This window comes from Phoenix dactylifera, chromosome 3 (genome assembly GCF_051530095.1).
Source record: "Phoenix dactylifera cultivar Ajwa chromosome 3, Ajwa_hap1_PhDact_Kaust_v1.1, whole genome shotgun sequence".
NCBI classification, from domain to species: Eukaryota; Viridiplantae; Streptophyta; class Magnoliopsida; order Arecales; family Arecaceae; genus Phoenix; species Phoenix dactylifera.
In genome coordinates, this window is record NC_143192.1 from 6,294,849 (window position 1) to 6,360,864 (window position 66,016).

A 66,016-nucleotide genomic window follows, 5' to 3' on the forward strand; every position below is an offset into this window, starting at 1 on the left:
TAATTAGCTTGCATCTGTCACATGATAGGAAGAAGACCAAGAACAGGATCTATGTTTCCTACCATTTTCATTCTCATTGGTATGGCAATAGAGATGAAACTACCACTTAGTTGCCACCATGTCAACTTGGGAGAAGATCTATAAAACAAATTAACGACTCCAAAAATATAAAATCATTAATATCATACTCGAACATTTTGTACTCATCAAAATTAATCATTGGGTCAATAAGAGCTGAAAAGGTAAGTTCATAGATGGTTACAGAAAGTATTTATTAGAGAAAGTATGTCCTTATGGCATTCCTAATTTGATGGTGCTAAAGATAGTTGGTTGAGAGTTTGCATTAACACCTACTCCATCAACAAGATTACCATCAAGTACTGGTTTTTCATTCCAAGACTTGATGATATTTTAGATACGCTTATTGGTTCTACAATTTTCTCCAATTGACCCTAGAAGTGGCTATCATCAAATTTGCATTTGGCTAGGAGATAAATGGAAGATTGCTTTTAAAACCAAGGATGAGTTATATGAATGGATCATGCCTTTTGGCTAGACCAATTCTCCTGGTACTTTCATGCGTATGATGAAACCATTCATTAGAAAATTTGTGATGGTTTTGTTTTGATGATATCTAGCATATAGCAAGAGTACCAAGGAGCATGTGGATCGGTTGAAGCTGGTGACGCATGTGCTTCTAGAGCAGAAACTCTATATCAATTTGAAAAAATGCACATTCATGCAACCAAAGATTGTCTTCTTAGGATTCAATACCTCCACAGCAAGAGTTGGAAGCAGCTAAAAGCTTTAGTGAAATGGCCTACAGCATTAAACATTCATAAGATCAGGAGTTTTCATGGGCTTGCTACTTATTATAAATGATTTCTTCAAAATTTTGGTAGTATTATGGCACCTATTACTAAATGCATGAAGCAAGGTCTTTTCCAATGGACAAAAGGAGATGATTTAGCCTTTGACCTAATCAAGCAAAAGACAATAGAAGCTCTGATCTTCATCTACTTCAACAAAATATTGAAGTGGCTTATTATAAAATCTCCTGTTGGAATAGGTGGTGTGTTAAGCTAAGGAGGACATTCTATCGCCTACTTCAATGAGAAACTCGGAGATGCAAAGAAGAGATACTCTGCCTATGATACAGAATTCTATGCATTCGTGCAAGCTCCTCTCAAGCACCGGCGACTTCTTGTTCCATAGGAAGTTTATTTTATATTCTGACCTAAACTCTCAAAAGAAACCTAGTTGCAAACATACAAAATGGAGTAATTATCTCCAAGAATTCACATCCCATGTCAAACATAAAGCTGGAATTGAGAATAAAGTTGCAAATGCCCTTAGTCACAGAGCTTGTTTATTGGTAGGTTATAGGATTCAAAGAAATCAAGAATGGTGATGCAGAAGATAAAGGATTTCGATTGAATCTATATAGCCCTGCAAGATGGTGAAGCTTTGGATGAACCTAGACATCTTATCTAGGACGGTTATCACTTCCAAGGTAACAAATTATGCATTCCTAACTCCTCTCCTTGGGATTCCTTGTTCCTGAGTTACATGCTTTGGTATTAGCAGGATACTTGGTAGATATAAAACATTAGCTTTGCTTAAGGGTAAATTTTATTGTCCTTCTATAATAAAAATAAGTTGAAAGATTCATCAAGATGTGCAGATTATGTGAAATTTTCAGAGGCTACAGGCAGAGTGCTGGATTATATCTTCCTCTTCCTATTCCTGATGAGAGACTATGAAAAGATCTTGGCATAGATTTTGTGCTTGGCTTCCGAAGACAAGAATAGGGTTGATTCTTTATTTAGTGGTGGCAAATTTTATTCCTTGCCACAATTCTAGTGCTTCACATGTCACCAAGCCATTCTTGAAGTAGTAGTACGACTACATGGTGTACCTAAGCCCACTATATCAGATAGAGAAGTCAAATTTGGGAGCTACTTTTGGAAGACTCTTTGGGCTACGATGGGGATGAACCTTATGTTTTCTAGTTCATATATTCCTCGGACCAATCCAAACCGAAGTCTCGGCAATCTCTTTATATATTTTATTATTGACCACAAGAGACATGCTCAACCTCAGCTTCTAAACCAAACTTCAATTAATTGAAATGGCTTCACCGATAAAAATTCTAATCTAGCATGCTCGAAGAGCACATATCAAGGATTAACTTTGAAAACCTAAAATTGAATACCTTTCCATAGATTTAGATCAGCCCCCTCACATATGCTTTATGCATCAAAATTGGTAGGAAACAAGCAAGCCATTTCATACGTCTATTCCTACCTAACTTCACATTCACTTTTGACCTTGGTCATGCGTTTGCCCTATTAAAAATTTCGAACTATATTCCACAAGGCCAACCCTAGCCTGCTGCCGTCCTCAAGACTCAAAGTTTACTGGGGCCCACACACACCAATCATTCGTGTACTATACGTAGTTGGTGCTCAATTTTGTTAACATAATTTTTTTTAAAAAAAAATGCATGCAATATTATAGCATTCTTCTTTCCTAAAAGAAGCAAAAAAGGCTGTCTGCGGATCAGGGAACAGTCTAACCCTAGAAGCAATCGCAGGACGACGACCAATTTGTGAGCCCCACCCTAATGTGATTGTACGGTGCACCGGTCCCACCATTTTGGGGTGCAGTGATTGGTTTGGTAGCATTAAAAACTTTGGCACAAAAAAATATAAAGCAAAAAAAAGAAAAAAAAAACTCATGAGGAAACCAGTGAGTAATTATATATATATATATATACATAGTATATGTAACGCATTTGACCGGTCCACTATGGTTGTCAGTGGTGTTATTCATGGTCCGTATGGTTTCTGACAGTGATACGAAGCTCACAACTGGTCATACGGGCGAAGTCTCAACCGTCTGATCGTTGCGGGGGCAGATCTCGGGCGGGAAGTTGATGTGGACAGATCCGGACCGTCTGCTGGGTGGTTCTCTCGTGGGTTGGGGCCATTTGATGGCAGAACCGGCCGTCTCGGATGGTGATGGGACCACGCAAAGTCCTCGCCCTCTTGGATGGTCGCACTCAGCGTTGGAGTGAGGAAGCATTGGGGGGGAATTTTGATATCAATTAAACTGGATGGATGGACGGAGGTGGTCATGAGGTGCGGGTTTTGTTATACCAATCCGCAATCTAAAATTATGGCAGCAGACGGTTGTTAGTTATTTGATATAATAATTTTTGAGATGGAGCTGTGAGTTGTTTGGATGGATCTTCGATATACTCGACAGGTGTTGCAGGCCAGTTCGATCATATTGAAGAACGACTCGAACATGATGATCAGACGGATCTAAAGGAGTCCGAGGAGGGAAAGCATGGACCACCTACTGATCCGGAATATTAGGATGATGACGAGGGATAGGGTGGCGTTACAGGCCAAGCATGTATTTAAAGAGGCCAACAAAACGGCCGACTGGATAGCTGCCTACGCAGCTCACCACTTAGGATACATTTTGTGATCAGAGGGAAAAGCTGTCTCAGACACTCCATGAGCTTGTGTTTTTTAATTTTATTGAGTATATTCGTACACGCACGGTATGAACCTATAAAAATAATAATAATAATAATAATAAGAGGACGTAAACAATGTGATGCCCACGTCTCATAATTTTTATTTTTTTCAAAAATTATTAGTAAGTAGAAAGTGACAAATCAAAACTAATATGTAAAAAAAAAATATTTACTAGAATAAAATTGTAGCATCTTGTCGGGAATAAAAAATTCGATCGAAAACTAAGCCAGAGAGGCTGCATTTAGATTTGAAAACTAACCTGATTGAAAAATTCGATCGAGTTTGATCATAACTTTGGCTTACTCTATATAGACCAATATAGAGCATTAGATGAACTAATATGATTTGACCCCAAAAGTAATTATTTGTATGTTGAAGGTTTTATTGAAATTTGAGTCAGAATGTTGATGACTTTAGTGGCAGCAACTTATGCTAACATCATTTTTAAGCTTTGCCTACTTTTTATTCATGTCAGTATTACTTCTAGATAAAAATGACGAAAATATTTTCTTTCATCTTGAATAAGACCTTAACCTAGGCTTGGCCTAACCTGATACAAAATACTTTGGCTTGGGCAGAGGTTATGCTTGACTTGGCCTTGCCACGATGACTTGATAAGCACAAAATTCATAGATCCAACCTAATCTAACCCAACGAGCAATTTAGTTTAGTGTAGGTCTAAAATATGACTATGAAAAATGGCGTCTGTTAGGACAGAAAAAGGAGATGCGTCCCCATATGAAGTATTGTCCGTTTTAGGGCAGGTAGAAGCTTCCCTCATGATTTTGCCCTTCAAAATGTGCCTCCTGAGGGAAGAAATTTTTACCCCTCCATTTAAAGCATAATTCTTTTCGCTACTCAACCGATGTAGGACTAAATTCCCGGCCCCCTCTACCCCCAACACTAGCCCTCCGAGCAGGAAGATTCGTGCGAGGTCTATGGGGGTCCATGCTCACCGCACCATCTATTAGAGCAGAAAAAGGGGATGCATCCCCACAGGAGGTATTGTCTGCTTTGGGGCAGGTAGAAGCCTCTCTCGCTGTTTTGCCCTTTAAAAGGCGCCTCCTGAGGTAAGAAGTTTTTGTCCTTCCATTTAAAGCATAATTCTTTCCGCTATTCAGCCGATGTGGGACTAAGCCCCTAGCCCCCTCCAACCCCAACAGCGTCGGTTCCATATCATATGCCTGATCTCTACCTATAACTCATCTCTAGCTAAACCCAACCTTCTTTGTAACCCATTATTAGCCAATATCTATCCCTCTAACTTCGACCCTCTTTAAACCATAATCCCTAATCTGGTTGAACACAGCATGGGCCCTTTTCACAGCTTTTTGCCGGTCTGGCCTTGTCATTTTCCCTGATCAGCCAAACCTCCCAATAGCCTTTCCCACTCTGATCAACCATCCATGGCTGTCCTCCCAAGTGAGCAGTTTTAACCCTCCAAGGTTATACGGCATATAGTTAAATCGTTAAGATTCATATAGATCATGTCAATGTCAAAGTTTTGATTCCATCATTGATTAGTAACCATAACTATACAGCCAGCAAAAACCATACATCAAATTATTAACCATGTACATCAATTATATCCCATGTTTGAGGAAAAGCATTTGTTTTATGTTTGCATTTGGTTATATATTTGGTGTTTATGTTGCATTAGATGGCTTCCCATATTTACGGAGTTTATTTTTATGTTGCTTATTTTAGAATTTATTTTATTGTAAACCCTTATAATATCTGAAATTATATATATGTATTCTTTCAAATTTATTATTTGCATATATACTCTTGTAAATTAATCTTTTTGCATATCTACGTTGCCATCTTACACAATGAAGGAAAGAGTTGTCTAATATTGAAACAACTGAAATACCCTTAACTCAGTAATGATAAATATGCAAAATAAAATTATGAAGGTAAAGGTTAATATGAAAAAGCTTTTTGTTGCTTGATCAGAACAAAAACATAGAAGCCTACTTGAAAGTTATCATTGATAGCTATCAATATGAAGACTAGTTTTTACTTTTGCCCACAATATTTATTTGAGTAAAGTTCGAGAGAAAAAAAAATCATGGAATCAGCCAATCCATTCTCACATGATTCCCAAGACTATTTTTTTCTCAAGAACTTTGATGAAACATTTGATACCCATGATTAAATCAGCAGAAGCCCTACCTTATTATTAGTACAAAATCTATGCCTGCAAAAAAAAAAAAAAATCCATACCAATGTGACACGTTGCTGCAAGAATTATTGAAAAATTGATATCGTTCTTGGCACAATCGATTGGAGCTGAATCGAAGGATGCTAAATATAAAAGGAAATCAGCAGTCGCATCCTGTTTATTGTTTATTAGCCCTCATCAATCTGAGTAAAAAGCTTACCCTTTTCATGCAGTTAATTAATTAAAGGAACTTTTCCCATTTCCAAACTTGCTCATCGACCGTTACTTGCGAGCCCATGAGGGATTTGAATTATACTGCAAGTGTCGTACGTGGAATAATGATTGTTATTAAAGTATAATAAAGAAGGGGAGGAGGGAAAGATTAATGGCAGCGTTTGAGCTTTTTTTTTTTTTAACGAGGCGACAAGAGGAAGGACTAAAGCTGGGGAGATTAATTAACTAATTGTGGTGGCTTCTTTAAGTAATAGTTTTGATAAGATAAGGTGCAAGTGATATGAGTGGAAGAGTATGGGTGCCATGATTTAGTTCGTTGTTTGTGAAAGCTGACTAATAATGACAAGTAACCGTACTGGTTGTGTGTCCATTTGCATCAGAGATGGAATCATACGTGAGGTTTCAGAAATGAAGCAGGTATTAGTAGAGGCTGAGGTTTCAAAATGTTTTTGTCTTGTATATTTTTATAAATATTTAAAATTATTTTATATAATTACAGATAAAAAGATTATTTGCTTCGTCTTGTAAATTTATTATATATATGTATATATTTTTTTCGCCGCTATATATCTAATAGTGGGAATAAACGAGATGGTTGGAATTGAAGTAACTGAAATATTCTTAACTTAATAAAATAAATATAAAAGATAATTTACAAAAACAGTATAAAAATAGTAAATTCGTGATTATATATATATATATATATATATATACCAAAAACCTTTTATTAAATACTTGTCAGACTAATATGGTCAAGCAGATAGTGACAACGAGGGTAGGTATATGGTAAGAAATAATTTATAAGGGTAAAAATATTAAAAAAATAGGAAAAAAAAGACACTATGACTCTATGATCAGGAAACATTTAGTTCCTAGAAAGTCATATCAAACAAGGGGCCTACTGGTTTCATGCATCCAGGATTTGGAATGATGCAGAAAGGAATCTACTAATCTATGGATTGTCTCATATGCACAAGGTCTAAATAATTTTTTCATAAGGACCGCTAAGAGAACTTATCAATTAGCTGAAGTAGAGATCAACTAAAGATGCCATTTTGAACAAATCCCACAACTTCAATAGATGGATGATTAAGATGAAGATATTAAAAAGGACAATGAAATTTAGGAACAATTAATAAATAGTAAACTTTATGAACAATCAATTTATTTTCAATTAATTTGACACATAAGGCAATTGAATGTATTATTTTGAAAAGAAAAATTAAGAATAATCCAAATATTTTTTGAAGTCATGGGGTATAGACTAGGGGAATATTGTTATGACATGGACTTTTTTGTATTGTCTTTATTTTATCTCATGCTTAAGATTTAGAGATTAATATTGTAATAATGGTTATTATAATTATTATATTTTAAATATTAGATAATATCAAATCATATATTGCAGAATAAATAGTAGTTGTTTTAAAGGTCAATACTATTCTTAATGAAAATCCATTCCTACATCAACTCTGTTATTGAAACCTTATAAGAAATTTTATAGGACAAAGGGTTCTTTTAGATATCTCGACAACCAATGCACCGAATATATGATGGATATTGAAAAAGTTGGTCAGAATTAACATTGGAGTGGAAGAGTTTCCAAGAGAAACTTTAGTTTTTAGAATTTCAAAAAAAATAAAGATATTGAAGACCACCTTTTAGAAAGAATCGATCATCGAGCGACAAAATGAAAGAAACCATTATATCATCAATCAACAAAATGAAAGAATCCATTATCCTTATATTTTTTGATTTTCTAATCAGCAAGTTTTAATTGCTTCAGTCTCGCTCCACCATCATGGTCTCTATCTCTTAAATGGCAATGCATTACTCATATTAGGATAGATTGTTGGGGCATCCAACCAAGCCCTAAATGGCAATGTATTACTCATATGGAAAAGACTTATTATGTGCACACGAAAAATGTATCAAACCTTTAGATGTTGATTTTTAACTCTAATCAATCTTTTCATGATTGGCAACTAATCCTCTAAGTTGCATCAATCCCCTCATGCCACATGGCAAAAAAATTGTTTATGTGCATGTAATAGAAATCCTTTAATATCACTCACACTTATTTTTCTTTCTTTCATTCATCATATATTTATAAATGAGGGCCACAATTTCAGGTATTTGAAGTGACAATCTAGCTTATGGGACTAGAATCAAATGAATTTGGAGACCTCTTAAGTTTTTTTTCAATTGTGATATCATATTTTTCCTTTAGCATATTTAAGAGATTCTTATTTTTTTACTGCCTAGATTTTAATCTTGGCCAGATTCCTTGATTAAGATCTTGGTTTGTATCAATATCAGGCACTCCAATACGGTATACGCGAACATCTCAATCCTATTATTGTATATTCATCAGGCCAAATCTTTCGATCGATAGTTTTTATTTTCTTAAATAAATTATTAACTAACAAATTATGAAATTGATGTTTAAGTATAGTTTTTAACCTTGAACTTTTATCCTATGAGTCTAGATTTCGAAATCACGGTTCAAAAATATAGGTGGATATCTTGGAAAGTCTCAATTCCCTCCAAATTTTTTCATTAACCATATGAGCCGAGATAAACTGAGATAATTAATAATATGGAGATTTGAAAACCTTGAGCAGTAGATTATCTTAATTTACCAACTCCAAGAGTAATTAATCCAGAGCATATTCCTTTTCTTTCCTCCTGAGTTCAATTCAATCCATGAAATGTCCTTCTCGGCAGGACGAATGCATTCAACTCAGCCATGATGCATCCTCCTTGGAATCCCCCATTTTAGAGGCACAAAAGAAACAGTGTTTTCCACTTTGAGTCACCTGGGCTTGTCCTTTGCAATGATGCGCTACGGAGCGTCAGTCTTTTGCTTTATTCTCTGGCTCTCCAGCACTAAATGTTTTTGAACTGTGGAGCATATTTTTACGTCCAACTTTGTCTGCTTATGGCTGGACAGTGAAAGCTGGACAATGGAATTCCACGGCAAGCTTACGGCCTCATGCTTGCAAGGAAGCCAATTTACTATGGCTTCAGTTGGATCATTCTTCCTCAATTTGTTGGTTATCATTGGATTTTCTTCCTTACTTTGTTGGATATCTTTGGACTGAAAGGTTCAAAGATGCTGCAGTTCATAGTATTTACTGTGAGGGATGGGTTAAAACAACATCACGCATGACCCTCCAGATTTCCAGGATAACCCCAAAAGTTCTAGCAACTTTTACCAATCTACAAACTCTCTCTTGTACACCAAGGTAGAAAAATAATGCTCATCGATATGTGATCTTAATGAGTCCACTTTATGGTTATTCTCTGATGTTCCCGGATCGCCACTAAGATTTCTACTTCGCACCAATTTCATCCTAAAATCCATTGTTTGGTTGCACTGCGGCTAGAGTAACCCTTCTCCACTGGTCATTAGAGTGCAATCTCAAGCCAAGTTCAGACAAATTCTTCCCAATGTTGGAGTGATTTATCGCCCATTACAGAGATGTTGATGGTTGGACTTTTGAGGAAGCCAGATCCAGGAGAAAATCCTACCATTTGTCATAGAGTTACATACCATGAAGCCTTGAAGTCCTGTCCATTACCACTTAGCATGGTACAGCTGCTGCTTTCCAGCAGAAAGCACTCCTATTGTTGTCCTTGTTGATAATTACAGGTCAGTCGCATTTTCTCAACCACCAATAATTGCTTCATCTGTTGGAGCCCTTCTGATAGGAGAACCAGACACCAGACAAATATGGATGAAATAATAGTCCCTGTTGGGCAAAACTGTTGGCAGTAGAGCTTTCAATAGTAAAATTTTTTGAAATAAAATTTTTATAAAAAATTATTTACTATTTGATAACTACATTTCTAAAAATGCTGTGAAACTTTAATATATATTTGATAAACAAATTTAAAAAAAAACTTTTGGCATTTGACATTACATAATATCATACAACATAGTATAATAAAATATAATATATATTAATATATAAATATATAGTATAGTAGAATATTACTGTAATGTAATATAATATTGTATACTATAGCATAATAATATAACATAATTTGGTATTATATAACATAATATATCAATGTATTATGATATAATGTAATATAATATTATATTTATAATATAATACAATAATAGAAATATAAAAAATTATAATAATTATTATTATATATTAATATTATATTTTTTGTAATTGTTGTTGGCAGTAAAGCTTTTAAAAATAAAATTTTTATAAAAAAATATTTACTATTCGATAACTATATTTCTAAAATACTATAAAACTTTAATGTATATTTGTAACCAAAATAAAAAATACTTTTGGTATGATGAAATGACAATAAAGAATATTGCATAGTAAAGTATAATACAATATAATATTACATATTATTTCATATTAAAATATTATTATTTTGTATAAAATTATTATAATATAGTACAATATAATATTGGGTACTATAGCATAATAATACAGCATAATATGATATGATATAATATAATAATATATTATTAACAATATTACTATAATGTAATATAATATAATATAATATAATATAATAATATTGTAATGTAATATAACAATATAATATAATATAACAAATTAGAATCCAATCTAATAATAGATTATATTATATTATAGGATAATAATAATATATCATGATTATAATATAATCATGTAATAGAATATAATATAATGTAATATAATCTATTATATTATCTTATTAATTATTAATAGTATAATATAGTATTATTATATAAGAATATATTATATTATAATTACATATTACTACAATAATGTAATATATTATGCTATCATAATGTAATGTAATATAATATACTATTTTATTAATTTATTATTATATTATATTACATTATATTTATAGTATGATAATATATTATATATAATATGATATAATATAAGTATAATCGTAGGATTTATTGGTGGGCATTTTGGTCATCAGAAAAAAAAAATATTAAAATCAAAATAGCTTCCTGACATTGGGATATCCGGTCCATAAATGGACCTGTCACCTGGGAATTGGTCGTTACCCCCCTTCGGCCTGTGGCCTCGTCTCCCTCGGAGGGATTTACTTATTCGCACAAAAAATACTTTTGAAAAAAAGCCCCAAAATAGAGTTTTTTTTCCAAATAGACGTTTTTAGTTTTCTGACAAATCCAAAACAACTTTACAATTTTTATCAAATATCACTGTACCCTCTAAAAATATTTTTAGAGGGCCAGAAAGTGCTTTCTAACCCACCAAAAAATTTGCCAAATGGAGCCTAAGAAACATAGAAAAGTAATACCCAGATAAGCAATGAGAATCCACCAAATCCTTGCTAATCTCCTCAAGTTGTGCTCAATCTCATAATAAGAGAGAGAGAGAGAGAGAGAGAGAGAGAGAGAGAGAGAGAGAGATCGATCTCAGAACTCGTTGAGAAAATTAAATCTCACATACTAGCTATAGTTCCTCTATGAAGCCACATCCTCCTTATTTGAGAGCAAACTTGAATCGAACTAGTTCAACATACAAACTACCAGATATTCTATCGCACTAAATATCAGACAAATACATTGTTCCCAATCTCTGAACACAAACTTGAGAACGCATGTCAAGCTACTACCCAAATTGAATTGATTTGCAGGTGAACAAATTTTTGGCATTTGGGCACTTTATGTCTCTATTGTAACTTAGCTGTGATACTGCTTTTCAGAACATGAAAACTATAAAAGCAGAGGGATCCAGGTTAGATTTGTGACGCACTTTGATATACTCCATAGCAAAACTGACCAAAAATCTCTGCAGAAGCTGATTATGGTGCATCACTCATGAAGGGTGGTGTTGTGGAGCCAACCACAGTTTCACTTTTTTGTCAGCACCAGCTGTGGCTAAAACCATAGTGGGTCCACCACCTGCAAAAGTTGGCAGGAAACAGTGATATAAGCAATCCAGTGTACCAATAAGTAAACGTGGTTAGACCTATTAAATGCTACTGTATATAACAGCGGTCTGGTGGTAAATACTACAACACTCTCGTAACTAGGCAAAGTTTATTCATGATGTATCTTTGGTTGTATCTGGGGTGCTCATCAAGAGGAACCAAGTTGGACAAACTAATCTGACCTTGGGTTCTGTCACATTTTGGAGCTACTGATTCAAGAAATACTTGAGCAATTAAATCAAGTGGCCAGGTTTATGGGTTGTCAACATCAATTTGATCTAACAATGACAAGCCAATAGCCTGAGTTATGAGCTGTCAAGATTCACTCAAACCAACAACTGCATGCTACAGCCTGTTTAAGTGCACAAAGAAAACCATAAGATTTTACAGAATATGGGCTTTCGGATGTTTTCCTAAACCATAGGGTAAATAATTCCTAAGTGGCTTTTCGGATATCTAGTCATAGCCCAGAAAAAAAATAGTAATTCTGCAGTTCCATAAGAATTAAAGAAAAAACCGGTGGGTCCCAATTTTCCCCCACAACTTGTATGCACAAGTCCACAATGCCCATGGCCTCTTCTTCAAGATCTCTTCCAAGTTCTACCACACTTTCCACCTTTTCTGTTCCTTCTGAAGCCCTGCCACGCTTTGCTGATACAGAAGTTTACAATTCCAAATGCAAGCAATTGGAATTGCAAGCAGCTAATGAAGCTACTTGGTTGCTTGCAATTCAATTGCAAAAAAAAAGGGCCCAAAAAGTTGCATTTAGTACTGTAGGTTAAAAACAACCACAATAACAGTTGACTCAGGTTGCAAATCCTATCCCACCTATCTTGTATCCTCACAGCCTCTCACTAGCTTAATTTAAACTATAATTTAATATATGTAACTATATAAAATGATTTTATAACAATCTATTACATCAACAACTATTTTTATAATATCATAACAATCATTTAACAATAAGATTACAATTTTTATTATAATTATCACAATAATAGGACTTATGATATTATAACATTTCTATTTTAATCATAAAAATAATATTATTATTTTTTACTTTAAAAGGATCACAATATAATGATTTTTAGAATAACATGATTATTGCTACAGTTATTTATATTAATAATAATAATATTTTTATAATATTGTAACCTTTTAGTAATGTTTTATATTTTATCTCTACTATCAAATATGATTATAATCATTTAATAATATATAATATACTAATATAATATGTATTAGAATTCATTATTATATACATTATAATAATGCAATTATTGTTATCGTACTTTACTATTATATAATTACTACAACTACAATCATATAATTTAATTAAATATTTCATAAATATCATAACAATAGTTTAACAATAAGATTACAAATTTTATTATAATTATCACAATAATAGGACTTATGATATTATAAGATTTTTATTTTGAATTATAAAAATAATAATAATATTTTTACATTAAAATGATCGCTATATAATGATTTTTAGAATAACATGATTATTGTTACAGTTATTTATATTAGTAATAATAAAATTTCTATAATATTGTAATTTTGTCGTAATATTTAATATTTTAATATCTATTATCAAATATGATTATAATCATTTAATAATATATAATATACTAATATAATATGTATTGTATTTAATTATTATATAATAATATAATTGTCGTCATTATAATAATGCAATTATTGTTATTATACTTTTACTATTATATGATTACTATAACTACAAAACAATTATACAAACAAACAATATCATATAATTTAATTAAATATTTCATAAGATATTTTGTATAATTTATTGTCATATTTTATATAATAGTTGAAATATTATTATATACTGCTACATAACAATATCTTAAGAACTTACTCATTAATTTCAATATATTATTATATTTATTATACACCATTGCCATGTAATAAATAATGATATTATAATTATTAATTTATATTTAATATTATTATACTATATATTTTTTGAGAAAAATTATATATTATATAACATTAGAAGAAGCTAATAGATGGCCATCTATTATTCAAACATAACAATGAAAAAAGAAAGTAGTTCACCACTTTTGAAGGGGTAAACTTATCTGATTATTTGCAAGGTTACTACACCTCTTTTTGCACCATACTACCAAATAGCTGTAAGAAGCATTTGAAATTGCTAATCATGACAACCGAACATATTTTTTGCATTTGCATTTCTAATTGTAGCAATTCCAATTGCAATTGCATTTTCTATTGCAACAATTGGAATTGTAGGCAACCAAATGGCCTCTAAACACACCGCCCTAGCTGCCCCTCCATCAATACGGTATAAATGTATACATGCATACATATCTATGGATACATGCGTACGTATGGATGCATACATGCGTACGTATGGATGTATACATACATATATATACATATATATATATATATATATATATATATATATATAATTTTATATACATAAATATGTGTATATGTACCTGTAGAGAGATATATATATATATAAGTATATATATATATATGTGTATGTATATATATATATATATATATATATATATATATATATATATATATATATGTATGTATGTATACATATATATGTACGTATGTATGTATATAAGGGGCAGTAAGGATAGGATAGCTTGGATCAAGTGCAAAGACCACCAATGGGAACAAGTGGATTTATGTAGAAAATGGTGACTTGAATAAAATATGGGAGGGGATGCAGGGTGGAAGGCCAAGTGGATCTTGCCCTGAAGGCCTTCCAGTAAAGATGCTTGGATGAGGTCGGAGAAGATAAAGGTAGCAATCTTATAAAAACCAGAGGCTTGTTAACTAAAAGATGGTGACTGTCTGCCCCTCCATCAGGAATTCTCTGTCAGTTCTGTATCTCTGTGCTGAATTAAGGTTTGAGGTGGGGTTAGGAGTGGACATAAGGAGCAGCAAGGACTTGATAGCATGGATCAAGTGCAAAGGCCATCAATGGGAACAAGTAGAATTCTGTAGAAAATGGTAGTTTGAATAAAACAGGCGAGAGAATGCAGGGCTGAAGGACAAAGTGGATCTTGCACTGAAGGCCTTCCAATAAAGATTCCTAGATGAGGTGGAAGAAGACAAAGGTAGCAATCCTAAGAAAGACAGAGGCTTCTTAACTGATAGATGGTGGCTGTGCTGAAGGGGGACCTCATTGGAGATCCAATGTTTATGAAGCATGAGCTAAGTTTCAGATTGCTCCTAAGGCATAGAAGAAGTGATCCATGCACCATTTCAAGGAACAAAGAGATGATGGCAGGATTGCTAATGTCTAAACTTTCTTTTCGTGCTTGTTTGAAATCAAGCTTGTCCTAATGTTTTAATCATCCAGCGAGGCATTACCCACATATCCATCAGTAAAATAGAGTTCCTTTACTCAGCTTAAATGATTTTTTTACTCTTTAAATGTATGCTTTCTTAACTCTATGATCCATATGATGAAAATTAGGTTAACTTTGAAGAATATTTACACATGCACATCAACAGGCTTCTAATTGCTACTCTTGATCATAGTAAATTTTCTGCGAACAATTCACAAGAATTAGCCAAACAGAAAACTAAGCAACGCCAAGTAAATTTTAGGATTCTTTAGTAGCATCACTTCAATCCCTTGGTTAATCCTCTAGTAATTTCCACCATGCACCCAGGCAAGCCATAAAGCAATCATATATCTAAAGGCAGATAGAAAGCACCAGAGTCTTGAGAAGTTGCAGAAGTTGTAAAGAAATCTGAAGATTCTTACCCATAGGAATCAATTGAGGAGCCCAAGCAATGCCTGTGATGTCACCTGCATGATGCGGTAATCAACATGATAAGAAAGCAGGACAACAAAATAACTCTTTAACATGTCCTTCGAGCTAATCATCATGCTCCAAGAGGTGGGATACACACTAAATTTGCAACAAATGAGCCCATCTACATATAATTATGAATTAGAACTTAATATGGCCATACCTTACAAAGGAAGGAGATTAGCTAGCTCATATCATATGCATTATTAAGGAACATTTGGATTTTGGACCATTCTGAAACTACGTGATTCTCTTACATGCTAATGCAAGATGCCTTACCTAATAAATAGATATAATAAAAAGGGGTAAAGCGCATAAAGAAGAGATTATAAAAAGAATAATCAACCCTTTTCGATGTACTTCTATGTTAGTTGTCAAAGGATTCTGTGATTGAATGCCACGTTTCTTGAAGACCTTGCTCCTTTATCTGCTCTTTTGTATTCTCCATGCGGTCTTATTCTTCTACTTGGGCATCCAAATACCATTTCTTTCATTCATCGTCCACTCTCTCTATGACAATTCGGACAATGAGGATGAAAATGGGGATTGGCTTGTCCATCTCCTATAGGTCGAACGAGCGCCCCATCCTCTTCAAGAGAGAGTAAAGAGAGAGGTTTTAAAGCAAGGTTTGTTGTATCGACCATACTGTACTGTACCGGTACCGAACCGTTGTACGATATAGGGAATGTACTGATATTTGGTATGCCAAACCAAATACCATATCGGGCGTACTGACTCTGCATTAGGATAGTACCAGTACGAGATCTAGTACCGAGGTGGTGAACCTTGTTTCAAAGTGTTGATGCTCGTGAGCTTGCCAAAGTCCACTAGTCAACAAGGCACATGCCATGCTGGCAAACATGCCACATCATGGTGAAATATAAAAAAAGAAAAAAAAATAGATTTTTAATTAACAGTGTTTAATAATAAATTAGTAGGTGTTGTGCTAACCAGCGTTGGGTGCTGGTATTGGCCCTTGCATTGTCCATGCTGGCCAGCATGGACCAGCACTTGAACTTGAAACCATGATATGAAGCAACTAAATATTAGCAATATCATGTCTAAACCATTCAGTTAAAGCATCTTCATAATACAATAAAAGAAAGGTCCAACAGATGGCATCCTTGCACGTGTGTATGTGTATGTATTTCCTGTTTCTTCTGTTTATATTATTTCTACATGCCTTCATTAGAGACAACCAACTTCTAGCATTACACCTGACACAATACAGCATCATTTGATTATTTTTGGTTGAATTACATAGGCAAATACATGATAATTAAACCTCATAAATCAAAACCAACAACATGAACAAGATTAGATGAACAGAACAATTAGGTATATGTCACAATTTCATAGTGGCACATGGAACAAATGCAAGAGAGGTCACCACCAAATTTGTCGATCACCACACTTAGGCTTCAAAAGTCCCATGCATGAACAAAACTAACCCTGTGTACCAATAGATAACCATAAACCATATGATTTTGCATGCTGTCTAGGTATGAAAGCCAAGGTTGATGTTTTCCAATGCCAGATACATTCTAATTCATCCAAAAGTATAATTTAATACAGATCTTCTATTTTGTGTTCTTTTGAGCTATACTTAGGAGTAGTTGTCACTAGATCATAAAGGTTCAAAGACCTCTAAAGCGCAACTAGTAAGGCTTGGTCAAACTCATGATATGTGGCAGAAGGCTGTTGGCTGAGCAAAAAGCTAACTACTAACACATAACATTATCTAAATCATGGATATCCAACATAGTTGTTCTAAAGAACCCTACAAGTACCCACTACATTCCATCTTGCTATGCTCTTTCATTCCCCTCTCAAACCTCTTTGCCATGACTTCCTAACCTCGACCATCATGGAAAGCATCCATTGCCTTAGACATGACTATCATTTCCCCCCATCACCACTAACCATATGATCTAGTCAAATTTATCACATTTAGCAAAAAAAGGAAAAAGGAAAAAGAAAGAAAAGAAAATATATCAAGGGACAGCAAGAGTGTAAAAATATAGCCAAATCAAGAAATATCCTGACCAGGCCTAGCATGGTAACAAAACCTAACAAGGAATCAGCTTTCCAATTACAGGCTATTCTTTTTGCTATTGTTCTTTCTATTTAACAAGGACCTCAACAATTAGCAAAGCACAATCAGTGAACCTCACACTAAGGCCAATATTACAGGTACCATATCAGTCAATTTAAAATAGATATCAACAATTAAAATTCAAAAAAAAAAGTCAGAGAATGACTAAGCCACAAGAGAGTAAGGGCATATAAACTTCACGAACCTTCATGTGCTTTATCAGCTGTATCCAAAACCCTCCCTGTTTCAGCACATAACCATTGCAATGTTGAGCCACTAGTGACTGCCAGAATTTTTCCACTGGGAGAGATGCTAATGCGGTCATAGTGTGAAACAGAGCCTTTGGCATCATGAAGTGGAATTGCAAACACTTTTAGGGTCTTCGGGTCCTCATCAAGATGATATCGAACTAAAGAGATAGAACAATCAGAAGCAAGGAGCAACAAAGTTAGAAAAACAGAAGTGTCTGCGTGATCATCATTAATGGTCAAGATAAATCATATGCATAGTATATGAAATGGGCTGCTGTTCTCAATAGGAAATGATGCTTACATAATATGAACAGGTTATTGGAAAAGTCGAGAATTCCATTACCATAAACATCCAGCCTTTTCCAACTATTTGGGTTGGCCTTAAATATCCGCATTTACCAATTATTAGGAATGAAAATATAATCAATATAAGAAAGCATACAAGTTAAGGTTGCAGGGAAATTATATTAAGGCTTTATCATGATACAGAGGACTCCAATTACTCAACAATCAAAGACAAAAATTCAGTCTAAGTAGCTTCCTTGGTCTATCATACAGTAATTTGTCGATGTTGAACTAAAGATAAATAGACATATTAAAATTTGAAATTGTTGTTAAGAAAGTTCACAATATAATCCATAAAACAAAATATTGTTAAAATAGCAACCATTATAACAAGTACAAAGGCCCCTCATTACATTTAATGTATGAAACAGCTATTCAAATTATGGCTGTTATTGAGCTGTTATCCTATTTTAATTGTTGTCATATAGCAGGAAAAATAGTCATTATTTGACATTTTCACTGTCTGTCTGATTAGAAAATATTTTATTTTAATTCATATTTCCATGTTGGCATGTCACCGCAAAAGTAATATTTTATTCTATGATCAGTGACATGAACAAATAATGCTGTTATTTTGCAGCAGTTGCCCGTTATCTCCCACTACAATGGCTAATAACAGCCATATTATTTTATTTTCAAAAATTCCAGTCAAGGATTGACTGAGCTAACAGTTGCTATTTACATTATGACATAGAATTCATGTTGAGGGATAGCAGCATGGTTCGCCATACCAGCAAATATCGGACAGTTTGGCACGTACTGTATCGGACAATTCGGCACATACCGCACCGTACTGGTTCGGTACCGGTATCCAGTATAGATGGCGTATCGACACTCGATATGCCGAAAAAATTTCATATCATACCGTACCGTACCGACATGGTGCTAGTGTGGCACCGGTACAGGGTTCGGTATTGAGACGGCAAACCTTGGATAGCAGCAATATTGAAACCTTGGAATGAAAAGCATTCAAATATAGCAACTGCAAATATTCAATGTTATAGTAATATGAACAAATTGGTATTTGATCTAGATCAGCTAACTGAAGTGCAAAAGCTATTTCAACTTTTGAGATAGCAAAGGCAGTGAAAAGATAAAGCTAATAGAGCAGCATTGCAATCGCAATCTATTTCCTACAGTACTGATCTTTGGGTGCTCAAGTAAAGCATTCAGTTATCTTATTTGAACATACCATTGATATTCCATATTCGTAAGGAACCATCTTTTGATGCCGTAATTATCTGCTCTGAATTTGGAGTGAAACACAACCAAGTTACCGCGCTCTGAGAACAAATCAATGTCATTTTAACATGTATCTTTTTAGTACTTTCTAGTAGCAATCTGACTAAAAGGACCAAATAATGAAAATTACATAAAACAGTTGACAAAGATAAACCAACAAAATAACAGCCGCAAAAACACCAACAGTCACAAATTGAACATTGAAGAAAATAATGAAACTAACACGAGGTACCAATGTGAAATTAAACCTTTTAAGCCAAAATAAAGTACAAAGCCAAGTTCCTAAGCAAGCTATACCAGGAAAAAAAAGATATAAGATCTTACGAATCTTCATTTTAGCTTTTGTAGTTAACCCTACTCAAATTCAGATATGTTATCAACTTACAGCAACTCAAATTCTTGTTCCTCTACATAAACCATCACTACCAGACTATATTAGAGATCTCAGTTCCATGCATTTAATTCTACATATTCAACACAAAATCTACGAGGGAATCCATCTTCCTTTTCAAAACTTCAATGGAGTAAGGGCAAGACCATAATCAGCTCTCTTGTATCAGCAATGACTACCGACTTCACTTTAAAAAAAATCAGAAAAAAAGGTTAAATCCCCAATTTTGTTTTAAAACAAGGGCTCTGCCCCCTATTACAGCATTGCAAAGGAGAGGAGGCTTCGAAAGCTCTCTCTCCCTCCCTCCATCTCTCTCTCTTTCTCTTTGCTGCCCTCTCCCTCTCTCTCTCTTTTCCTCTCTCCTTTCCCTCTCCACCTCCCTTACCAGTTTCTCAAACTTAGGGGCAGAACCATGTCGATCCACCCCTAGTATAGCTTGGTACGCCAAAATCGGGCAATTTGAGGCAGTAAAACCTTCCTTTATAGTCTTCCTGCTCTAGAGATTAGTTAATTGGAAACGAGTTTCCTAATCAATTTAGATTATTCTAGAAAATTTGTTCGGGAAATAGATTCACATTCATCTAAGAAATGAATCTGGAGACTCCAGCATTCACACAGAGGAAGAGGAAACCGCTCCTTCCTACTGTAACCATCGACCATCCATTGTTGTCATTAAGGTCTGGAATCTCAGTAATGGACCATTTACCGATGCCCAATCATTACACCCGTAACCAAGTGTTGGTACAATACATACCGCGGTACCAACACTCTATACAAGGGTCATACCACTTTTACTACCCTACCAGTATAGTACAATATGCTCTACACCAGGTGGTTGCATCGTGTTTATAAATACCAATACCAATTAATCATTGTCCCAAAATGGTATGGCACTGGTATGGTATTTATATGGTCGGTGCCTACCAAGACCCTCAGAATCAACAAAAATGCAAATCAACCGGTACAAAATTGATACAGCTTGTCAATATCGATCCATACAAACTAATATAGTTGGTACATACCTATCTAGTCGATTTCAATGTCCCAAGGGTGGTACTAGTGCCAAGTTCCATCCATCATTGTTCATGCAGAGAGAGAGATGGGGAGTGACAATAGATGGGATAAAAGAGGGTAAGGATGGGGGAGTAGTTGTTGCGCCACCCTCCACTACCCAAAGTTGCAGCCAATCACTACCAACACCCCTATATGTCTGTCTGCCAATCGCCATTATTTAAACCCTAAAGGGAAAGGGAAAAGCATGAGGCCTTCACTATTATGTGACTTATAATATTATACATATTCTAATTTAAGAATTATAAGATTTCCATGCACCTCTTTAGTTTCATCATATAAAGAAAAGGCATTTCTATTAGAAAAGAGGAGTCTATTTATCAACACTCACATTGGGCATATATCCATTTTTTTTTCAAATTAAGCTCCTTGATTGAGCAAGTGAGAACCTATTGCTTAGAAACTTCTTTCTATACTTTTTCCATAGTTTTGTTGCTTATCTTACTATATAGTTTCCAATTTCTAGCATTAAGAACCTTTTTCATATATGATTTCCCATATCCCGCACTCATGGTGATTCCTAAACTCATATCCCTTGCTGGCAACGACACTCTTGAGAGAGAGTGGGGAAGAAATAGAATAAGCATGCAAAATAAGACTAGCAATCCAGGTGAAATCGAATGTTTACAAAAGCATTAGTACCATCCACGTCTGAAACTTTCCTTTCTAGTGGAACAATTACAAGCCTCATGGTGGACATTCATCACCAACAATATCTTTTAACATGTGACAGTTACACAATCTTTGATTAGCACTAAAAATATCTTCTTTCGCCAATTGCAAATGACCATAATGATAATAAAGATAGTAGCATTGTCCATCCATAGATTGTATTCGATTGGCATAAATTCATGCAATCTTTTTGCATAACAAAAGAAGGCTAAATGCATTCGCATGTAACACAATTTTGAGCAAGTTTTACCTTATGACCCTTAGGCTAAATGCATTCGCATGTAACACAATTTTGAGCAAGTTTTACCTTATGACCCTTAAGTTGCATAACTTTCACAATCTCCTTCACTGAACCATCCTTGGAATAGATGATCTCCCAAACCTGAAAGACAAATGGAGCAAAAAGTTTTAAAAAAAATTATTAATCAGCACTTAGAAGGTTGCTTTGACAAAGTCACATTTCAAAGCATCCAAAGAGGATGTCATGCAAGACTCCCCTAGAGAAAAATGACATTCCAGAAGACTTCCTTAACAAAGGGGAAAAAAAAGTTAGACTATTGCATTCTGGAAGGTGAAAACTCAAAAATGTATCAACACAATTAAGAAACAGTACGATGTCAAAAGGCACATGAGAACAAAATTAAGTAACAAGCATAATCAGATCAATCCTTAATACTGTGTGTTTCAGCAACATTATGTAGTAGTCAACATGACTAGAAAATGGAAAAGATATTTGGTTTCATGATGTCTATGAGAAAACTGGACATGCCAAGGTAATATAGGGTTGCAATAATGAATCATTTCAGGTAGAACATACTTAATGTTCGCAACAGACATTAAGAACATAAATTTCTATAGAATAAAACCATATTAGGTGCACTATAAATAGAATATCCCATTGAATCGTGAAGAGTTTAGATTTTAGAAGCTCCCATCCAGACGGAGGCAATATCTGCATATAAATTCATAGGCCTGAAAGGCTGAAACAGTATATAGCAAAAAAAAATTGTGGAATTTGACATCCCACAATCTAAGAACCCTCAAGAATGTTTTGAGCCAATGAAGAGACAACGAAGCCCAAAATTACCTATCATGGGCCACCACCACAAGCTCCTAGATAGGTTCCGGGCCACATGAGCCATTGCCCAAAGGATGAGGGAGTTAGGCCCTATTTGGAATTGCTCTTGGTAGTAGAATTTTTCTCAATAAAGCTTTTGGAAGTAGATTTTTTTTTTTTTTGGCTAGTAGAGTTTTTAATAAAAAGTTGTTTGCTATTTGCTAAGAAAATGCTTTTAGTATGAGAAAATGATAATAAAGGATATCACATAGTACTTTTAATTTTTTAACTCTTTGTACTAGAACTATTATTATAAAATATTTTTAATTTACAAATTATATTACTTTGACTCATGGTATGCTGAACCAGCTTGTACCAGCCGGTTCAGCCCGGATCGGTCCGATCCCTGACTGGTCCAATACAGCAGTGAAAAATAGTTTCAGCCTCTATGGGGCCGAAACCGAATAGTACAGAGGGCATACTGATGCGAACAGGATCAGTTCGCACCGGTACAAGCCCGGTACCGCCTTGTATCGATGCGAACCGAACCAATTCACACCAATACGCCTTCGGGCGCTCTGTGGCATTTTTCATGCCATAGAGTGGCATTAAATGCCATTCTGGCAGCGGCTGTAGCATTTACTGCCACAGTGCATTGCGTGCGCTGTTGCCAGTTCGGTACTGGTACCGAACCGGTACCGGTTCGGCGCACGTAGACTTTTTTCAGCCTTTGATGGGACAATCATCTGACTCTTTCTTCGGCGGGAGAACGCACTTTCTTTCTGTATCTCTCGCAGATCTCACGGATAGAATCAAACAATTACTTTGGACAGTATAATATTGAAATAGTAATAATATTATAGTATTATAGTATAATATTATAGGAATACAATAATGTTATACTATTAAAATATGATTATTATGATATAATAACGATAGTAACATAGTATTTTCATAATATTAGTATAATATAATATAATATTCTATACTATAGTATAATAATATAATAATATACTATAATAATACTATTATATTATTAGAGTAGTATAATAATATGATACAATGTGATATAATATAATATAATAATCTATTTAAAAAATAATATACTATTATATTATTAATATAATATGATATGATATAACATAACATAACATAATACAATGTATCAAATATTAGTCAGTAATTATAATAAAACATTTTAATATAAAGTATTACAATTATTATTAACATATTTAATATATTATTAAACAATATAATATTATTATAATATATGACATGATATTATTTTTTAGTATAATAATATAATAGTATTATATTATAATATTATTTTTACGTTAATATAATATAGTGTAAATCTAAAATTTATATATTTTAATTTAATCTAAATATTATAATAAATAATGTAATTATTTTTGGTTAGAGGTATTTTAGTCATACAAACAACTTCTTAATGGGTTTTAGAAATAGCTTTTGTAGAGAAGCTCCAAATTGAAACTTTTGCCAAGTAAAGATTTTTCAGCTTCTGGGAGGAACAGAAAGTTGTTTTAGGTGTTTTTTACCAAACAACTATATATCGCCTAGAAGCGCTTTTGGCCCCTCCAAAAGCAAACCCAAAATAGGGCCTTAGACCATCCTACATGCCACCTTAAGCTAGAAATCTAGGGTTGAATGGTTCTTAGCTATGATGCTTCAAGGATGCGAAGACACAATAAGAACAGGACATGACCCTTGAGGAACAACAAGTGATGCACAAAATATTGGGCTCTCCAAAGAATAAGAAGTGATACTCATTTAGTAAGGCTGCACAAGGCCATAGGGCCTCAAAATCCAGAGAGCTTGATGGAAAAGAGGAAAATCTGAAAGGTTCCTTGCCTAGGAGGTTGGGGACCATGCAAATCTCTAATTTTTTTCCTTGAGCTTCTCTCTCTATGAATATGCCACCAAGGTAAAACCTTTAAGCAACACTTTCTATAACTTACAAGTATTACATTTTTAGACAACTTCCTTACCATTAACTGTCTATATACAAAAACAATAATAATATAAAATAAATCCAAATTTGAGAAGTCTTAAGGTTCCATATGATATCAATCTTTAGCAACACAATGAAACATTTTGTTAAAAAATAAAACAATGTGCACCAGCATCCTACAATAATTCAGTGCAACTCTTTTGAGTAAAAATCAATGCAGCAGCAGCACCATCATGTACAACTCCACTATCATAACTATTAAAAAATAAAGAGGTATAAGGAAATTCAAATATATGAAGATGCATTTTCATAGCAGCAAAGGTCCATTAATCTTATAGAAGCAGAAGCACCATATTGTAAAACTTCCAAATCATAACTACTAAAAAGTATAGAGGTAAATGGCAATGAAAATATATGCATATACATTTCTATAGCAGCAAAGGTATGCTAATTCTATATACTTTATATATGACACCGCTAGTTCAATATATTCTTTTTCTGAATTTAAACAATTTTGGTGATTCATGACTGAAAGAGGTCTCAAGTATTGCTAATAGGCCCTTTGGTTCAGTAGTCAAGGCACCAAAATTTCATGGGGAAGTTGCTTTTGTCTATTGGTTAAAGTCTGCCTGAACTACTTCCTCTGGCGATAAAAAAAGTACTTAGAATTCATGAAGATCAGACCCACTTCCTATAGTAATGTAATGTGGCACCACCAAGTCGTTAGGGCCGTACAAAGAAAACCAACCTTCACATCTGCAGTAAAGGCTGCAGCAGCCAGAAAACGTCCATTTGGCGAAACAGTAGCCATGTTGTTTTTCAGCTGATTCGTGTCAACAGTTCCCAAGTCTTTCCCGCTTTTACCATGCCAAACTTTAATATCAGTCCCTGAAATAGAAGGTGATTGGTGATTGCTAGAAACAATTGTACAGCAGAAGCCTCTTAAGAGAATGCTACAGGAAACTTCTCTTATGACACAATAAACACCAAAATATGCATATGTCCTGAAAGAATTTTAACTCTTGCAGGCAAAGGAAAACATGGTAAACTGAACTGCTCATTGCAGAAGATTCTTCGCAGCAAATAATTCAGTGGTTCCCACCAAACAGGTGATTTTCTGATGACTAGAGTAAGAATGAAACTTATTTGAGCTATTAGACAATAATAAAGATGCCAAGCATCAAAAAACTATATCTTGCAAGACAGCAGCAAGTCACATGAAGGACTGAAGATAGTCGAACCAAGTTCATTCACCAAAGGAGGCTATTTGCATAACTACTGTTTGATCAAGGGAAGTAATTTGCTGCACTCAAATTTAGTGGAGAGAATGATGTTAGCCAATTTTTTTCTTTTTCTCATGGTCCTGATTTTCAAAACTATTATTAGGACTGGTTGGTCTAGTAACTTGTAAACTCATCATTTGACTTTTCATCATGTAAATATTAAGTTGTCATCTAATTCTAAAACTATCGTGCAACTACTTTATAAGCAATTTTTGTGTGAGTTTTAAGCATGTCAACAGATAGTTCTTTAGTTTATGTGAGACTAGGGGTCCTATTTTGTGTAAAATGTATCTAGGAGGTCCTTAGTTTATTCATAAATTTGTTTCAAGAAGTTTCTATTCACTATAAGAAAATTTGTGGTTAATCTTGGAATGCTTTCATAATCTTATACTCTATATGACACGCTCTGATGATATATTTGGCTGGCAACATTTTCTTTTTTAATGATCGACTTGGTGGAGGGACTTTGTTTCAATATGGCTATGTAATTTTTAAGTAACCTGCAAAATTTATTTTATATCTTAGTTGCACTATTACAATTCAAATGTACCTATTGGCCAGCTCTGTGCAATTAGCCATAATTGCTTTTAACATCAAATTTTCATTTTGTATCTTGAATTCTTTTTTGCTTCATGGAGAGCCAAGAATTCTTTTACCCATGGTACGTCGTCTCGGTACCAGGCCCCACATCGGTACCACCCTGTCAATGTATCAGTACGTCCGGTACGAGAGCCGGTTCAGCGTACCGAGTGTTGGTTTGTCCCTTATACCATATATCAACACCGAACCAGTATTGTACAGTATGCTCTGTAGCGCCCGTACGGTATACTCTATACTGCCCAGTTCGATACGGTATGATGTACCGCTTTTACCACATATTTATTGTTTAAGTGATCTTATCTATTTCTCTTCAGGGCATTTAGGAACTTTTCATTGTTGTTGCATTCAAAATGCCTACCATCCCCGACTGGATATTGCTTGATATTGATATACCAACAAAGCCTTGGCTATCCATCAACCAAGCTACAAAGACTTGACCCAAAAGCTTTTAGCTAGGAAGAAATGGGTCAATATTATACATCAAACTTAGCTTCGATACCTTCTTACCTTACTTCTTAGCAAAAGTTTAAGCCATTAGGAAATGTGTCGACAACGTATATCAGGCTTAACACTATAAATGTCTCCATATGACTAAAATTGCATTAATACTATCAAATTAGACTCTTGAGCACTACCACAATCTTCTAAGCTCAAGACACTTAACGCAAGTTTCAACTATTTGGCTATCTCCAAACTTTCAATATTTTGACCTCAAAAAATCATGACAGGCAAACAATTTTGCATATAAAATTTATAACAATAGAAAGATACGTAGACTAGCCAATAGCCTACCAGTTAAAGTAAACTACCTTCATGCTACAATAACATCAAAGTAAACTACATTCATGCTACAATAACATCAAAGAAAAAAGTCGTTGTAACAATTTAGTAGAAGATTATAGACACTTTAAACAAATATTTTTATTTGGAAATATAGTTGAAAATTTAAGCATTACCAATTGTCATAAGATGTTATTCACTAGGACACTCTAATTAGAGTGCCAAGTATCCAAACTCCTAGCTAATATAAGCAAGGCACTCTATTCTTGGAGCATCATGCCATGTCATCCAAGTGTTCAAGAGTGTTGAAACTCTAAAATTGGTAAAATTTAAAGTGTTTAGGGTAACACACAGCAAATTCAATGTTCTTTGATTTCCTCTGTTATCTTACAATTCCTCCCAACTTCATTTATATGCATGTTGTTTACCTTTATATTCTACAAGAACTTCTCTAAATAAGATATGTAAGTATATATTCATAAGCACTTTTTTTCTTTTTTGAGGAGGGGGTTAAGCGATGTGTTTCTCACTTGCATACTCTCTTCCATGTTTTCTCTTTCAAGTCATCTTAACTACTTTCTTTACTTCTATATCAATGTATTAAAAAGCAGAAAGCAGTGACATAGTAGTTGGGGATTTCATAGTGGATAGTGAATAATGGGTACTATAGTAGGCAAGATTTTAAGTCCCGCTGGGACGGGGGGCATCTCGACCGTTCCATCCCATTCCCGCGAGAAAATAGGACCCAGACAAGGTCAGGACTCCAAAACCTATCCATGTGGGGAGAGAAGAAGAAAGAGAGAAGGAAGGAAAGATGAAAAATAGAAAAAAGTGAAAGGAAAGAAGAAGAAGAAAAAGGATAGAAAGAAAGGGAGAAGAAAAAGAAAGAAAGGAAAGAGAAAGAAAAAGGAAACAAAAAAAGAAATAAAGGGATACAAAAAGAAAGAAAATGGAAAGGAAAGAAAAGAATGTAGAAGAAAAAGAAAAAAAGGAAGGAAATAAAGAACAAAAGAAAGAAAGAGAACAAAGAAAGAATGGAAAGAAGAGGAGAGGCACAGAAGATATCTACCCGGATGCATGATCGGGACCACCGCCAGGATGGGACGAGACAGCAGGACGTCCTATTCCATAGAGAAACTAGGACACTCCTGTCCCACGGGATTTAAAACCTTAATAGTAGGTGCTACATAGCTAAAACAGGCTACTAAGATTTATTAATATTTTCTTACTAAGTACCAAAAAGTATTCATGTTATTCTGATGCAAAAAGAAACAATGAAAAGAATCAAGTGAAAAGCTATAAAACATCATCCACATAGCATTATCATATCAAGTCAACACACATATAATGCAAAGAATCATAATCTAATGACAAATAGCATTATCCGCCCAACATAGTAGTATCACTCATAAGATTAAAGTATCGAGAATCACATAACTTCAACAATCAAATAAATATGTTAACAGTTAGATAAAATCAATCATAGAAGAAAGATATCCACAACCATATAACATAATTCATCGAACAAATTATCATTATCAATAGACAATAAGACTCCATTAGACTCTAGACAAGAACTCCAAATGACAAATTGATGACCAACAATTTCAATAGAAAATCATCATCTGACAGTTCTCGGAGGTCTGCTCCATGAGCATCAGAACTAAAGGTGTCCAAGTTTTTTAAATAGAAACCGGTCTAGCAAACTATGGAACAAATCAGCCACTTTGAACCTGTAGCATAGCAGATGCTATAGCCAGTTATCACCCAATATATTGGGCACTTCATATCCAAGCGTCATATAGCACTGCTATGTTGTTTAGCCTGGCCCGAAACTGCTATAGCAGCCACTGTAGTGCCTATAGCAGCCAATTACTAAAACAACAGTTTGTATGCTCACTTAATACCTTTTTGACAGTGTTTAGGACATGGAAGGGTGGCAGCTGCAGAAATTAGTTAGCACAAGTTACATACCTCTGTAATTTGGAGGGGCCTGCAATAAGGATTTTAACTCATAATGTCACTACATTTCTAGAAATACAAATGTCTATCCTCAAACTAGCAAAAAGTCCATTTTGTATGACAAATGCTATGTTATTTACATAAATGAAGTAGAAAGCAAAACTAGTGTCATGGACCTCATGGTGGAAAGCTTTGGAGGTGAAAGGTCTAACATATAACAGAAATAACACAGGGTACATAGACTAGGTGCAAGGATTGGCACCTATTAACTTTGACAACAAGAAATTTCCTCAGAGTACATCTTTTTGCTATCACCAATCTATGACAGGTGCAAGAAAAATAGATGCAAAATTTGGCAGATGAAGTAAAATAGGCATTAGGGAGTTTGTGTACATAAACATGTGCACACATAGACACTTTAAAACCTAATTAGCTCAATCCTGGTTTTTAAATGAAAGCTCCAATGGTTTCCCCCTCATTGATGCAAATTTACAGAAGATACTTTAGATGCTGATGTAGGATAATCTAATAGATACAGTAATCACATTCGAGTCCATTGTTCCCCACCTACACACATTTCATTCTCCATTTCTATCAATTTGTCATTATCACCAACATCAAACATCCACAAAGATATACACACCTTCTGAGCATGAAGCGATGATTGTACTCCCATCCCCGTTTCCATATGTTGCACAAACCCCAACCAGGGTCAACACAGAGCTCTTATCGTGGATCTTCTGATGCTCCCATTTGATCTCAGGGAGCGGAAGCTTGGCCTGCTGCTTGCTCTCACCATTAGGCTTGGCAAATACATCTCCATACATGTAAAGAGAGGCACCAGAGAGGAGCTGAGCTGCCACTACCACAGATGAAGCCTCCTCAGAGAAGGCAATCGCCGTCGGGTGTGCCCCTGCCGGCAAGTTTATCCTCAGTAGCCTGCATTCAGAACTTCCAAATGATTAAATGCAAATAAATTATAGACGGCTGTAGACAAAGCGGTCATTACAAAATCCATACTTGAAGCTTTTACTGGAAGCATCATCGATCCTGAACACTCTGACAACTCCATCAGCACAAGCTGCAATAAAGATTCATAATTTTAAGCATTATGAGTCCAAACAACAGAGCACGGCATTGAATTATGGATAGATGAGAGAACGATGAGCTCACCAGTTGCCAAATTGCGGCCATTGGAGGAGAAGCAGAGGGCAGTAACCGCATCCCCATGGCCCTTTAGCGTGTTAACATCGAGAGCATGGTGCTTCTTGTTCTGGTCCTGGAATTTTTAATAGAAAGAAAAAAGTTTTAGGTGGTGGAAACGATCCAGGTGATCAGGGAAAAGATGGAATCTGAGAAACCTTGTTGGTGTGGTGGGAGAGGGATCTCGGCTGAGACTTTTTGGCGGCGGAGAGGGCGGGCTTCGGGGCCTTATGGTCGGCGGTGCTCCGATCGGTGGCGGCGGCCGCGGCGGCTATCGTGGCGACTTCGGCCCGCTTTCGGCGGAAGTAGTCGGCGAAAAGGAGGAGGGCGAGGACGCCGCCCACGATGGCGGAGAGGAGGGGCACGGAGGCGGCCGAGAAACCTAGGGACGCCGGAGACGGTGTCGGCATCTTGCTTCTTCTATGGAAAAGGGGAGAGAGGAAGAGGAAACGGGAGATAAGGCTGCAAATGGGTCGGGTGGACCCATGACCCGACCCAGCCCCACCCATTTAGACCTGATCCAATCCGATTTAAAGAGCCCATTCCGGATTTGGGTTTACTAAATTCTAACCTGATCCAGCCCGTTTGACCCAACCCAACCCGAATTCGGAAAACCCATTAGGCCCGTAAGAGCGATGCATGGGCCGTGACCCATCCACGTGACCCGTTCGTGCACTGCGACCTGTTCCTTCGTAAACCGTGACCTGCTCGCTCTCAATAACTTTAAAATCGCAAATACGAAAGAAAAGTCTAAAATCCTCCATTTGTTCTCCATTGCTATTGGGCATCTCTCTCTATCTCTCTCCCATTAGAGTGCTCTCTCTCATCGACAATCGGCCATTGCGACTGTGACTACTCCTTCTCCCTCTTGTGCAAACCCGCTCATGAGTGGCGACGCCACCCCGGTAGTATGATGTGGGCCTCGCTGGCAATGACGAAGATGAAGACGACGATGAGGATGGAGTCTGGCCGGCACACGTCAGGCTCCACGGAGTCTCCTCTGGGGGCTTCTCTAATCGATGATGAGGTGCTCCCCGCCTTCCGATCCAGTGTTCCTACTCAAGGGTCTCCTCTGGGCCGCCGATGCCACCGACGAGCGCCTCCGATGGCTCAGCATCTTCAAGTTCATTTCTATTGCTCTTGATGTTCGGTGGAGAGGGGAGGAGAGCTTGGGGAGGGGGAGGAGGGAGTTGGTGTCGAGGTCATCGGAGAGGAAGCATAGGAGGCCAATGAGGGAGAAACCATAGGGGAGGAGGGAGAGGGGTAGTCGGAAGCAGGCATAGGTGGCGAGATTGAGAAGAACAAGGGCGGCGAGGGAGGAGGGGGCCCAGCATCCGAGGTGGAGTAGAGGAGTAGGGACAAGACATGAAAGAAAAGTTCAATAGGTTCGGACTCGATCGGGACCTGAATTTTTTGGGTTGGGATCGGGTTATACATGAACCCCATCTAACCCAAATGACCCGTTGGTTTAAACTCTCCCTTTCTTTTCTTTTTTTCTTTTTTTCCCACTTCTTCTTCTTTGCCGAAACAGGGGACCTTCTCCCCACAACTTGCATCGAACCAAATCTATGCTGGAGTCCGTGGTGGCACCCCGGGTCAAAGGACTCACGATTGCTACCACAGACAACAACCGATGGCAGCCAACGACCAGCGGCGAGGAAGAATGAACCAAAATAGGGACCCTGTTTCGGATGGTTTCTTAGCGATTCGCCAACCCAAAACTTGTCTAAACATAGCTAGAGAGAGAGAGGAAGGAGAAAAAGACTTACCTCGGTCCGGCGGTGCTCCTTCCGGCGACAACTCGAGGAAGATAATCGGTGGAGAAGCTCGGAATAGGGGCTCGATCTCGGTGAACTCGAAGGAGGGAGGAGGAGCTATGTAAATCGATATTTCCAAACCTTATCCGGCGGACTCCGGATCGGGATAGACTTCCGATCCCATCGCGATCAGGGAGGATTCCTCACTGCGATCAAAAGGGAGAAGAAAAAAAAGACTACAGTGGGAGTCTTCCTCCCATTTTTCCCTAACATGCGCCGCACGTGAGGTTGGCCCAAACATGGTTGGGCCGGTCAACTAGACCAGCCCAGTCCACCAGGTCTCATAGAATCCCACCTCCATCGCTAACCCCACTGCTACCCTAGCCTCCTTTAATGTTCCAGTGGCGACATCACATTATTCTTGCTGCCATCGGATTCTAAGCCTGCGATTGCTCCGCGTTTATCCCAGTGTCGCTCATATACTTGAACCGAAGTTCGGCCAACTGGTTCTCAAAGGTGGGGTCGGCAGTGGGGGATGCCGAAGTTTCAGCTAGAGCGGAGGAGGACTCGAGGAGTGCGCGAGCTTGAGATCAAGCTTAAGCATATAAAGTTACAGCTCTGGTTAGGGCCAAATGGGTAAATATTCAGGCTAGCCCAATTAGGTTCTATGCAGGCTTGGGCCCGACTTTTCTAAAAATTTTCTGTTTGTATTTGGATTGGCCTACTGCTGACATAGCGGGTCCAGTCCAATCAATAACTTCTCCTATCCCACGTTCTTTATTTGAATCAGACGGTTAAACACGCCCGGAAGTTGGCCCACCCCGTCAAAGGGCCAACTAAATGTTCGGTCTGGATCCGGGTACCCAGTGCAATACACCGCAAAGACTCCACCTGAGCGGTGATAATGATGGTGACTCCTGTACCAGCATCTCACCACGTGATCTGCGGCAACCATCCTCGCATCGCCACCACAGCATTCACACCCCCAAATATCTCCCGAGCGCCTTAAAGCCCGCACTTCCTCCCTACGACCATTCACCGCTACCCCGCTCTCTCTCTCTCTCTCTCTCTCTCTCTCTCTCTCTGAAACCCTAGCTCCCTCGATTTCCCCCTCTCCCTCGCGTTTCCCCCTGAGATGCCGCCCCGTGCTGTGAAAAAGGTCGCCGCCAGGAGGCGGGCGAAGACTGCGGCGGTCTCGAATTCCTCGCCGAGCGTCGTCGAGGACGAGGTGGTTCCGATGGCGGAGGACCCACCTCCCTCCGCCGAGAATAATCTGGAGGCGGATTCTGCTCCTGCTCTCACTGTAAAGGAGGAGGCGGTGGTGGAGGAATATATCGCTCCACCGGCCGCCGTAGAAGAGGGGAAAGCCCCAAAATTGGGGGCTCAGGATGAATTAGATGCGGCGAAGGCCCCAGAAGAAGTAGTGATGGAGAAGATTGAGGAGGCGGAGGCCGTAGAAGGAGAAACTGTCGAGAGGGTTGAGGTAGAAGTAGCTGTAGAGAAGGTTGTTGAAGAAGTGGCATTGGGGAATGTTCAGGATTCTCCAAGCAATCAAGTGGAAGCTGGAGAACCTTTGAAATTTCCCGGAGTTTCGACTGAGGCTAAGGGACCTGATAATGATGGAGAGAACCAGATGGATGTAGAGGAAGGTATGTGGTTGTCTAGCTTTCTCGCCATCAAATACATGCACTTTAAGATCTTGTTTCTATTCATGCATGTGTGGACTGAATAAGCCAATGGAATCATTTCACTTATGCCGGGATTCTCTTTTAGAAGCATATGTTTAGTTCTGCAAATTTCCTTCTGAACAGACCGTGTCCATTTTTTTGAACAAGTTAAGGCTGTAAATGTTATTATCAGCTGTGCAGGCTATGAGCAAAAAGGAAAATGAGGGAAATGAAGGAAACTAAGAACTTAACATATCACCCACACGTCATTTGTATGGAGAAAAAAATATGTAAGGCAGGGAATAAGGAGGTTATAGTATATATTGTCCTTCCGTCCAACACGGAAACATCTTTCCATCCCTCTTCCATATTCTTTGTAATTATTCAGTATAAAAGACAATAATTTTCATGGAGGACATAACCAAAGAGATATGGATGATTATGAGACTTGACTTTCCTAAGTTTGTAGATGACCACTATGATCACCAGAACAACTTTTTGCATACACCATTACCTTGATCGACGTTTTTCCCTATGTCGTCACTTCCACTATTACCAAAGACATAGCTGCAGCTCTCAAACCATTCCCTCCATCACTGCTACCATGAATTTATGCATTGCCTGTGCCCCATTACTACCATCAAACTGACAACATTTATGTGATATAAGACTATCATTGCACCTACCTCCATGTCACCTTCTTTGGTGCCGCCAACATTGCTATTGCTACAACCATCTCGTTTTGGTGGTTTTACACCAAAATAATCAATTCTGGAAACATGTTTTTCACCATTTTAAAGTGTAGTATATCATTTTACCGTTTGATGACAATTTAATTCTTGTTTTGTTGAGGGATTGAAAAAAGTAGGAATAGCTGTCCCTAACCCTTGACATCTTCAAGATCCCTCTATTTTTAGGCTAAGGAAAAATTGCAGTTTGAATGGGAGTTGGTGGGATTAACTCAAAAGGTAATGTTTTTTGGTGGGTTTATGAAATAACCCATCACTCTGGATTTATACTGCAACCAAACATTGCCTTAGGTTATGGCAACCTGCATATTCATAATTTTAACTTACATCAGCCAAACTTGTATAAAAAATTTTACTTATCGTTGAAATTTCTTTCAGATCCAAATATTATGAAAACTCATTAACCTCAAAACAATGCAATGTTTCCTAATTTTGATGAAACATAAAAATGACAAAATAAGCACATGTCATCCATATACACGAGGCTTGGCTGAAACTCTAAAACTAAATGTGGTTTCAGATTGCTTATTATTGAATTTGAGACATATGAGTATTGGTATTTGATTATTGACCGAGGCTTGGATCTATTTTGTTTAAATTGCTGTTTCCTGAAGTTGGCTAGTCTTTGTTGCAATTTGATATTTGTGTCTAATTTACCATTAGCTTCAATTTGCTACTACTATTCAGATCTGAAGAGAAGTGGTTGTTCTAGATAGTCCATGCTTTGTCAATTATCAAGGGCTGACTAGCTGAGTCTTCAACTACCAAGAATATGAATACATTCCTGAGTTGGAATTTCTTAGCCACAATTTTCAAAAATCTTTCAACCGAGAACTTCATTCATGATACATTGGAATATAATTTTATTTATAGGCTGTCAAGCCATGCATATATAGCCATTAACTTCTCTTAAACCATTGCAAAATGTTTCCTCATAAGTTGATCTAATACGGCTGATACTCTTATAGCAATCTAGTCCTTGTATGTTGACCTACTTTTGGGCCTTTATGATAGCCAAGCTTGTTATGAATTTTGAACCAAAATGAATCAGCAAGCATGTGCATTGCATGTGGTTGTACAAACATAGAAAAATTTATGAATTATGAAAATGTGCATGTTAATATTGACTGTTTTAGAAATTCAGTAATTTAGTTTAGATATTTTTGTTCCAAGTTCACTCTAGATATTAAAATATCAAAAGTGATATGGCAAATTTTTATGACCAAAAGAAACGCAGAATAGTGATAGGATGTAGGCCTCACATGCATGACACAACAATAGAGGGACTGGAAGATTCCACTCGGCCAACTCCTCAAAACCCATGCTTCCAATGTTTGAAACCCTAGCTGGGAGAATTGTAGCTCTTAGGAAAGAACAACATTCCAAGGAAGGTCTCTCAAAGACCCTTCAAGCCTTAGAACTAGAGGCTTCTTGGAGAAGCTTTTTCCATCAACACTGCTTGTCCCTTTTCCAAAAATCCCCACAAAATAACTACTATTACAAATATAACAAAGAGATCATGACTCAAAAAAAGGGTGGTTGTTGGCGTTGTGCGGAAGCGTGTGGATCCCTGATATCCGCTAACCTAGGGCGTCTCCTAGGGCGTCAGGCCGCGTGGGGAAAGAAGGAAGAAGAGATGGAGGATCACAATCACAGACTAGGGTTTTCGTGGAGAAGAAGAGGAAGAGAAGAGAGAACGTGGGAGAAAGTTTTCTGGCGGCTTCTTTATTGCTCAAGCAATAATCCAAGTGATCCCTCTAAAACTGATTACATCAAGCCTTTATATAGGCACCCAATTTTAGTCTAATCATACACCATCTCAATCTCCCCCTAAGCCACATTAGAAAGCACTCAACCCAAGTCCATGACTTACATGGTCTCCCCTTTTGAGCCTAAACGTGGCTCAAGAATGACTTAGACCCTTTGAGACTTAAAAAATCTTGACTTGGCCCGCTTCACGTCTGAAAATTCCGTGAAAACAGTGCTCGGGTTGACTCCTGCAGCCCTGGGGTCGACCCCTGAAGCTGCCCAGAAAACAGCTCTCAGATTTTTTCCTGTCGCTCTTAAGGAGTCGACCCCTGAAGTCCTAGGGTTGACCCTACACTGTGCCAAGTCTTCACAGCATGCCGGAGTCGACTCCAAGTCTCCCGGAGTCGACTCCAATACTATTCACAGCCCAGAAACTTGTTGTTTTTCTTTGGATGCGCCACACTTGAGCCTACAATAGTCTAGTGTGCAAGGTTTTTGCCTTTGCAGCCTTTAAAGGGTGAGCCTTGGCGCAATTAGAAGGTTGCTCCACTGTGACCTGAAAGTCATGGGTTTGAAACACAGAAACAACCTCTCTAGACATGGAGCAAGGCTGCGTATATCTAACCTTCTCAAAAGGCCGTGACTCAAAAATTTTTCCTAAATAAGACTAGACCAGAACTGGAATACCAAAATCATGAAAAATACCCTTGGACTAGATAGACGCTCAGAACACGCTAAAACTCTACTGACTCTTACAATAATATTAGCAACTATTTATGCATTTACTATTACTATTTTTCATCATTCAGTCATTATAATCATTGTTGGTGCTACTGGCTGAAATAAGAGGAAGAAAAAATAATATGTTGGTTTCACAATGTTGTTGTTTGAAAGCAATGAGGGGCGATGTTCAGCCAACTGGAATTTTCGTTCAAAACATGTTGCACGAGACTCCTCCACTGGTGGGGATGCGACCCATGTAAGAATCCTTGAGTTAATGGTTGTATGACCATGAAAAATTTGATATGGTTTTTTGCTTGGGCCACTGGCCCCATCTTTCTAGCTTCCAGAATTATGTGCTGGTGAGGGAGGTGATGATCAAAATGCTTTGTCCAGCCTCTTTAGTCATAGGGATAAAAAAATAAAATGGACCTTTAGAAACAAAAAAGTCAAAGATAGTTCAAACGAGTTTGCTAGGATGGAGTTGGAGATGGATAAGTTCAGTTAAAGTTCTTAGAGTATGCTGAGCAACTAAACATGATTTTTCCATTATACATTTCATCTGCCATAATAATAGCCTTTTAAAGTACTATCTGAAAATTAATGGCAACTCCGGATGGAATCAGTAGACCCATGGACTCATCTCATTCCCATTATTTTCTATGTGGCATGGCAATGAATGAAATGAATTTATTAATAACGTGGTTGTTCAGTCACTTTTTCAAAACATTGGGGATCAAATTTTCCTGTATAGGATACGTACGATTTACTTGGACTGGTCTAGAGAATATTATATTTACATGTAATGCAAATGAATAGAACAAATTAAATAAAATAAAAATTTTAAATAGTAGAAACTAAAAACAAATATAGACATATATCAACATTTATGGATTTTAATGTGCAATATATAAAATGTAATGCAGAATATTGAAAAAATAATATATTCAAAAATAAAATAAAACGTACAAATTAGTAGTACAAATCAGAAAATAGATATGCAGAAACAAAATGCAAATAAAACATGCTTTGCATGAAAGAGAACAACAAAAAAATGCAAAATAAAGATAAACAAAAAGTAAAAGTAACTAAAAATGCAAAACTAATTCTGTAAAACCAAAAATATGCTATACACATTAAATCAGAAAGTACATAAGTAGACTGAGGGATGAAAATTTCTTATAAAATTAATATATGATAGGTATCCACCACCCTTGACAAAATGAAAACCTTTTCTTTGATTAGTAATATTTTGTACTTAATTGCCATTTTCCTGATCAATGCGCTATTGAATGAGTGTGAGTTGGTGTGATGTTGAGAGTTGTGGAATGCTGTGCTCAAATAGGAAAGAGATGATTATATGGAAAAGTAAGTCAAGAGGGGGTCTTATCAGGGCATTTCTATGTGAATGTGTTGAGAGAGAGGGAGGAGAGGACGAGGAGGAAGGATCATAAAAGGAGATTAGCAAGCATGGTTGTTAGGATAATAGGGGGAAGAGAGAGAAGCAAGTTGTTGTTTGTTTAGGAGCTGATTGTTTTGATAAAAAAATCAAACAAAGAGAAGGGGAGTGGGCATGCACACATGATTTGAGGCAGAGATAATTGGATAGGGGTAAAGACGCAGCCGGGCGCCGGCGGCTTGTTCAAGTGCCCCCCGAACTTTGACCATCAAGTCGCTCCAATGCCGTCAAGAAGAAGTCTGTCTCAAGTCATGCACAAGAACAAAGAGCATACCAGAAATTTGTGCTTACTGCTCCCTGATTCTACCAGAAATTTTATAATATAGGAACTTGTTATGAGTAGATTCATTGGATTAGTTCATCAATAACCTTAAGTCAGAATCTTATTTTCTTTTGACTCTGCACCATTGATTCCACTATGATTATTGATCAATAATCAATAATGAAATAAATTGATCGAGACCAACTTCAGCCACTATTGCTAGTGATAAAGGTCAGAGAGAGGGGATCTAATCATTTTTTGGTTCATCATGTGCATATCTTTAGAAAAGAGAAGAAGGTTGTGAAGAGGTCCGGGGTTAGGATGTGGGTGAGAGATCTTCAGGGCGCCATATTACATGACATGCAGATATTTCTTTCCAAATTTACTCATGGTTAGTCATCAGATAATAAATGATTTTATGCGAGCTAATTTGCACAAAAAGGTTAAATTTGGCAGACCGAAAGTCCGTTTTTTCTCACTCTTTTAAATATAATATGGATGAGTACTGCTGCATGCAGAATGAATATTAAGGCAACAAAATTGTTCTGCACAACAACTGAATTTCAAAGAATATCTAGTATTCTAGGAAGGGTTCTGACATCAAGCTAAGGAAAAACTGTCATCTACAAAGTTGCTCATCTCCAATTAAAGTCACAATTGCATGGCATAACGTTGGTTTATGTTGTGGTTTAAAATTTACTGAAAATTTATTATATCTTTCAATAATGTTTTGGCCTTTTGGTCTGCATTATTGTATGAATAACTTAAACAGCTAACTCTTTAGCCACATTTCATTTTGTATCCAACGAATTCCTACAGGGTCATTAGAAAGGCATAGTTTTGGTCGATCAAGATATATAGTGTGAGGAAAGAAATTATGCATGGTTCCATTTCATCTTTTATAGTCATTGTCTTTTTGATCCCAATGTGTTGGACATGAGTAAAAATGTTTTAGAATTGTAGCCTTGCTTAACACTGAAAGCTATTTCAAAACTAGATTCATTTGGCTCCATTCAGAAATAGAGAATGGCACCCTGGTGCGCAAGGCTCTTGCCATTGTACGGTCTAAGGAGGTTCAGTATATGCAGCTCTACCTCTCGTGTGTGGATAGGCTATTTCTGTGTTTAGAAAAAGAGAGCTTTAATTTAATTTTATCATTGGATCAGTTTTGGTGGTCAATGCAGGAGTTGAAAGTAGTTCAAAGCAGTTGATTTCTTGAGATATGCTGTTTTTGTAATTCTAGTCTTTCTATTTATGTTCGTCGTCTTTTAACACTTATCTTGATTGGCATTTGGGCTTATGCGGTCCTTGCAAGGTTTTGGCAGGTGAATGACCATAGATAACATCCTGAACATATGTTTGTGCAGAAAATAGAGAAGTAAACAGTAAAGTTTGTTTTCTGACACCATTTTCTCAATAGTATATAAATGCTGTCCCAAGTTTTCATTGGGCTTTTGGAATTAGTGTCCTTTGAGTTCCTTTCTCAGCTTTAGGTGTTCAGTTCTTTTTAAATTTTTTTAACTTCAGACTTTAACAATCGTATGCATTGCTTGCAAGTACTTTAATGCGGGGATTGTCAATTGCAGCAAGAAATTTTGGAAGTGGGACATCACACATGACTTACATATTTGATTTTGTTAAACTTAAAATCATCAGTGTATGTCTTCCCTTCATGCCAATCAGGACTAGAATGTGGAGGGCTTATCTTAGGCTATCATTTGTAGATCATTTTAAGAAATAATGAGCATATAACCTATGTAATGCGTGAGGTACAGTTTTTCCCCCTTTTTTCAATATTCTTGAAATACAATATAGCGTAAAAATATTATTTCTCAAAGTATACAATCTCTTTAGGAGAAAATAGATGTAAAAAATTGAACTTTGAAAAACCTATTTAGTTAAAAAATGATGCAAATGAAACCAACTATTATGACATTAAAAAATGTGTAAGAGATTCATTTATCGAAATAAGAAATTTATTTATTAAGAGATAAGGTATTAAGACTTTATAAACTTTTTAAGAGCAATTTTTTATTTTGATAAATATGATTAGTTCTTACCAAAAGTAGGAAGTTTGATGAGTGACAATAGTCATTTTAGATATGTATAATAGACTGTCCAAAAAAGAATCATCTTAAATAAGAACCCTACTTATTATGGTCCAAAATCAAGAACCGTATTAAATAAGAGCCCTACTTATTATCCAAAATAAAGAACTGTATTGATAATATTATTAATATGGGCATTCACATGGAAAATGGAGAGCTTAGGACATGCTGGGCTTCCATTTTAGTTATATATAATAGATAATGTGTTGTAAGAGATTCATTTAAATTTATTTATCAAGAGTAAAGGTATTTCGATTATATAAACTTATTAAGAGTAAAAAAAATTATGATAAATATGATCAGTTCTTATCAAGAGTAAGGAGTTTGATGAATAATTATAGTCATTATATATATATATGTATATATATGATATACTATCCAAAATAAAGAACTATATTAACTAATACTTATTACCGAAATAATGAAACATATTGATAACATTATTAATGCGGTCAAAAATAAAGAGCTGTATTAAATAAGAGTCTACTTATTATCCGAAATGATATTATGAATATGAATGTCCATGTGATGGCACAAGCTGAGCATCTGTTTTAGTTATTTATAATAGATGTGAAAAGGGAACCAAGCTTTAGGTAGTAAGGACTCAGGAATTTTGGAAATTGACCTAAAATATAACTAGAAGAATGGAGAAGTTATTAATGATGAAAATGAGAAAGCTAACAGGTCAAATCCTCATGTGATCCTTCCAAGCAAGGAGTTATTGGTATACATGCTTGTAGTGCTTCATTAGATGTGTTATGAAGTTCAGGCCCTTCACTAGTGATTGTCTGTGGATCTTTAAACATTTCAGGTGCATAAGGATATTGGATTTTGTCAAGATTGAAATAAGAGTAGTTCTTCATCTAAAAAGGTTGCTTAGGGTACCTGAACTTACTGACAGTGGGTCATGTCCAAGGGGTTTGTTTTGAGGATCAGGGTGATATGTGAAATTTCTCCCATTGGCTTTCAGTCAGATGTCAACCATTGAATTGGTGGCAAGTACTAGGACAATGCATATTGGACAAGAGAGGGGCTAACCATGAAACTTAAAAGGCATATTGGCAGGTTAGACGAAAACATTAGTGATTTAAAAGGATGATCTGATGGGTGAAATTGAGAAACTCTTTGCAAGAGTGGAAGATGCTTTAGACAAGCAAAAGGGAGGTACATTGTGAGGCACCTTTTTTCCCGCAAGATGCTGCATGATAATGTTTGGAAGACATTCTTGGGATTTTAAGATTTTTGTTTACGAGTCCAAAGTTTTGGCTTTCTGGGTTTCCCCTTTTTATTATCTTAAAATTTTTAACATGTTTCTTATTTGAATTGCAATTTAACTGATGGAAAGGCAAATATATGGTATAAAAAGATAAGGCATTGGCAGAGTTTCTGTACTAGATTTTTAGGATGTAAATTTGTTTATGCTCTCTTTCGTTTTTTCGTTTTTTTGTTTTGAGACTAGGAGGGGCCGATCGCTGCCTTTTCCTACCCTATACCTACACCACCCTTAGGGGTCGACTCCAACCAGAATCGAATCCCTGCCTTCTTGCCCAAGTGGCAAGTGGTGATGCCATCTGAGCAAGCACTCAGTGTTAACTTTTGCTTATACTTTGGAAATAATGCGAGGAAGTTGTATCACAGATCTTTTAATTATGCAACTAACGCTTACATTCAAGGCACAAAGCAACTAGGGGGAATTCTTTTCTACACCTCATAGTTTATGATATGCATGAACAGATAACTGTCATCCACATTGTTGTTACCAAAATGTGTAATATTTCACTGTTGTGTAATGAGATCAATTACTATTTGAATAAATCTTGTATGAGCATGTGCCTATCTACTATGTTGATTCTGCCTTGTTTAGTTTCTTGTTTGAATCTAAACCTGTTTGCTGGTGGTGAAGATTAAACATTGCTTATACTGAAATTTAATTTCTTCCTTAGGTGCTGAAGTAGTTGAAGGGGAAGCCGTGGAAAGTGAGGTTGAAGGTGTTGATGAAGAAAGGGATGTTGGTGCTGGTAAAGATGAAGGGGCTGATGGGTTAGATGACGCTGATAACAGTGAAAGCTATGATGATGGAGAAGATAATGAAGAAGTTGAGGAAGAAGATCCCTCTTTATATATGCAGGCAGACAATGAAGAAATTGAGGAGGAAGATCCCTCTTTATATATGCAGGACACTATGACAGAGAGAAAAAAGCAGAAGGAATTTGAGATATTTATTGGTGGGTTAAATAAAGAAGCTGTTGAGGAAGATTTAATGCATGTCTTTGGTGTGTTTGGGGAGATTCAGTCTGTTAGGATAGTTAGAAATCTATCAACACAGAAAAGTAAGGGGTTTGCATTTATTCGTTACGCTAGTGTTGAGCATGCGAAGAAGGCTCTTGCTGAGCTAAAAGATGGGACAGAGGTTCAGTTTAAGTCTTTAAGGCTTTTATAAATAATTTTGTTTTATATGCAGTCAACTTAGTGTACAAACTTTGACTTATGGATATCGTTTTGTTAGGTGAGAGGGAAGCAGGTTGGAATATCAGCTAGTCAATATAATGATACCCTTTACCTGGGAAACATCTGCAAGACTTGGACAAAAGATCACGTACAGTATTTCTTGTTCCCATTTATTTGTACCGTTTCACTTTTGCAACTTGTCCAACATTTTTGGTTTTGATGTGAATTCACATAGCATTACTGATTTGTTTATTATAGTGTTTTTTTATTGCAGCGCATCTACTTAACCATCATGCTTATACTGTCTAAATGGTGTGCTTCCAGGTGCTTGAGACATTAAAAGGATATGGAATTGAACAAGTAGAGCACATACTCTTGCCTGATGATCCCAATAATGAAGGGAAAATCAAAGGTTTTGCTTTCCTTGAATTCAATTCACATTCTGATGCAATGGCAGCATTTCAGCGGTTAAAAAAACCAGATGCTGTATTTGGCTGTGATAGGAGTGCTAAAGTTGCTTTTGCACAAACTCCAATGCATCCAGCTGAGGAAATTTTGTTACAGGTAAACAATCTTTTTTGCTTGTAGGCATGCAGACTTATTGCATTAGTTGTAAGACCATGTTTTTCTTAGTGTGAAATTTGGATCAATTCTATCAACTTTTGTTGTTTCTTGGTGCTCCTGTGTAACTTGTACAAGTAGGGCAAGATGTTTGTATGAATTTTGTGACTCGGAACCCTTATGGTTATGCACTGGCACATCTGAATGCAGATGTCATTGGAACCCATAACAATAGAGTATTGTGAGACGTTGTTATAGTAGAAAGGTTTTCTACTATTATCTCTGTAATGGTAGTTAAAATACCTACTGATGGGAAAGGTTTTCTTGTCCTCTATTTAATATAATACTTGGAAATATGCAAGTTAAATTGTATATGACTTGCTCCTGAGGTACCAAGCCATCTGGAACATGTAACTCAACATATTTTGCATATGTTTTATAAAATGTTGCTGATAAGTTTTTTGCTTGATAAATAGATTATTTAGTCTGTCTGCAGGTTAAAACTGTATTCATTGAAAGTATTCCAGTCTCTTGGGATGAAGAAAAAATCAAAGAACTTTGCAAACAATTTGGTGAGGTAGAGAAAGTACAACTATTTCGGAAGTTCACAACAAGTAAAAAGAAAGATTTTGGGTTTATTGAATTTACTTCTCGAGAAAGTGCTGTAGCTTGTGTCGAAGGAATAAACAGTGCTCAACTTGGAGAAGATGAGGTCAAGGTAAGGTATTTGAGATCTCATCTGATGTTTCTGTTACTAATCTTAGTGGAGTAACTTGGGTATTGCAAGTTTCAGGTCAAAGCTAATCTTGCTAAGCCTTTGAATAAGAGAAGGCTTGCTAGGCAGCGTGCTCGAGGTGGATTTAAGGTTAAGAAGAATGAAGAAGTTTCTGAAGAGGCTGGCCAATCTAAGAAGAAAAAACATTCCAAGTCAAAAGAGGTTCTTGTCAAGGCAAAAACTCAACACAAATTAAAAAATGTTGAAGGGAGCAAGTCATCTAAGTCCCAAGGCATGGTTGCAAAGGGTAAACATGGTCCTCAACTAGCACGGCCTGCTAAAGGTAAACGACGTGGTAGGAGGAGCATGGACAATGCCATTAATGACAGGCCATCAAAGAAGGCACGTAAAAATCGCAACTTTGGTATGGTAAAGCTGGTTATACTATGTTGTCATTTTTTTTTGTGTTTCCAGATTTGATAGATGTGTGCTTAAGGTTATGTTTGGTGTGTTTGGAGACATGCAGGTAACTTGCATGGTAGACCTTCTAAAGGCTTTGGCAACCAAAGGTACAGTTACTCAGGGCTACCGGAAGTAAACCCTGTCGTGCAACCTACCACCTATGCTCCAAGATATGCACAATCTGCAACTAGATACCAGGCTTACACTTATGCTGGACCTTCTGGTTCTAAAGCTCGTCAGTCTGATCTGGTAAACATGAACCTACCCCAAGCTCCTCCAGCACACACACACAGACACACCTCTTTCTCAGTTTTCTTCCAGAATTCTAGGTTAAGCATGTTGTTGGTTGGCGGTTCTTTTCAGGAACCTCATGCTGGATGTATTCCTGCAGCAAAACCTGTTCATTATAGTTATGGATATGAGCAAAGAAGGTATGCCCTGTTTGTGCTTCCAGCATAATAAATGTTTCACAATGTCAATTGCTTATATATGTCTTTTGTTGTGTTTAACTAGGGTTGGTGCTTATGATAGCCAAGCAAGGAATGGTTCTGACTTTGCTGGAGGTAGCATCTGGCTCCTACGAACACATCTTTTAATTTGTAGCCAGTTTTTTTTTTATGGTTTTAGCTCTTAACCAATATTATACAAATTTTTTTGAACTCCTGTTCATCATCATCCAACCCTTTTCTATCATGGGTTTGGCCATGGAGCTGAATGTTTTGTATGTTTTATTCTATTGCAGTATGTCATTACCTTTTCGTTGCTATGTGATTGTCATTAGAGTTAAAATCGGCTGCTTGCTTAGTACATTATCATTATGTCAATTCATCTATGATACATATAGCTCCTATTCTGTTAATTCATTCGCATTGTTTTGCATTGCTATTGTTTCTACATAATTATGTCACTAACAAAAAGGAATATAAAGTTTGTTATTCTCATTATATTTATGATATTATGTGATTACACTTCTAATCTTTTCTTGTAAAGATGTTATTTATAAAAAAAATGTATCCTAATCCAGTGATTTTTAATATAAACCAAAGCAATAACCAGGAAATGTTGTCTCAACTGTTTAGGGCCACCTTTATGAATCCTTGTTCACTTAGAATTGCTATTGAGGGCTGGATTTTCTCAAAATGTTCATTCATGTTACATTTGGTGTTTGTCTCCTTTTCCTACATCCTTCAACAAAGATTAAATCTTTTCTCACTAGAGCCCTCTTTAAATCTCTATTGTGCATGTTTATACCATGTCAAATTGATTCTTCATCATTTTGTCCTTAATTTATGCAACTCAGACAACTCTAATATATCTATTTCTAACTGTATCATTCTTTGTCTTACCACATATCCATTTCAACGTCCTCTTTTTTTTGTGCTAGATTTTACTCAATTTCTTGGACGCTTTTTGTTATAACATCTTGCACCATGTTACATTGTAGATGAATGTCTTGAGCCGTATGACATCATGGATGTTAATGCCATTTGATAAGTTTTTGCCTCTAAGTTGCCAAGATATTATTGATTAGAACATACCATAGAAGCATCTTTCCGTGCCATCCAAGGAGCATTGATGCTATTGCATGTGTTCATGTATCTCTTCATTAGTTTGTGTAATAAATTATGAATAACAAAACACTCAATTCTGTAGCATCTCTTAATTTCGATCTTGAATTGAGCTTCATTATTCTAAGATTTACTTTGATAGCTTCATTAATATTTAATCTTGTCTGTTTTCTGATCAATGAAGACTATATTTGCTGCAAATATGTCACAGTAATTTTTCATAGAAATAAGGGTAAATTCCTATATGTTTTAGTATAAAAAGATAATGCTTTATGCTTATCCTTGGTGTAAAGTTATTGTGATTGAGATGTATTTCTTGTGCCAAAACCAATTTAAGCACTTGCCCTTACTTGGGTATACATGTGAATAATTTTAATGTATAGCCTATGTACGTCTTTCCTTCTTAGATTCACCAAGTTACCTTTCTTGTAACCTTAAAGTAAACCTTTCCATATTTTTCTATTAATTGCCTATGAAGGCAGCCAGCATTGTAAGCTTTCTGGCCTTAAACCAAATTGGTTCTTTGATGTTGTTAGGGGCAGATTTAGGGGATCCAAGAGTCTAGTGGGTCATGGCTTCCCTGCCTCATGTGGCTGTCCTACAAAAGGCTCCCTTTTTAGTTGCAAAACCATCTAATGGTCCATGTTTCTTGGTGGGAAAGAAGATTGCTATTCCAAGACTCTAGAATCATAGTATCAATCTTGGGATGTCTATGACTCCACATTGATTTCCCATAGTAGCCTACCCGGTTTCCTATCCAATCTGGTGCCCATATTAGGGTGGGGCTCCTTGTATCCCAGTTCTATAAGGATTAGGAAATCATAAACAACAAACCCAACAGCTCTATGTTTTCTTTGCAAAATTGCTTGCTTCCTCTCAGTACTGACAAAGGTCTAAGACTCAACTCTCAGTCCTTACGCAAAAAAAAAAAAAAAAAAAAGCTCAAGACTACTCTTGGTTATGATAAAGTGGATCATGTCCATTGCTTTTTGTCTTTCCCTTGGGGTCACCTTCATGCATAAACTCCAAGGGTTTTTTTTCTGATAAGTTCTTGTTGTTGATGGATTGGCTGCTCAAATCTACATCATAAAATTCCTTTTATGGTTATCAACTTGGTGACCTGCTACTCGGGGGAATAGGTAAATACATCCTTAGTTTCTATTGTTCATCATATTTATTTTTTCCTAAATTATATGCATGATATAATTAATTGATCCTATAGATTTTGAGAGAGTTTTATTATGTAGGTTCTTGTTAATCATGTTGAAAAAGGAAAAACTTGATGGCCTTTATCTTCTATTTTCTCATCTTTTTAATTTACTTGGTCCAGCTTTTCATGTTGTAATTGCTCAAAACAATTATATTTTTGTCCAATAGTATTTAAATATGTTAAACAAAATATTCCTTTTTTTGTATTTCTTAGTCAAGAGCGTTACTATTTTTATGAAGTTGAAAATTACTTCTCTTATTAGGTGGAATTTTGATATTTTCAATTTATAATATGCAAAATACCCCATCAAGTTGAATCCTAGTTTTGCCCTTGGTTGTTGTCATTGTTTTTCTGAATCCTTATTTAGTTACCTTGTCCCATAAATCAATTAACATAAGTCCAAGATATTTAGAGCAATTTTGCATATGTCCTATATTTTTACAACTTGGTAATTGATGCTTCTTGGATCATTCGACAATTTCATGGTTTTCAAAATCTCATTTAATGAGCTAGTAAGTCAAGTTAGCATAATATCTTATTATTTTCGAAACCCTAATTGATATTCCATTGAGGATCAAATGCCTCACCTGTTTTTGTTCTTTGTAAAACTATCTCGATTTTAGGTTTACAACATTGTGCAAGGAGAAATTTGACAACTAGTTAATTGTAACTCTTCTATCAAATTTCTTTAGTAGAATTTTCATTTAATGGGTTTTGAAAATAGCATTTTCATCTTTGTTTAGTCTGGGCATCTTTCACCAATGAGGTGCTTCACAACTCCTCTCACTTGACATGCCTCTGCCCCCAACACCAGCCCCCCTCTCTCACTGCCTCAAGCATGGTTTAACATACCTGTGGAACGGGACGATACCATTTCAGCCAGAAAACAGCACTGAGACCCCTCCACCCTGGCCCTCAAAACACATAAAAACAAGGCAATATGGACAGGGTCGGGTTGGCAAGCGCCGGTGCAAACCCCGGTTCAGCTGATATGATGCATGAATTGTGTTTCTTGATTGCAAAGGGTTTGCACCACACAGTTCATATGACATCCTAACGAGCACAAATTTTTCTGAAAATATGGGGAGGTGGAGTGGGAGGCCCTGCAGCGTGTCATTGCACCCATTTAGGCATCTCATGAGAGGCTCAGCTTCTCCTTTTGCCCAAACCATGAGAAAGAGAGGGGGAGAGAGATAGAAAGAGAGGAGAGAAAGTGCGGAAGCGAGTGGAAAGTGGGGGAGGGTCTAGACGGGGATGGGAAGCCAATAGCATGGAATAGGGGGTCTTCAGATTTGGCGAGGCCCTTCTTCCCAACTGTTCTTTTGAATGGACAAAAGTTGGCCAAATTTTTTCCGTTTTGCTTAAATTTTGGAATATTGTAGGGTGGACAACGCCCTACAACATGGTGATTTTTATTTTTTATTTATTTATTATAAATTATTAATATTTTTGGATTATAATGTTAATAAAAATAAAATAAATGGAATTTGGGTTTGAAAATGTGTGCCTGCTACAATTTGTTGACCCAGATGTCTATGAGTGCCTAAACCCTCTGTTTGGGATTGAATTTATAAGGCAAATCATTATACATTTTTTTTTCAATACTATACTTTAATTGTTACTTTATGTATAAATATTCACAGTTTGTTGATCTATGTTGACTCAGTCATTGAGTGTTGGTATTGATATTGACACTCCAATATCTCACATCTATTGAAAACACAATTAAAACACTAAAATACAAAACAAAATCACCCCAATGCTGCTATTATGCATAGAAACAAAAAACTTGAAAAAGCAAAAAAAACCTGGATCATTACTTATTGCAAATGCAAGAATTGAATCTCCCACTAAATTCTTATCACCAAATGGATACCTGCAATGTACCTTTTCATATCCTAGATCATGTTTCCCTACTTGTCTATTAAAGACACAACCTACAATTTTCCTTTTCCCCTTTAGAATACCTTGCATTGATGCATTAATTTCCTCACAGAATTGCTTCTGATTCTTTCATCCAATATCTACTTGTAGTACACAAGCATTGAATATATCACTAATTTGTCACCTAAAACTAACTATATAGCTTTTAGCGTATTCTTCGTCTTCTTGATGATTACAACTTAGTCTTTTTTTTATCTACTATTATTCCAATTCCATTTCAATTATTATTTTCCCCTACATGTAAAACTTTTTAATCATTGCTGATGTTATTAAACTTCTTACTTTTTTCCTTTGGTTTCTTGTAAATAAAGAAGCCCAAGAAATAAAGAAGCAGCCATTTTAGTTCTTCTTTGTACCATGTGTCCAATAGCTTGTTAGTCTTTCCAGCACTGATTTACGTTCTCATTGGCAGCAGTGGTGCCGCATTGGCTGCACACAGGTATTTGGTATTCTATTGCATTAGTGCATGCCAAGCACCGGTTGACATTTCGTGCCAATGATAGGCTGTTATGTCATTGACTGGCGACATTTTGATCTTCGCCATCTGGTCAATGTTCTTACATTTAAAGTAGGAAATCAAGTTCTCTTCTTTTTGTGAAATAAGTTGTTCTCCCTTTCTTTTTTTTTAATATCTTATTTACTTATACAACTTTTCCTTGTCTTGATGTGACGGATGATAGATTTATTTAGCACTCAAAACTTCAGAATCCATCATATTATGTCTATATGGACTGTTAATAGTACATGATTCCTGAATGCTACATGTCCTCTACCTGAAAATACCTCATCAAATGTTCAGATCCAAGAAATTATTTGTCAGCTCAGCATAATGTCTTCTTTGTGGTTAGCTTGTCAGTTGGCACAGACAATTGCTGAGCATAACCCATTGGTGGAAAACTATTTGCAGCATTTTTTTCATTTCAGCCTATGTGGATGCCTTTCTCAGTGAATCTTTACTACTTTTGATCTCAGTCCTGTCACATGTGATATGCCCCCTTCATTTTTGCAGTCTCAACAGAACTTTGTTAGAAACTGTCAGAGCTAGACAGTGAGTCAACAACATTTTTGGGATCAGAGGATTACTCTTTTAGGTTGAAGTTGCATTTCATGTCCTTCATGTATCATGAGGACCATTCTAGTCTGTGTAGGTCTAATATATGATCCATCAGTTGTGTCCATTTAGAATACATGAGTTGTGCCTCAAGAAATTAGATCTGATGCTTGCTGTCCATATGCAGTTCGTAGTGGTTGGATTTTGTTGATGTAGAATATCTAGGCTGGTCTAGCAGTATTTAGCTTGCCCGTATGAGGTATCCGTATGAGGCATCCAATATATTCTATCTTCTAAAATTGTAGGATGGGAGGAACATTACACTGGTTGTGGGAGAATCTTATTGGTGCTTTTATAAATTGAGGTTTTAGATATTGCTTCACCTTGATCAGATTGTCTCTCTTTGATTGACTCTACTGTGGAAATTAAGTCTCTGTACGAAATTGTTCGTCTGCTCCACATGATCAGGCTTGTCTGCTTGCTGACTTAATCTATCTTAGTGCAGTAGATATTTGCCTCCACGTTTGCTATGTGTTTCCACTCCTTGATTGCATGAAATTAAATATGGATAGAGCCACTTTGTAATAAATGAAGGCAATTTTTCAGGGTAGCTACTTGGGTCATCAGACTAGGAATTCAAATGTCATTGGTGAAGATCTTAAGGGGGTTTCAAGAAGTTGTTGTCACTTTGCTTGTATTTCTGAATTGTGTGCAGTTTTTTTGGAAGTTCCTAAGAGGAGAGAATGAGCTCATATGAGTCTGGGAACAGAACTGCAGTTTGTAGGTTGACTCTAGCAGTTTGAATTAGGCTATGGTAAGTTCTGTGTTGATACAGTCTGCAGAAAAGAGGAGGAACAGATCAGGAGACTTGTGAAGATGGACGGGGGAGGAAAGAAGGAAATAATAAACAACAAGATACTCAACAGAGAGAAAATAGAAGTTGGCTGAACCTAGCCTCATCCTGCATGTCTTTTTTTTATGATTAAAAAATTCTTACTCTAACAGCTTTTAGAAATAATTGGCTTACAACATGATGTGAGGCTACTTGAGGCTTTACATGCAAAGAAACATATGACTAAAAGATATTGCAGAATATAACTAAAAGGCCTAGCTAGTTGCTCCATAAAAAATCCTCTTTTTTTTGGTACCATTCCATCAAAAATCCTGTAGTCATCTCTTAAATTATGAAATAGATCCTAGAGACTGATGTGCTGTAATTTTAAAAACAGTCAGAAATTTATCCCTTAAATGAATGTTAGGGCATTAAACACACATACCGTTGCAAGGCCTTTGTTGGGCTAAAAAATGCTGGAGTTGCTTTCAGCTTCTTTGCAAAGCCCAAAAATGATCCAAATTTGGGACTAGCATTTCCCTTTTCTTGTGGAAGTGCTGGTTTAGAACGAGCAGGTCCTTGAAATCTTTGCATAGTCTTTTCATTGATCACATCCATTACCTTGCAAAAAACTGATCCTTGATGATTCACGTGACTAGCTGCTTATGCATTTGAGCATCTTGAGTGTTATCTAGACACTTGGCAAAAGTGCTAAGCATCCAAGTGCCAAGTGTCCTCAAGTGTCAAATATAATGGCATCAAAAAAATGTAGGCATCGGGACATGGAATGCATATTTTATGTATCTATGTATATTTGTTCATTTATTGTCCAATAAATAAAAAGAAGAAGAAACTGAAAGGGGGAAGGATAGGTATATTTCTATCTAACAGACGATGACGATTAATTTAACTACGATAATTTTATACTTTTGACATAATGTCACTTGAATTGTCCATATAACTGTGACAACCTTCCATTAAATATTTAAGGAGGCTTTGCTTAATGGTCCATATAACCTTGAAAACTATATATTGAGAACATATGGACATTTTTCTTTGAAGTGTCCCCATATAATTGATAATTCTATATTAGAAACATAAGGACACTGCTTAGAGTGTGCAACACTTGAAATTAAGAGTTCCCTGCATGACACAAACTAAGTCTGCAACACTTGAAATTAAGAGTTCACTAATGTCATCAAGACACTTCAAAACAGATTATCTAGCCATGTCAAGGTATGCCATACTGTGACGAACCAGGCGATACAGGATGTATCGTACCGGTACTAACCAAGTATATGGCACAGGAAGTGTACCGACACTTGGTACACCAAACCAGCCATCGTACTAGGTGTACGGACATAGTAATAATTTTTTGAAAAATTCAATTGATTTAACACTTTCAAGAGCGATGTGGGCATGACTTTTGGTTCTTATCTTTGGAAGGACTTTCCAAAATAAAAGCGCTGTCTAGATTGTAGGACATAGTATTAAGTTTAATCAAGAGAAAACTTCTAAATTATGCTTCTTTGCAGTTGGTAGTCTGCCAGCTAGGATTTCCTTAGGGTATGCTTTGTATCAATGTCTCTGAGTAATTATAATTGGTTCTTGTACTTCTGATCTAGTATGTATTATTGCTGCTGTTCCTTTTGTTACCTCCATACTCATTTCATCTTTATGATGCAGCAGCTGCACCAGTTACTCAAACATCCTATCCTGGGTACTCGAGCTATGCTGGCTATGAGGTTATAATTCTTATCTCTGTTATGCTACCATTATAGAATTTATGCAATTTTGTCAACATAGTTATATATTGATGGTTTCTTGTTAGATCAAATTAAGATAACGAGCCTTGGAGATGACGGAAACTGAAGTGTTGAGCATATGAACTGGATGTGTGAGATTCATGAAATGAGTTTACAGAAAAACATTCCTTTCATGAAAATAACCTTTTTTTAAGATATAAGAATTGATTTTTCTTTGTGGTAATTGAACTTCGCCTATCTGTAGATGTTTTAGATACACTAGCAACACATGTCTAGGAAGGGTAAGATGATGAGCAGAAAAGATAGACTTGACAGCGGGCAAAGCTCAGTAGGCAATGGAATCCTGGTTTTATATGGTGTAGATATTTTTCTTATTTGGGTTTTTTGCATGAATATGTTTCTAAAAATTCAAATTTATATGAATACCCTCTTAAAATTTCAATTTATTTTTGTACCCTCATAAAATATTGTTTTTGGACAAATGCCTTAATATAACGGTTCTTCTAACACCGTTAATAAAAGATATTTTTTAATTAAAAATAAAATAAAATTTTGAAATTATTTTTTTGTCCTTCATCGATCGCCTTATAAATGTTTCTTTTTACATATTTACCCATTAAGAATATTTTAGTCATTTTAATTTGAAACCATTAATTTTTTAACGGCGTTGGATGACGTGGGTATATATGCAAAAACAATAATAAAAAAAAGTGTAGAATAGAAAAGCAAATATTTTACGAGAGTATATGTACAAATATTAATTTTGGAAGGATATTCATGTAAAATTCAATATTTAGGAGGGTATTCATGCAAAAAATCCTTCTTATTTTTATGTAGGAAAGTGAAACACACCTTTTTTTTGGGGGGTATGTATTTGTCAATACATGAAAGAATTTGATTTGCATGGGACCTGACATTGCTCGTAGTTATTTCCAAGAACTACGTGATTTTTTTAAATGAGCAATCCTATGACAACCCCATCTTGGCTCATCTTCCTCACAAATCTTGACATGCTGATGGAAGTTCCGGTGTAGGCTTTTAAGATTGTGCATGCCAAGGCACATGGCCCTCAATATTATAGTTTGATTATTGAGGGGATGGTGTTGAGATTTGCCAAGTTTTGATTGCTATAGCTTTGTTCTTCTCTAATTCAGCTGTCTTCCCCCGCCTCTTTCTCTCAAACTTATTTCTTGAGGCCACGGGAGTTTACCTAAGAAGTTCTCTGCAATGCCTTTGGTGTTTCTTGCAGGCTGGTTATGCTTATCCTGGGAGGGGGGCGTATGGCAGCGGTGCTTATGCACCTCACGGATCATATTACTGAGATGGGAGATTGGTTGGCTTGATCTAATAGTTTGTATTGGCGCCCAAGCTCCAAAGTGGTGAAAATTATTACATCTTTGTATCCTATAATTTGCCACATGAACTGTCATACCGTTCTGTCTCATGGTCATCCTAAAAGTTGGAAATTAGCTCCTTTGCAATCACATGCTATTGCGTTTTCTTGTCATCCTTTTTGGTTCCAGTGACAAAGATTTTTACTGATTATACTCCAAGCAATGCACAAGATTTTTATTTTTAATGGAACCTGTTTTAATGCAAATCATCACTTTGAAATCATCTGGTAGTTGTGTTGGATAAATGATTGCTCTCAAAGTTCACCATGCTTGATGATCGAGTCATCTCAAAACTACTTTGTGGTGGGGTATGTGTGGGCGTTGCCAACCATTGGTGTTATCATTGTTGCAATAAGACAATGGGCATTAAGGAGGGTACTGACCATTCCCATTCTTAGATGCGGAAGATATTGTCTTTGCAAACAGCATATAATTCAGTGGCTGTTCCATGTCTAAGATCCGTCAGGACGTTTGGAGCTAAATTTTGAGCCAAGCCCTACCCATGAGTGATTGGATTATGTTGCGTCTGGATGGAAGACTTCAAAAAGATAGAATGGGACTAAGGGAAATGCAAGCCATTAGATATCTTCATATATGTTCGAAAAGGATTACAACGTAACAAGCTAGTTCAGCATCATCCCTTGATTATTAGAGAACACAGAAAAGTGCCAAGTTCAGCAGGATTTCTAGAGAGCGTACATGCACCGAAGACCAAGCCTCTCAGAAGTTTACTGCTCGTATATACCAGCTGCATTAGTTAGGCTTCAAGTAAACTCCAATTGCATCGATTGGCCCACCATCACATCTGTAACACCCGGCCCTCCCCCCCTGCACGTGCGTGCATGGCACAAAAGAAGAGGGAAGGCGACTCCCTCCTCCCGAGCTCATTCGACGGAATCCGACTTTGAGATAGATTCCAGCCTCTTTGAATTCTATTTAGAGCCACCCTAACTCCTTTTAATCTTCACCGGTGACCCTCGGGCACCAAATTAGAGTTCGTTGCTGGATTTTTCTTCAATTTCTTCTTCGAATGCCAGTCGCCCCCATCACTTTGGCTACACTCAATTGCTGTTAGAAGTCAGGTAAGAACTCAAGCCTTTTCAGACTTATACCTTTATGCTCGAACAAGATAAAGGAGTTGTAGCTACCCTTTCTCTCTCTCTCTTTTTTTTCATATTGGCACCATTTTAGATTTTTGCCATATTTTTTTGTTTGTCCTTTTTCTACCCATAATTCTTTTTGGGAGGGTTTCGTCATGTCCATTCTAACTTTTTCACTAAACCTTATTGCTCCTGAGGCCCATTCAGATTTCACTATGTCCATTTAAGTGTACCCGAGTGTTTTCAGTCGTGGCACCCTTGAGTGTTTTTATCATGCCCCTTTGTTTTAGGCTAGTCGATTTTTCTTATAGAGTCATGCATTTACTCTTGAAAACAATCTACATATGTCTTTTAGAATACCTATGGATCATCACTTTATCTTTTAAAGTTGTCTTCTAGCATGAACTGTGTTCCTAGCTAAAAGTAATCAGATACCATGCTTTGAGCTCATGGAAGCCAGTTAAACTAATCCAATTGTGTGGGGACCTTCTATTAGAGTAATATATGTCCTAAAAGCCATTTGCATGTAAGTATAAGCATTGTATGGATTATTGCATAGATTTTTTTCCTCTCCATAATCAGAAAATGGTATAGGGTATGAACCGGTTTTAGAGCTAGAAAAGAATCCACAAGAACTCTAGGAGATTTATCTAAGTAATCAAAATATTTACTATAGGAATGATTGGGTATTCCTAAGTATTTGAAATATGTTCATAACTATAGACGATCACCCATAAGGTTGCTAATATGGATGGTAAGTTCTTGAAATTCTTTCTTTATTGAGATGTGACCTCGCATGGACACTCTGAGTGTACTATCATATTGAATAATCAATACTGACAATCCACCTCTGAAAGCATTGTCAGGTGTTGTGAACTAGGTGCATAGCTTGCTAATAGTCCCTTGATCCAAAGGATGAGATATTTTGCTATATTCTTGATGTCAGTAAATTTGTGGCCAAACACATTTATCGATAATGATACCTTAGGCTATGTCCTTGATAGGAAGCACAATGATTTATTGGACTTTAGATGCAAATGAGGTTCTAGCTATCTGACATGAAAACCATGATATAACATAGTGTCTATAGTAGAAGTTTCCTCTCTGAGCAATCCAATCAGCAACCTAATAGACTTCTCTTAAAATATGAGAGATACTAGCAGAAATAAGAGAGCATATCATCATGTAACATCAGCATAGATCCTGCAGAAAATTGGCATTAGGCTTCTCATCCTTGAACATTAGGATCCAAATGATGGCTGTCCATGAGACTCCCTTGACCTAACAGATGTAAGGCTCAGACTCATCGAATATATTATTGCCTAGACTCACCGCCCAAGCAACTTTTAGTTCAACAAAGCTCATTAAATAGGATTGAAGGCAGCATCGACCATCATACAAGATGCTTCCTGCTGCAGTTTGGATGATTGGATAGCAATCCAAGTCTCTACCAATATTAATTTGAGTAAAAAGAGAAAAAAGGGATAATCACTCCAAAGGAATTGAGAACGACAACAATCATTAGGCTGGTTTTGCTAATTTGATTGCAGAACAAAAGAGAAACAAAATACAAGAACTTGAGATAGTCATCCCAAATAGATTTGGACTCCTAAAACTAGACTTCCACATAAGGCAACCCAAAAATAGGACATATCAAGAATAGGAAACTTGTCATTCCTTCCTCCTTTAAACCGATCTTTGTCCTCAAGGTTGATTTTATTTGCTGGTACACACCAGCGATCTTTATCTTCTAGTTCTTTATCTGTAGTTGAAATTGTCACCATCGCAGAAAAGGTTTGTTGAGGCTTTTCTTTGCAGCAAAACTTATGATGATACACACTTAGAACCTACCAACCAAATATTCAGTCATATGCAAGAAGCTTGGTGAACTTGAGAAAGATCTCCATGCATATCTCCATACTTGGATTTTAGCTAGAATTATAAGCCTTCAACAAACCTTTTCTGCGTTGAAGCACCATGATGAGATTCATGCCTTCCATGATACCTCCTGTAAATAAACATGCATCAGATACCAACATTCACACATGCGAGGCTGACTTTCCTTTGCTAGATGATTTGCTAGATATTCAAATTAGCAGATCTCTGAAATTCTGAGAATATTACCGCACAAGAGGAAGGACAAAGTCATGCCATCATGGAAGCAACAAGAGTGATTCTTTACCAGCAATCCTTCATCAGATCATATACCTATAACAGAAAATCCCAGTTTTTTTTCTTTTTTTTCAAAAAAGAAATTGGTATTTGTTGTTGTTGTAGGTAAGGGAGGTTTGAGCCACTCTGACTTTATTAAGTGTATGAAATCGAAGAAAACATCAAAAAACGAGACATGACTAGGTGATGAAAGATGATCAGAATAGTGAAGATTTATTTGCTAATAGCAATATTACATACCATCCTGTGAAATGTACAAAGACAAGAAATTTAGGAGATATCTTTGCATTCCAAGTTAACATAAAATATGTTAGTCATCACTCTCAAGTCTGTCCTATATATATATATTTGAAGAAAAGTTTGTCCTAGATATCAGATAATCTACAAGCTGAATCTGCATTTCCATAAATCACGCAATCATGATGGAGCTGTCATCAGATATCTGTTCCTGAAATAGTCAACCTAGATTGACTACATGGACATGAGAAGAGCAAGTCCCACACCATCAAAATAAATCTATGTAGAGGTGTCATGCTTCAGGACTTCAAGGTGCTCTTGCGAAATGCCAAGCTGTGGGATGGTATCAGCCATTTGCCCATTCCACCTTCAAATTATTTTATTCAGATTTTATGATCTTTGAATGTTTGGGTATCAAACTTGATGGGCTTTCTGATTTCCTTTTCTTTGTTTCGGTTACCAGCCTTTTTACATAGGCTATGTAGACATCCACATTGAATTTTCTTTTGCAGCCTGCATAGTTCATGTAACGTATTTTCCCAAACACTGGTCTCTCTTTCCAGCCCTGCAATTACAAGACATTAAGCTCAGGTACAACCAGCACCATAATCCCCTTGCCTTTCTTTTTATTTTGGGTGAGAGACAGGAGAATAGGTCTCAATGCAAAACATGACTCTTCAAATCGTAACAGAAAAATAGAAGTAGATATTTCATATGGAAAAAGGCATTTTACGTAGATGATCAAGTCGAAGGAATTTGAAAATGCGGGTAATACACAAACACAGGCACCAATTGATCATGTGAAGACAAGTGGATTCAGGTGATTAACAACTGAGCTTTATCTGTAACTGTAATGACATCTATGGAAACATCATATGAAAATAACATAGGAATCCTAGAGAAGCACTAAACATGGGAAAAGTTGCAGCTTAAGTGCACGAACCTGATCGTGGATGCCACATATGGACCACATGCAACCAACATAACCATTTGGATCTCTGCCATCTATCTCGTACTGCAAGTAATAACATTGTCAGGTTATGAAGGGAAAAAATAAAGGATGGTGATAGTTCCATCCTTAAAGAAAAGCATGAACTCTAGAGACAAATTCTGACATTGCCAGTATCTTTTAGAAACAAACATTATGTGTGTTACATTGCATGGCTCTCCCTCCCAATCTCAAGGAATCATAACATGATGCAGCAATGTCAGTTCTTGTCCAACCTATCATTACTATTTCATAGACTGGCTTGAAGATATCTACAAGCATCAATCTAAGATCTTACTTTTAGTAACATATCTGTAAAAATTTACAATCTGGGCCATAAGGTTTTCTTGGTTCATCATTTTGTTTCTGGGCCATCTATGCTATTAAAGGAGATGGCTGGGTGGTCTGCACAATCTGACTTATGTTTTCCTTCTTTCTTTTTCTCCGATGGAGTATGCAAGAGAGCAGCAGACTTACAATCTAAGCCAACAACTGACTGGTCTCATAAATATCCAAAATCCTCTGTTTACTTTATAGTAAACCAGCAAACTACTGAAACTATAAAACAACCAAACAAAAAAAAAAAAAAACAGGTTCTGAAGTCACTAATATTTGTCAAATATGATTTTTTATATATAAATTTAGGAGACTAAGATGCCACTCTATCATAAACTCAACAATAACATGATAGTTATCCAAAAGAATAGGTCCTCAAAGACGCATTTCATCCTTTGAGATCTAACTCCAGATTAAATCATTTTTTCCTCATAATCAAGATCCTCATGTTTCCTAAGAGTGCTATGTGTTTCATTTTTTAGTGATTGCAAGCGAATGAAAGAAGGAACCAAATGTCAAGATATTAAGTTTGCAGGATTATGGAAATTTTGAAACCAAATTCTTTTAATTCTCAAAACTCAAAAGTTAATTTAATAGTATCACTACCATTACCCCTTTCAAGAGATGTTTAACTCCAACATTGCAGCCTCATAGAAGAGAAAAAAAATCAGGTAAAATAGCATAAAGACTTCTAAGCACCTTTGCTTGCAAATGACGGTCAATACCTTGTCATTTAGATATATTGCTATTGAAAGTGCTTCTTCAGGGCTGCTTGTCCACTCAAGAATCTTTTTGGCCCAGTACATCCTGCCAAGCACTACTGCATTAGTATATGAAAGCAGTTTCACCATAGGAAATCTACAGATCTGGTTAGTAGAACATCAAATTAATAGAGGTGATACAAGTTTCCCAATCTCTCAACAACACAGAGGATCATGAATTAATGCTACAGTACAAAAACAAAATAGGGACCAAATTGTTGTCTCATAATCTACATGCAAGCTCCTATTTAGCAAAAAGTTTTTGCTCGGGGGTTGCATAAATGGTCTAACGCACAATGTCCGGTAAACATCTAACGTGAAATGTTAGTAAACGAAGAAAATTCTTAAGAGCATGCATTAGAAACATAAAATAAAGGGGAAAAGACGTTGTAAAGTTATTTACCGCATGAATCCATGCATTTTTCCATAATGGACCATCTCCAGTTGTGATGCATTCCATAGCTGGAATGAGCAAGCAATGTGGTTAGAATGGTAAAACAGTCAAGCAACAACTCCAATTCCTAAAACCACATTAGTCTCCAATCATGATTCACAGGAGAATTTTAGTTTGTAAACCTACAGGATCTGCAGTTCTTGCTTGCTCCAGTTGTTCCTTCCTGCATTCAGATGAGTTGATTTTAAGCAACTACATGACCAAACACAAGTAAGTGCTTGTCCTTAGAAGCTAGGAAAGGACTATCTTACGTGTAGAGATGCTCTCTTTCATCTGCAGAATGGTCCATTAAGGTCTTGCGAGCCCATTCCCATGCACCTTGCAATGAGTCGTACTGAGGCTGATAGTAGCAAAAGTTGTCTGCAAGTTCCCTTCGCACAAGCAACTCCTCCAAGAATGCATCAACTGACTATGTAACATTTGTTTGCAACATTAAATAAACAGAACTGTTTATCTATCCGATACTCTTAACAACTGGAATCCTACAACTCCTCTGATACTAACTCAGAGGAGAAAATCCAAAATTCAAACCAATTATTTGCAGCTTGTTTCCCATGAAATGTACCAATTTTGTTCCACAAAACAATAAAGAAGTAGTTGTTCATAGGCATGATTGACAAATAAACATTCACAAAGTTGATCTTTTTTATTACTCTATAATCGAGTACAGTATGGTTGAATCTATGCCGTAAATTTACTTATAGTCAATCTACATTTCAACCTAGGAATTCAATGGATCATAAACAAGCTTTAAAGAAGACCTCAGAGCTCACCTTGGGACAAGATTTCCTGTGTGCTTGTGCCTCCAGAGCACAACGCTGGGCTGAGATTTGCCCAAAGTGTAGGTAAGGAGAGAGGCCAGACGACCCCTTTGGCTTCAACGGATCATTCCGGTCGGTCTCATAGTTCTTTAACCTCCTCGTCAGGAACCCATCCTTGTTCCCCATCAACACCTCCATCGCCGGATCCTCCCCCGGCTCGCACCACTCGATCTCCGGCACCTCCCCTGCTTCCCTAACACCCAAATCACCTCCAAGTTCAGGAATTCTGCATCAAAATTCGATTTTTTTTTTTGGCCTGCGATGAAAAAGGAGCAATCTTTTACCATGGGAGTACCTGAGGACTTCGGCGATGAGCTCGCCCCAGTCAATCTCCGGCGGATCGTCGGCCGTCCATGGGACGGCGGGCAGCGGGAGTTCCGGGAACTCTACGAGGTACTCGGGGAGAAGGCGATGGATCTTGGGGCGGATAGTCTTGGCACTGTATTCCAATTTATCGGAGGCGGCCCAGACGGGGACGATGTTGTGGGCGTCGACCTGGTGGACGGCAACCTCCGGGCCGACGCGGTCGCAGATGTCGGCGACGGCCGCGCGGACGGGGCGGAGGGGGGAGAAGTCGGCGACGAGGGTGGAGGCGGCGAGGCGGCGGAGGAGGGCGGGGAGGGTGTGGGCGGGGTCGCCGCGGAGGAGGAAAAAGGGGAGGCCGAGGGAGTGGAGGCGGCGGCGGAGGAGGCGGAGGGAGCGGAGCATGAACGCGAGCTGGCGGGCGTGGGCGCCGAGGAAGCGGGGGTGGAAGAGGTTGAAGGCGACGGCGACGGGGGCGGCGGAGCGGGCGGCGAGGTGGGCGGCGTAGAGGAGGGCCCAGTTGTCGCGGGACCGCTGGTCGCGGAACATCCAGTAGACCACGGGGCCCGCGGGGGAGGAGGGGGAGCCGGGCTTGAGGACGCGGACCCGGCCGGGGTGGACGGGGCCGGTTTCGAGCTTGGGTGCGGTGGTGGGGGGAGTTACACCGGGCGCCATTAGGAGGACAGGGGAAGAGGAAGAAGTCGGTGGAGAGGTGGAGCAGTTATTTGTAAGAGAGAATAGGGAGAAGTCGAGGGACTTCGGCGATGTTTGTGGCGTGGAAGACGACGCGTCGGAAGGGATGAAGTTAGGGGTGGCAAAATATGACCCGACCCGCCAATCCGACCCGTGTTCGACCCGCCATAAACAGGTTTGGGTTTGGCCTAAAAAGATTCGGGTCGTAAACAGGTCGACCCGTTTAACCTGTTTATTAATTGGGTCGGATACGGATTTTAGATGTCTGACCCGTTTAAACCGTTTAACCCGTTTAACTGTTGGGCAGGTTAAACAGGTCTAAACAGGTTAAACGGGTTAAACGGGTTAAACAGTTTAAACGGGTTAAACAGGTCTAAACGGGTCTAAATAGGTCTAAACGGGTCTAAACAGGTCGGATTGGGCAGGTTAAACAGGTTGGGTTGGACAGATTAAACAGGTCTAAACAGGTTAAACGGGTCAGGTTGGGCAAACAGGTTATACAGGTCGGGTTGGGTTGGGTAAACAGGTTACCTGTTTATTAAACAGGTTAAACGGGTCGGGTCGGGTTACCTGTTTAATAAACAGATCAGGTTCAGGTTTGCAATTCCTGACCCGTTTAATAAACAGGTCGGATTCAGATTTATAGTATTCTGACCCGACCTGTATTTGACCCGACCTGTTTATGCCTGACCCGACCTGATTGCCACCCCTAGATGAAGTGAGTGGGCGAGACGGGGCTTCTGATTTGGGCGGGAAGCGTGGCCTGTTTCAGCTTTCCGGGGGATGATGACAAGGTTGCAAATGGCCAATTTTGCATGAAAAAATATTAAAATTATTATTTCTGCATGAAAAGAACAACATAGCACACATTCAGGTACTGGGGCGGCCCAATACATTTGGGGGCCTAAGGCAAATCCAATGAATGAGGCCTCTTTTTTTTAATAATAATTTTTTTAATAAATATAAAATATTTAAAAAAATGATATAGAAATAGATAGCTATCAAGTATACTATTTCAATAAAGATATATAAATTTAATAAAAATAGGTAAAAAACTTTTTAATTTAATATAATTTTTAAATGAAAGTAAATAAAAGTAATTGCTCGAAAAGAAGGGCCATGAAACTGATTAATTAACTAAGATAATGCTTGACAATAGTGTTTACCATGTCAAGCAAAAGCCGAATAAGAAATGGTTATTTCATGCCACTCCATTGTCAAGGTAATAAAAAAATTGTACCTCTCTATAAGAGAAAGTAGGGGCATTATGGGAAATTCACTCCATCCAATAAATAAAAGTCCCATCCCACCGTCTCCCCTTCAAGTGAGTACCCAAGCAGCAACTGCAACATCACAGCACAGCAGCCATTCAACTCCCTCTAGCTTCTTTTCTCTCTCTACCACCCAAGAGGGGAGAAGAAACCGAGAGGAGAAAATTAAAAGAATCTCCACCCTCCAAGAAGTCCATCTCCGATCCCCCTATCTTTCTTCCCGATGGCCCAGCTGGATCAGGAGTAATGTGAGGGAAGGAAAACCAAGACCAAAACCAAAAAAGAGAAGGGATGAAAGATAAGAGTGGAAGACGAAGGGGGGAAGACGAGAATGGAAGGAATGAGTGTTTGTATAGCTGCAGCATCTTCCGGTGGGGGCCTTCCCTGGGCTGGGGGCCTTAGGCGACCGCCTCAGTCGCCTAAAGCTCGAGCCGGCACTGTAAATCAGGTATCCTTGTGACATTCGAGTATTCTCATGTTCAGGATCCAGCCAAAGTTTCAAATACCAGTGTTATAATCTAGCCTTTATAATGACAATTGTAATGCATTATTTAGTATTATATAATTTATTATAAATAATGGTAATTATTTTTTACTTGTATTTGTCTAAATAAAATACTAGTTTTTTAAAAGTTAAACTTTTATACTAAATTTTTTTCAAAAAGTTATTTCTTTTGGACCGTATTTTTCGACCAATGAAAGTAGACGAAAAGATAAAACTATTATATTTCTATTGTTTTCCATTATTTTTCATTATGGAGGTGTTATAATAGTAGTTATAACAATACTAAAAGTATGAAATGCCATTTTTAAGAAAATAATGATAGTTGCTATTGCAATCTCTACAAAGAGCAATGACAATGGTCTAGAATAGGTTTGCAATTGTTACTGGCTTTTTAAAGTAATTAAAAGCTAGAAAACTAAAAGAAAAAAAAAAGGTGGATAAGGGCACCAAAGTTAGCCAGAGCTCAAAAATATTAGATATATTTGATATGATCACCATTTTTCTTTTTTCTTGATGATTTTTGAATGGAACTTTTTAGAAGTGATTTGTGTTACTGGAGGTAGAGATGTTTAAAAATGTGAAATTTTATCTTGGATGCATAAGTCGTAGGAGGAGGCTATGATTCAACTTTGAGCACTATCCGAGCTTGCTCGATCTAGTTTCAAAAATCATCAAATTGAGGCTCAATAGTGAACTAAGTCGAGCACAATAGACTTGCGTATGTGAAAAGCTCTAGAGATGTCTAATTGGGACCATAAAATTGATATCTAACATAGAGGAGAGGCGTAATTGGTGAGGAATTAGGAGAGAATTAGATTAGTATAGTGAATCGAGCTAGATTGTGGTGAAGTCGGGTTAGCTTTTTCATGTTAATTGATTGAATTAGTGAAAATTTTACTTAGTTGAACTTCCAAGGTCAATAGGTGGACTTATGTAGAAGAGGGAGGAAAATGAATTTGAAATGGCTCAAGGTATGGGTATGTTAAAATTGGGAGAAATGGGTAAATTATGATTAAATCTAATTAATAATACAACTGATCATTGAAGGTGTTATTCACCGTGTGGTGCGGTGACAAGAGAGGATTGGCGGTGGGTGGTGGATAGCCGGTGGTGATAACTGGCTAGCAAGAATCAAAAGAAAATGCCCGAAGTGCCCCACCGGGCATGCTAAAAAAGTTGTGTTGGATGCTGCATTCTCCACGTGGGGCTAAGAACAGTGCATGTCTCTAGTAGGTTAGTGTGAGTGTATAGACATGTTGATGCCCAAAAAGACAGAGGATGAAGGGTTGATAGTGCGAGTTTTAGTG

General features: G+C 36.9%; 3 protein-coding genes across 10 annotated transcripts; 1 reads left to right on the forward strand and 2 right to left on the reverse strand.

Annotated features, from left to right (window-relative positions):
* Positions 1 to 11,408: 11,408 nt before the first annotated feature.
* LOC103713393 (Transducin/WD40 repeat-like superfamily protein) lies at positions 11,409 to 31,148 on the reverse strand. The gene is made up of 10 exons (XM_088717563.2): positions 30,805 to 31,148; positions 30,617 to 30,722; positions 30,464 to 30,524; positions 30,087 to 30,382; positions 25,567 to 25,706; positions 22,097 to 22,171; positions 19,606 to 19,696; positions 18,023 to 18,226; positions 15,674 to 15,718; positions 11,409 to 11,854 (listed from the first exon to the last, which is right to left on the reverse strand). Exons 1-10 carry the CDS (start codon positions 31,054 to 31,056, stop codon positions 11,769 to 11,771), a joined length of 1,356 nt encoding a protein of 451 aa, XP_088573689.2. The 5' UTR covers positions 31,057 to 31,148; the 3' UTR covers positions 11,409 to 11,768.
* A 2,187-nt stretch (positions 31,149 to 33,335) lies between these two features.
* On the forward strand, positions 33,336 to 55,274 carry LOC103713397 (uncharacterized). 4 transcript variants are annotated; one of them, XM_008800309.6, is made up of 11 exons: positions 33,336 to 34,052; positions 43,061 to 43,527; positions 43,624 to 43,713; positions 43,890 to 44,129; positions 44,623 to 44,844; positions 44,920 to 45,265; positions 45,368 to 45,552; positions 45,667 to 45,734; positions 45,817 to 45,866; positions 53,595 to 53,653; positions 54,924 to 55,274. In XM_008800309.6, exons 1-11 carry the CDS (start codon positions 33,539 to 33,541, stop codon positions 54,993 to 54,995), a joined length of 2,313 nt encoding a protein of 770 aa, XP_008798531.4. In that variant the 5' UTR covers positions 33,336 to 33,538; the 3' UTR covers positions 54,996 to 55,274. The 4 variants fall into 4 exon arrangements, 2 of the variants coding, with proteins under 2 accessions (XP_008798531.4, XP_008798532.4); XR_015976069.2 differs by having other exon boundaries at positions 33,385 to 34,052; positions 44,920 to 45,243; XR_015976070.2 differs by having other exon boundaries at positions 33,385 to 34,052; positions 44,920 to 45,243; positions 53,598 to 53,653.
* Positions 55,275 to 57,881: 2,607 nt separating this feature from the next.
* Positions 57,882 to 62,985, reverse strand: PHR1 (photolyase 1). 5 transcript variants are annotated; one of them, XM_088717566.2, is made up of 9 exons: positions 62,233 to 62,985; positions 61,890 to 62,163; positions 61,368 to 61,525; positions 61,243 to 61,279; positions 61,066 to 61,124; positions 60,627 to 60,708; positions 59,521 to 59,592; positions 58,126 to 58,176; positions 57,882 to 58,015 (listed from the first exon to the last, which is right to left on the reverse strand). In XM_088717566.2, the coding sequence occupies exons 1-8, from the start codon at positions 62,913 to 62,915 to the stop codon at positions 58,156 to 58,158; spliced, it is 1,386 nt and encodes a 461-aa protein (XP_088573692.1). In that variant the 5' UTR covers positions 62,916 to 62,985; the 3' UTR covers positions 57,882 to 58,015; positions 58,126 to 58,155. The 5 variants fall into 5 exon arrangements, with proteins under 5 accessions (XP_088573692.1, XP_088573691.1, XP_008798542.3 ...); XM_088717565.2 differs by lacking the exon at positions 57,882 to 58,015 and having other exon boundaries at positions 58,022 to 58,176; XM_008800320.6 differs by lacking the exons at positions 57,882 to 58,015; positions 58,126 to 58,176 and adding an exon at positions 58,535 to 59,142 and having other exon boundaries at positions 61,890 to 62,130.
* Between the last annotated feature and the right edge of the window lie 3,031 nt (positions 62,986 to 66,016).

Bases quoted from the DNA above. Each gene is read 5' to 3' on its own strand.
- PHR1 (XM_026807087.4), bottom strand. From the start codon at position 62,915: ATGGCGCCCGGTGTAACTCCCCCCACCACCGCACCCAAGCTCGAAACC. The intron at 62,164-62,232 runs GTACTCCCATGG...ATTTTGATGCAG, and splicing joins CTCATCGCCGAAGTCCTCAG to AATTCCTGAACTTGGAGGTG. The intron at 59,593-60,626 runs GTATTGACCGTC...TATTACTTGCAG, and splicing joins CAATATATCTAAATGACAAG to TACGAGATAGATGGCAGAGA.
- LOC103713393 (XM_088717563.2), bottom strand. From the start codon at position 31,056: ATGCCGACACCGTCTCCGGCGTCCCTAGGTTTCTCGGCCGCCTCCGTG. The intron at 30,383-30,463 runs GTATGGATTTTG...TTCTGAATGCAG, and splicing joins GCTTCCAGTAAAAGCTTCAA to GCTACTGAGGATAAACTTGC. The intron at 25,707-30,086 runs GTGTGTATATCT...CTTCTATTTCAG, and splicing joins CATCGCTTCATGCTCAGAAG to GGACTGATATTAAAGTTTGG.
- LOC103713397 (XM_008800309.6), top strand. From the start codon at position 33,539: ATGCCGCCCCGTGCTGTGAAAAAGGTCGCCGCCAGGAGGCGGGCGAAG. The intron at 34,053-43,060 runs GTATGTGGTTGT...TTTCTTCCTTAG, and splicing joins CCAGATGGATGTAGAGGAAG to GTGCTGAAGTAGTTGAAGGG. The intron at 43,714-43,889 runs GTACAGTATTTC...GTGTGCTTCCAG, and splicing joins AGACTTGGACAAAAGATCAC to GTGCTTGAGACATTAAAAGG.